We start from the raw sequence: 72089 nt of genomic DNA, 5'->3' as shown, positions 1-72089 counted from the left end.
CTGCAAGGGAATTGTGACTCTGATTCTACTAAACCTAACTCCATTTTCAAAACCATAAGTAGTGGATGACCACTCACCAGATGTGCCTATTCAACTAAAAAATGGAGTTCCTGCTCTTTGATCACCTCGGGATAGACACAAATTATAGCTCCTCTATGCAAACCTCCTAATTGAGAACAGCTGAATTCCAGCTCTGAACAAGGTCAAAACCTTAGGTATCTACTTGGGCTCCTCTTTGAGTTCTGACACAGAGGTTAACCACCTAGTAAACTCTACTCAATATCCCCTGAAGCTTAGACAGGTCAAACCATTTGTTTCTGAGAAATATTGTGAAACTGTTGCCAGATCAACGACTCTTGCCAGAATTGACTATTGCAATGCTCTCCTAAGGGGCACGACTAAGGGAAACCTCTGTATAATCAGAAAAATTCAAAATGATGCCATCCGCATAATCAAAAACATAACCCAGAGAGAGCACATTGCTGAACACAAAAAAATCTCCATTGGCTCCCTCTGAACTCCAGAGTTCAATATAGGATCCTGACCATGGCACACATATGTGTTTCCATGGCAAAGCTCCTATATACCTGAAAGACAAGTACCAACCACAAAGAGTCCTGTGATCAAGCAGCAGTCATCTGCTCATTTGCCCTAAGCCACACCATGTCAGAGGAAACAGAAGATCTTTCCCTTTTCTAGCAGCTTCTGCTTGGAATGCGTAACCCTTGGCACTACGACTGCAAAAGAATCGACTGTATTTTCAAAAAGATTTGACTTCGGCTGCCCACCTAGGTTGCCCTGTGCTTTATGTTTTGCCTTGTGAGTCTTGGTCACGCCCTGATGCCTGCTGGGATTATGGCGCATAATTTTTATTTTATTTACATTTTATTTATTTAAAAAGCTATTATGACTTTTCATAAATCTTTAACCTTTACAAAACAAACATTTTGTCCAGAGTTCTAGTTCCTCTTTAAGGGTAACATTGGTCAAGCCATCAGGCTCTGGTGCTTTTGAGCTAGGTCCACTCTGGTTCACCACTGATGGTCACGGTAGGAGCTCTATCTTCTGGCTCATTAAAGACATTCAGAAAGTGTGATGTCCATTCCTCTTCCTCTACTGCGTTAAATCGAAGTTCGGCTGTCAGGGGGTTTAGAAGTTTCCATACTTCCCGTGTGTGATTTTAGAGCTTTTTAGCATCATTGCCACAGCGTCTTCTTAAATCATTTTATATTTATAAGGTTTTACCCAGCTTTTATAGCATGATTTACTTGCTTTGATCAGGTCCCTTGATGTCGGGAGATTTCCTGCTCTGACTCTTTTGATGTCCAATCTAATTTCTTTCCTCTCAGAGACGAGGTCACATTGAAACAATTGTTTATGCTGGAAATTGCTCCTTTGGCTCATTCTCCTCTTTTTCCTCAAAAGCCATCAAGAGCTTTGGGTACTCCAAACGTAAACCTTTCACTCCATTTTCTTTATTTTGGAGTTCCTCAAAGGCATTGGTCAGTTTCTTGATTCTCAATGCATCGATGTTAAATTGATTACGCCCTAGATTAATTACCACTGCACAGGAGTGGTGTTCTTTAGAAGGGTGAGGGGCTCCAACACAGCCTAGCTTCATTATATTATGGTCACTCAAGAGTGTGAGGATTACTTCAAAGGAAGCCACCCATTCACAGAGGTTTCATGACACGAAGAAGTAATCCAGCACCTTTAGGGAGCCTCCCCATTGCAAAGTAAGGCTAGGATGTCTCCCCTGATTTGCCCATCACCAAGTGCAGGTTAAGGGACTCCAATTCGTCTATCCATAACCTACCTAGCCATTACTGCAGTTTTATGGCCCGGTTTATCTGAACCCACAGCAAGGTGTTCTCTCAGTGCATTCATGCTGAAATCCCCACATATAACGGTCAATGGGTCCGGCGGTAGCAAAACTATTACGTTGTCCAGCAGTGTCATAATCCCCTTAATAAATGTGATATTCTCTATCCCCACTGAATCCCAATAAACATTGCATAATATCAACCATTCAGGCTTGTTGGTCCTTATCCCCAAACCTTTAATCAAGGTTACTTGTGTGAATTGGTTTAGGTTCCAGGTTTCCGAGACAATGTATTGGTTTATGCCTTTAACCAACGTTAAAAGTCCTGATTATGGTCTTCCATTTTGTCCTTTTGTGCTAGGGTTTAGCAGGGGGATAAATTCATCAAGAACGGATGGAGTTCTTAACCAGTTTTCCTGAAGGCATACTAGGTCGTAGTCGTCCCACCTAAGTTCTTCTTTGCCAAATAGATTACCAAAACCCCTGGTATTCCAGCATCTGATGGCCCACTCCATCAATAGGGGAACAGAGGATGGCTAGGCGCTCCTTTTTTTACTACTAGTGCTTCTGCCATCCAGCCCCATGATTCAGTCATTCCACCACTGGGATTCCCATTCTGGTGTGTGGTAACTCTCCTTTCAGCTGGAGTGGAATTGTCCACGAAGATACGTAGGGGACACATGACTCTGTCCTCCTCATAAGCTCCTTTTCTCTTTAACGCTTACTTTTGGGTTTATTTCCCATTTAACTTCGTTTTCATTTTACCCTCTTATGAGTGAAATCAGATTATCTTTCCAAGATTTGGGGGCATCCCCCCCCCTTTGGAGCTAGTACTATTGTTTCCAATAGGGTATAACCCATAGCTGAAATATGCAATGCTTCCTCAAATATAGCAACTCTTATTAATTTATCTTCAAGATTTATCATGACTTTATCCAGTCATCCTTCACATGGAAAAGCCACTCGCAATGTTGTCTGTTGTTATTATTCTTAGTTTTGGGATTCGATGGAGCATTTTTAAGACATTTTCTCTGTTCAAGGTCAGGCCGTCATTAATCCGGGAAGTCCTTTCAAGATTAAGGCTTTGGTTCCAATTGTCACTTTCTTCGTGTCGCTTGCGCCCTTTAAAGGTTTTGTTTTACCATTCTAATCCCCTCCTGTTGGTTGTAACTCTTGATTTTGGATTGAGGAGTATACGTTCGATCTGCTATTGGTGAGGGACTGCCCCTGCAGCTTGTTTCCCAATGACCTGAGCTCAATGAGACTGCAGTCGAAGCCAGAGCTAAACTCTTCTGTTCCAAAGTCCTAAACACATCCAACTCTGTAATTTCAGGTAGCATTGGACCTCTTTTTTTTACAGAAGACCTGATATATTCAATTACTCTCAATGAGCGTCATCTACTATACCTGAGACAGTATCCCACACCTCCTCCCTTTCTGACTCAACCAAGTATGTAGAGTAGTCTAGCATCCGTTCCATCATCTCTTCCTCTCCCAAGGAGTCTTCCATTTGCTTGTAAGAGGAGGACCTGGGCACTTCAGGCATCTTCTCTTTAGTTTTCTGAGATTACCGATTCAAGGAGCAGTTAACTTCTTTCTGAGTTTTGGAGAGGGTTAATTTCTTGAAGAATTGACGTGAGCTATTGGACTTGCCATTAGTGTGTTTTATGTGCCCTTTGCAGGTTTCAGTTGGCTTGCCTATCAGACTTTGTGATTTTGCTTTTAAGCCCTTTTTTGGTTCTTCAGTTTTACAAATAAAGGATAATCTGTGGAAGATTTAGGAGCAAGAGCGGAGAGAGGGACCCTTTCAGTCGAAGGTTGGACAACATCTCTATCTGGAGCCTTGACAAGGTCCACATGTTCTACTAAGTCTTCTTCGTTATCACTAAGGATGACGACCTTAGGTTCATCTTCGGGATGAATGATAATGGTTCTAACTTCAGGACCAATGATAGCTGGCCGCTCTGCTTCCTTGTTCGTATCCTTGCGCACGTCTTCCCATTGACTAATATAATTTCTAACATCGGGCCCTCTGCACACTTTTCACTGACTCGATTGTAAAATTCTGGCCCCCACCTGTCTAGGGGATCGCGAGCCAGCTTTCACCTGGTACGAGACTGTACTCGCTCCATTTGGCCATCCATTCGTCCCTTTCCTTTTTCCTGAAGCACACGTCTCAATCTATTTTCCTCAATAATTGGATCTAATATTTGATGTAACATATTCATTGTATTTTCTTTATTCATATCCAGTTTTCCTTGAATCGCTGTAATCAACCTTTCAACAAATATAATTTTAGAGTGTAACATGGCATTTGCAGTAGTTTGGTCCTGCAAGTGGTCGTCAATTTCCTCGTAAAGTTTCATGAAGGGGGCTATTACCAATGACAGTGCAGCCATCATACTGGCAATGATGGAAGAGTCATCACTGGCCTGGCTATATTTACTCTTCTGGTTTTTTTCCCATTTTCTTCCCACTCTGTAGTCAAGCTTGAATCAGTAATTGGGACAAGGAGAAGGGGTCAGTCGGCATAAGGTCCTGGTCTGATGTTTCGGAGACTGACTCAATACAGCGCCTCTTTCTGCTGTTTGGCCCTCCTTGAGTTTGTTTTGAGGAACCCTCCCCAACACTCCCTGGGGTGCCAACATGTGGACTTATCAACTTTCCTACTTGTTTTCCCCCTGCCGGTGGAGAGCATCTCCCTTTTGTAGTGGATTGGGCAGGGCACTGTGTTGCTGCCCGGGGTTTCCCATAGCGATCAGGCTTCCCCTAGGGGCCCAATTATTGGGCATAGTATCCATATGGCTTTTCCCTCTTGATTCTAGAGGAATGTTTATGACGACACTTTCATTGGGAGTTTCTCTGTTTTGCAGGACTACTCAAAAGCTACCACTGGCTTCCGTCACACTTTTTTCTCGCATGTTCCAGCTTGCAAGTAGAGTAGAATCTTCAACTTCGTCTGGTCCCTGCTCTTGGTAGGGTCAGACTTTGTTCAAGCATTTCCGGGCCTTAGTTCCAGTATTCCTGTAATGGAATCTCTTCGAATTTGGGGGGTTGTTTATACCCAGACGGTTGAGTTCCAATGGGTGGATGCTTTAGTAAATGTTTTTTTTTTTAACAACAAAGGGTCACCCCATAGCGCTCTCTGCATTGAGACAGAAGTTAGAGAGTTCGATGGGACCCTGCTGCCCCTGCAGATGGCACACACCCCGTGGTTGGGGGACCTCGAGAGTCTTGAACTTGGGCCGCCAGGCCTTTAGCTGGACCTGGCTCTGTGAAAATCATGCACAAGTGGGCCTTCTGTCTGCACAGCGGACCCACATTGAACAGGGGTTTCCACGGTAATAAGTCAGCAGGGTTGTATGACTCTGTGGCCCTCACTACAAGGTTGTGGGGCTCTGTGGCCCTCACTTCAGGGGCCCACTGTAATCCCACTGGAGTCCCAGTCCAGTTTAACAGTTTTCAGCATTTATTACCTTGTCCCAACACTCCCGCTGCAATATTTGAAGGGTTTCCTTAGCCCCTCCCTTGGCTCCGCCCCCAGGTACTTATTCGATGTTCCAACTTGGGGCGTCATTTTGGGCACACACTTAAGAGGCCGTGCATGCTGTCAGATTGAGAGTGGGGTCAGCAAGGAGTGTGCCATATTTTTCCAGGTACAAGGCTGTGGAGGCAGTGACAAGCACTGTTGGCATGAGTGCCGACGGAACAGCACAGTTTTGGCAGCTGGGTGTGTTATAGGAAGGGTGGCACAATTGTGATTCGATGTTCACATCGCTGCTACATCGCTGCTACAGGACAGGTCTGTCTCCCAATTGCAGCACTGACCTCTTCCGGTGCTCTCAGCAACTGTCCACTTGTTATAGAGTAGTCCATAGTTTCCAGCGGCAAATGCAGGGAACTGCTCTCAGTTTGCTCTCACTCCGCTTCGCTCCGCGAGTGAGGCAGAGTACTTGTAGACTCCTCCTTTCCCCATGGAACAAACAGCAAAAGCAGACTTGCCGTGGTCTGCACAGCACATGATAGCGCAGCTCAGGGATCAGGGAACTGCTCTCACTCTGCTCTCACTCCGCTTCACTCTGTTTCCCCAGGGAACAAACAGCAAAAGCAGACTTGCAGTGGTCTGCACGGCACAGTATAGCACAGCTCAGGGATCAGGGAATTGCTCTCACTCTGCTCCCTTTCGGCACGTAGTAAATACATAATAAAATAAAATATATTATTATTGTGATAGCGCAACAATAACAGCAGAACATTTTACAGGTCATATAGAAAAACACTGCTAGTGATCATTTAACCAGTCATAAATTAAATATACATAATAATTATCACACTTCATTACACAGATGCCTGGAATCTAGGTTACACCAAGGTGTTGTTGGAAGAGACAGGTATTCAGTTTTTTCCTAAACTGAAGGAGACTTATAGAATTCCAAATTCCCACTGGGATGCAGTTCCTGAGGACCGAAGCCTAGCATGAGACAGACTTTTTCTTAGTCCCTTGCATTCAGGTATAGTTTTCAGTCTGGAGATAGTCTTATCCCCATATGATTGTGTGTCGCACAATGTTTTTAGTTTGACCATCAGCTAGGACAGCAGTGGGTGCCTTGTAGGTGAGGCAGGTAGTTTGTAACCAGATTGGGGAGGCAGTGTAATTAATGCAAGGTGGGGTTCTATGTCTGGAATGTCCCCCTGTAGCCTATAGTACTGCAGCCATCATGCAGTCTTGTGCCAAGGGATGGCCGGTATTGCACATATGTCGATGACGTCGCCATTTAAATACATATTACATAGTGCTTGAAAGCCATGCCTGCTCCAGGTCTGGACAATGACCGCATTTGTGATGGGAGGAAGGAGCGCACACTTCCAAAGTGGGATATCTCTATGATATGGATGAACCACTCCCAGCAATTTCCACATTATGTGCTATGCTAGGAGTGTCACATTCGGCGGATCAAATGGACACTTGTCCGCATAACCAGAGGAGATTAGTAGGGATCTGATGTTGCAGCCCCTCGCCGCAAGCTCCTCAATGTTAACATGCAGTTACGTGCGACCGTCAGTAAAACAGTACAGTGCATACTGCGCCTGTGCTACCATTTAGTACACGCTGAAATCAGACATTACCAACCCACCTATCTCCAAGGTTTAATGAGGGGAGACCACTTCAAATGCACTGCTTCTGAGTGTCACATACATTTCGAGATCTCCGCTCAAGTCCCCTAAAGAATAAATTGCCCGGCCATATAGGTACATTCTGAAAGAAGTAGAGTAGCTTCGGAAGAACGACCGTTTTGAGTAAAGAGATTTTTCCTGCGATGGTCATCAGCAATTGTGTTCAGTGCCTCAGTTTAGTTATTAGGTCAGGCATATAGCTACCATAGTTACGATGGTAAAGAGCTTCAGCTTGTCTAGATGTTTCTATCCTGATGTATTTTATGTGTTGTGCAGTCCACGCGAAACCATGAAGGTCCAATCTTTTGGCTGTTGCATCAGTCAGGGGAAAGGTCTCTGACTTACTGCAGTTTATATGTTGTCTCGAGAGTACCCCAAACTTAGACACATCCTGCATAATCGGGCCTAGGTTGGTCTGTGGATCCCTAACATATAGTATTGCATCGTCGGCCTACAAAGATATAATATCCAAGGTGGCCACTATCCTGACTCCCCTATGTGAATGCTGATGCCTGATAAAATCTGCCATGGGTTCTATAGCGATAGCAAACGTGAGAGGGGAGCGGGGGACCCCCTGTCAGGTTCCTCTCTCTACAGGGAAGTGTGCAGTGAACATGCCATTGGCAATGACTCCGGCAACTGGTGCAGCATAAAGCAACTGAGCATATCAAAGGAAGCTCAAGCCAAAGCTCAAGGACTGTGTACAGATATTGCCATGACACTGAGTCAAAAGCCTTTTGTATGTCGAGCGCGGCTGAAACCACCTGGGCTTTGGGGTCTATCTGCACCATTATATTAAAAAGGCATGGTGCCGTTAATTAAGAGCAGTGTAGTGCCCAGGAACAAATCCTGACTGATCCGGGTGTGCCATATGGCGAGAATCACAGCGAATATTTTGACATCTGAGTTTATTAGTGACAGTGGCCTGTATGAACTGCAATATTCTACAGGCTTATTAGATTTCAAGGGAACAGTTATGATAGCCTCACGCATGGTTGCAGGTATTCTCCACTCTCTCTGGTTGCAGGTAGAAGATGGTAAGGCGCTTTATAAATCAATAAATACAAATAAATACAATACACCAGGATCTCTTCCCATACTTTAAGCAAATATGAGCTCAAAGACAGTTTATAGTGTTTGTAAAATGCGGTCGTCAGCCCATCAGAGCCCGGCGCCTTCCCCGTGGGCAAATCATCAGTGGCTCAGATGATCTCTTCAGTGGTGATTGGGAGGCTTAATTGAGCGTTAGTGTCTCTGGACATTTGCATGAGAGGCAGGTCATCTATGAATGCTGCACTGTCTGCCATGGAAAACTTATCATTGCACTTATACAATTTAGAATAAATGTAAGAAACACTGTATTGGCATCAGCACTCCTGTGTTCTAGGTTATCCATGTCATTCCTGATAAGTGGTATACAGTTATTCCCCCCTTCTTGTCTTATCACTCGTGACAACAGTCTCCCTGGTCTCTCGCCCTCTCCATATCTCCTCGCCACTGCGGGGGCATTAAAGAATTTCAGTTCCCTTTTCACATTCCCCCTGAATATTTCCACTGCTGCGTGGACTTGTGCATACGTAGCTGTGAGGGAATGCATTGCTTGACCTTGCTCCAGCCAGTGCAGGTCATCCATGCAGTCTTTAATAGCTTTTATAATCATGTTGAGTACCTCAAACATCTTGGATATAGCTATGCCTCTCATGCGAACCTTGAATAGCTGTGATATGATCTTGAATATTACATTCAAATACCACGTCTTGCATTGCGTAAGACTTGAACCTCCATCTATAGTATTGACCGGGGAGACCAGCCAGCTTCAAGGTGACAAGGATAGGCAAGGGGTCCAAATAAGTTCTGGGAAGAATATGGGCATTCGATACCTTGTTCATGATGGTGGCCCAGACCAGCCATAAGTCAATCCTAGAAAAGGAATTATGCACTGAAGAATAGATAGTATAACGACAGTTATGAGGATCTCCAGATATCTAATAGTTCCAAACTGATGATTCCTTCCCGTAGTGCCAGCAAGGCTCTGGTAATACTCCTACATCCAGTAGTGGAGCGATTTGAATCAGTAGCTATGATAGTGTTGAAGTCACCGCCCATATCACATGCAACATGGCATAAGAAGCCAACATCTCAATAACAATTATGTAAAACTGAGGATCGTCCATGTTGGGTCCATATTCTTTAACCAGCAGAATATCCTTACTAGCCAACATGCCAAGTATCACAAGGCATCTGCTCTGTGGGTCCACATGTGTCCGCATGTGTCTTTTTATGCTGGAATGGAAGGGACTTGTGCACCAACATCAGGACTCCTCTGGACTAGGAGGAATAGGAAGTGTAATATCTATTTGTCCCCCAGCTCTTTGCAAACCTACCATTGCTCTCAGCAACCACGTGTCTTCTGAAGGAGCAACATTTTGGATCAATGCTGTTTAAGATGGAGAAATAATTTGCGCATCTTGTTAGGACTACCCAGACCTCTAACATTCCAATTTATACAGGTTATCTCAGTCATTCACTAAACAATCTGGGCATAAGCTTCACAGTGTCATTCTTCCCAAAAATAGCAAACCTATCATACCACATGTAAAGTACCATGTGTCCTGCAAATGTGTGCAATAATAGTCAAGTGTGGTGTTTTACCCAACTCCCCTCTCTCTTCCCCTACCCTCGCCAACCTGAAAACTGTGGCAGCGTACCCCCAACCCTAACAACCCAACTTTTTTTTGCAACTCTGCATGAGGGTAGCTGATGCTTAGGACAACGCCTGGACCTTAAACACTGACTATTGGAAATCACATCTTGTAACAATCATGTAATCATGTAGTAGGAGATTGCATTTAAAAAACACCTGAATTGGCACAATTTGTAATCTCCAACCTGGATAGGAGCAAGTGGCATAATTGCCCAAACAACAGTAAGATGTTGTACAAGTCATGGATGGGCTGACTATTCTTCTCAGAGACTGCAGTATTCGCGTAGAGGAATTTGATGGCTTCTTCAGGCAGCGTGAAGAATTAGGCTTTATGTTGCAGTTCAATTTTGAGCTTCGGCGAATACCACATTGCATATTTTATACCCCTCTTATGTAGCATCTACTTCGCTTCCAGAAATATTCTCTGCTCCTGCTGCACTGCCACATAGAAATCCAGATAGATATGTATTCTGCTGGACCCTAACGTGAAGTCCCCCTTTTTCCTACCGGCATGCAAGATGGCGTCTCTGTCTTTGTAATTAAGTATGTGTGCTATTATAGGCGTGGCAGTGCCACTGGTTTAAGCCTCGGAGCCAGCAATTTCCGAACCCGCTCCACTGCAAACTTGGGAGAGAGTTTGGGATTATCTAGTCGAAAAGGAGAGTTTCTTCAACATATTTGTCCATGTCTCCCTTGATGTTATTTTCAGGAACATAAATGATTCTGGTTTTATTGCAGCGCAACGTCGACTCCAGCTCATCACATTTCTTGGTAGCGGATTGCACTTGTTTGGAGAGCAAGGACACCTCAGTTTTCAGTAATGACACTTCATCCCCCACCTCACCCACTCTAGTCTTTGCCTCTGATATCTTCTATCCAGCTTTCTCAAGCTTGGATATGATGGTGTTAATGTTTCCAGTGATGTCATCCAGTTTGCCGTTGACTGCTGAGAAACCTTCCTGCATACACACCATAATCTTCTAAATTTCTGTCAGTCCTTCCGCGGCTGCAAGCAGTTCGTCTCTGTAGTGGTAGTAGTCTTGCTGTGCGTCTTTGGTGTGTTTTTTGCACATGTGTCCATGCTGCCCTGCTTTTTACCTGCTCCCTTCGTCATTCAGCACCAGATATGCCTTCCACATCGACCCCTGTCCGACAGCACAGTGCAGCCTCACACTCAGCCCACCATCTCCGGTCACCCAGCAAGGGCAGGGTGTGGGTAATGGCAGATGGGGGAAAGAGGTCAATGAAAGCCCTCACTATATGCAGGGACTGGGGCATTTCCAACGATAGTGACAATGGTGGTGCAGGTATTCCACGCTGGGGGCATATGAGGTGGACAATACACTTCCAATCTATGGTCAACTGGTGCTGGTATCTGATCTCTGCAGTGTAGGACTACAGGGTGCCAGTTAACACATGCAGAGCCTATGGTACCGTTACTACACTGGGGGTCATGCACGACCAGCTACAGTATGGCAGTGTGGCCCTATGAGTATGGGAGAACACAGGTATGTTATAGCCTCCTATCAGTCACAAGAGAGTCCATGAGGTGGGACACGTGTATCACTTCCCCCTCTATGGGGTAGCCCAGGGATGGCAGTGATGTCAGGAGGCCCAGGTAGAGTCGCGCTGCGGTACTCATCCAGGCAGGAGGGGTCCTGCCTGGATTCAGCATGGCTTCTCCAATTCGCTGACCTATTTAGTTCAAGCGTGTTCACCTGCACATCTCCCATCGTAAACACTCACCGGGCATTCATCGGTTCGGATGGTGCAGGGTCTAGTGTCTGGTTCTCCCCTCATACATCCCTTCAGTGTGTTCGCTACCCAGGAAGGTGCCGGGGAGGATCCTGCAAAAAGAGTTGGCTTGGGCAGCTGAGGGCGCACTGCAACGATGAGGCGCCACACAATGGGGGCAGCCTCTCCTCCCCAAACCGCAACCTGCCACGGACCCAGTATAATTAGGCTATTCGGCGGCTCCTTCTTCACCTCTAGCAGCCGATACTCCATGTTCAGGAGATGAAGCCCATACTGCAGGGTGTCAAGCATCTGTTGTAGGTCGCAAGCTGCAGAACTCTGACTGAGAGCCGCGATCTCATCCAAGGCAGCCACAGTCCCCCCGTAAGTAACAACATTTAACAATATTGTTTGGAAATGGGTATGTGTCAGTATTATCATGAACAGAATAGTGGAAAACACAAAAAAGCCAACACATCGATCTAGTTCTCAGCGCAAACTTTGTGTCGACAAGTGTGGATGCTTATGATAAATTTTGCTGCAAAGAAAAAACTGAACTAGGACTATGTAGTGTTTTCATTTTTATTAATCAGCAAAACATTTGTTCTATTTTGGTGTACATTTTTATGTAATGCATTTACAATTGCCCGAATGCACGAGTTGTTCCTGATTAATTGTAGATCAATCGCCTTAAATCTTCCAAAAATGTCTTGGTTGTCCATAGATACGCCTGATTTCAAATTCTCCAATTTGCACATCCCAGTCTCAAATTATCTTTCTCAATTGGCTTGTCTTCCAGAAATTATAGTAACTTATTATCCTTACGATGGGAATTCTCAAAAAATATTGCCATCTAATTTCTTATCCTTTTGGATTAGTCTCTATTTTTGTCCAATATTAAATTCTCCTTTTGTTGCCCATAGATAGGTATCCTAAAATGTTCCTCTTGTAGTTGATAGGAAATCCTCAGATAATCTCAATATGTGTTTTGCTACTCTGCAAATTGTTCTTGGAAGGTGCATTAATGTTGAACTTTTTAGAAAAAAGTGCGTCCTTGTGCAGCATGGAAGAGGCGCTAGCCTTCTGAGAACAGAGTGAATCTCAGATTTTCATTTTCATCAGAGAAGAAGACATTTGGTTCACAGTCCAGACCACAACTTTATTAAATAAATTCAAAATTAATGAACATTCCAAGAAATATAGGCAGGACACAAGGTACACATACCCACACGATGAGCTAAAGCAGTAGCAAAACATGTGTTGTCACTTGTGAAGTCTGCCCTGGACAAACCTGATCTTTGGGAACTTCCCTGGTCTGTTTGGGTAGTAGGTGTGTTTGTTAACCTCCCACCCCTTAGGTCTTGTAACATGATCTCCTACTCTAGCTTTCCTCAATCCCCCTCCGCAGATGGTAATGGTTCATCCCTGCTCCAAGTTTCTCCACTGCTCCTCTGCAGCTTCTCCAAGTTTCTCTAAGTTTCTCCAAGTTTCTCCTCCACTGCAGCTTTTCAACAACTCTCCCTTCAGATGGTAATCGACCTCGAATAGTAGTTCCCCACTCCAGCCTCAATCTCACTTCCCCAGATGGAGACCTTTTCTCCTGACAATCTCAGCCATACACATTCCTCCAAATTCTTTTCAGATACCTCCAAATCTTTGAATGAGTAAACAGGCATTTATTGTTTTGTATCTACTTATTTGTGGGCAGTGCTCAGGGATATGGATTGTAGCTGTGTAGTGTAGGTAGGTGTGTTCTCTGATTGGGCAAGGGTCATGAGTGCATAAAGAGGGTTGCCCAGAGCTTCTGTTAAATCATCTTGGATACGAAACCTGCCATGTACATGGTTCAAGTCCCCCTCCCCGCCCCCATTGAGTCCTTCTAGCAGTGCTTTCTTTGAACTGGGTGCCTCTGCTTTCCCATCATATAAATCAAAAGCCAGAAAACCCTTTGTTAAGAAGGGAAGCTATTAATTGTCAATGTTATGCTTTAGTCATAGGGAAGTAGCAACTGCGACACAAGCAGAAGAACAATGTGTGTTTGTATTGTCCTTCATGTGGCTGATTCTGATTGGTTTGTGTGTCAAATTTGATTCCATGGAAGTTACAGTCTTCACTAGTGTGAATTATTCTCTTAGATATTTCCTTTGGCAGCACTGTATTTCAATACGGGCAAGAGTTTTCTTTACTCGCCAGAGATCTCAAAATTGTTAAATTGTGTTCCATTAAAGCAAAGGAATTAATTCCTACTCTGGGTGTTTAGGTGTCATGATCTCTGCTTCCAAAAGGTCAGGGTTTTCCCAACTCCCTTGGAAGCAGATCCATAACCCAGGTTCCGAGTGCCAACCAGTCCCAATTGGGACCTTTTGGACCCAGTCCTGGCGCCAGTGGCACCAGGCTCATAAATATGCCCAGTCCCAGCGCTGGAAGCGCCGGGCTCATAATGCTTGGGTGGACTTACCTGCAGCAGACCATGCTGCTTACTTGCCTGCCAGTTGAGCCTCTGATCCTCTTCTGTTTGGAACTACCTTCCCTGTTGGGTGGGGCAGTTGCCACTCCCTAGGTTCAGAACGCTGGAACTCTTCTGGAAAGCAGGAACTCTTTTCTTACCTAGGCGTGGCTGTGGAAGGAGACACCTAAGCACTACAGGAGGCTATTTAAACCACACCCGATGGATGAATCTTGCTTTGCGTTATTCTGCATCCTCTGCAGCAGAACGCTCATCGTGTCTTCTGCACCTGATCCTGGGCCTAAGGAAAAAGGCTTACCATCCTGAATCCAGTCTTCAGCAACACAGGAGGCTATTTAAACCACACCCGATGGATGAATCTTGCTTTGCGTTATTCTGCATCCTCTGCAGCAGAACGCTCATCGTGTCTTCTGCACCTGATCCTGGGCCTAAGGAAAAAGGCTTACCATCCTGAATCCAGTCTTCAGCAACACCTATAAAGACAAGAAAGAACAGGTTAGCATTACGGTCTTCAGTGACAGCTCTTCACTTACCTGGTCCATCGGCTGTCACCAACGCCTCGCGCTGCATTCCGACATCTGAAAGACAAAGGCTTACCTACTCTTCGTGCCTCCGGAGGTCTTCACACTGCATTCCGGCATCTGAAAGACAAAAGCTTACCAACTCTTCGCACGCTCCGGAGGCCTTCGGCGCTGCATCCCGCATCTGAAAGACAAAACAAGGTGCGTTTAAAGACATTGGGGAACTTTAATACTCACGTGCCATTACTCCTTTCCACATCTAACCCAGTGGGTATTCCGGCACCCTGCAGCCGCTCCGAACTTGTACCTGCAAAATAAAACGACAGTTAGAGCGCATCGTGAAGCAGGCAACAAGCGCTTACTTACGTGCTTCCAGGCACTTCTATTCATCACACGGGCTCCATCTTCAACTCACTTCAGCCCGTCATCCACCATCGCCGGAACCCTGCAAAATAAGAGACATCATTACTAAAGACTTTAAAGACATTAGAATTACTCGAAACTTACCGTTCGTGCAGTAAACGATGGACAGCAGTCCTCTGAAGTCAAGAGGCCTGCTCCCCTTATCCAGTGAAGAAACTGGTTACAGCACCCTGCCCCGAGGCAGATGGAGAGCACGGCGTTCACTTAACTAAGGTGAGAGCGTTAACCTTCGGGGTTCTACAGGAGAAGAGAAAGGGAAGAAGAGAGAGACATTCAATAACCCAGTTCATTAATCTCATATTTTCTATCTGCAGACATCTTACCCTTCGAGTCAGACATACAGTGCAAAGAGGTCCAGCCCAAAGAGCCAGCCGTGTGTTACACATCACCTTTGAAGATACGGTATACGCCCAGTCAAGACCGGCGCCTCTACGGGAATCAGGTGAGCGTTACAGAACGCAAAGCCTACCACAAAACTCCCGTCCAGGCGCTATGGAAACCTCGGATACCGACCAACTAGCCCAGTTACTTGGGGAACTAAGGGCAGAAGTGCATGCAGCCCGTCAGGAAACGAACGCTCTAAGAAGGGAACTGGTTATTTCCAAGGAGCGAACAGATGATCTCGCTAGACAATTGCTACAGTCACAAGCCGGACAGACCCCGTTACCCGCATCTGGGGGAAATCTTCCTTCTACATCCTCTATGAATCCAGTGCAGATCAACCTACCTGGGAATGTACCTCTGGCTCCGCCCGAACGATTTTCTGGTGACCCAAAGAGGTTTGCAGTATTTATCAATCAGTGCCGGTTGCATTTCTTATGCCGGCCAGCAGCCTTTCCAACTGATCAAGCTAAAGTAGCTTTCGTGCTTTCGTACCTTAGTGGCAATGCGGCAGACTGGTCGATCCCTCTAGTAAATCAAGATGATCCGGTCCTCCATGATTTTCAAGCTTTTCAGCTTAGTATGGAAAAACTGTTTGCAAGACATTCACAGGGGCAGGCCTTGGACAATGAGCTTCTTTCGTTGCGACAAGGTAATCAAGACCTTTTGGCTTATATTGCGTCTTTCAACAGACTGATAGTGGAAACTCAATGGCCTGAGGACAAAAGGATTACGCTGTTTTATAGAGGTCTACGTGGAGAGCTCAAAGATGTGTTAGCCCAAGTAGTGAATCCTCCACAAGATTGTTCGGACTATATAGACTTAGTCGTTCAAATAGATCACAGACTGCAGAACAGGAAGGCCTATCGTTCCAAGTTTGAGGCTCGAGTATTTTCCAAACCGCCAACTCCTTCCAAAGGAGTAGACTCCGGGGAACCCATGCAAATAGGGGGTCTGAAAGGTCCTCTAACACAAAAGGAGCGGGAAAGGAGAAAACAGTTGCAATTATGCCTCTATTGAGGAAACTCAGGGCACTTTCTTCGAGACTGTCCGGTGAAACCTGCCAAGAAGGCAGTCGGAGCTGCAGTTACCAAAGTTACAAACTCTGAGCAGGGAAACGACCTCGCCCGACAAGAATAGAGGTCCTCTTGCCGAGCGTGAAAACCAGTTCCGTGACCTCGCATTTCGTGATACCTATGGTCCTCATTAGCCCTGATAATCCGGATCGATTACATGCAATTGAAGCTTACGTCGACAGCGGTGCCATCGGCAATTATGTGGATCATGAAATGGTTTTGAGGATGAATCTAACTCTTTGTCCCAAGGCTGTAAAGGACGTCATTACTACGGTGGATGGTACGGAGATAGCCTCCGGGCCAGTAACGCATACCACTCAAGAAGTGACGCTAGTAAGTCAAGATGGACACCATGAGAAGATCGTGTTCGATGTGATCAAGGCCCCTCAATTTCAGATTATTCTAGGAATACCTTGGTTAGAGAAACACAATCCTCTGATCGATTGGCGAGCAAGAACGGTCCAGTTTCCAGAATGTGTCTCTACTTGTCACCCTCCACCTGGTGTTGCACTGGCAGCAATTTCTTCAGAGACTCCCCAGTTACCTCCCGAATACCTAGAATACCAAGATGTTTTCCGGAAGGATCAGGCTAACTCTCTACCTCCTCATAGGTCTTATGACTGCCAGATAGACCTGATACCTGGATCTACTCCTCCTTGTAGTAGAATTTATGCCCTCACCGAGCCTGAGAACCTTCACCTTCGACAATACCTGGATCAATACCTGGCAAATGGGTTTATTCGTCCTTCCAAGTCCCCTGCTTCTTCAGCTTTGTTCTTCGTTCCAAAAAAGGAAGGAGACCTTAGAACTTGTATAGATTATCGCTCCCTGAACCAGATCACCGTTAAGAATAGATATCCGTTACCTTTGATCCCTGAACTCCTGGACCAAGTCAGAAAAGCATGCATATATACAAAGCTGAATCTTAGAGGAGCTTACCACTTGATACGAGTAAAAGAGGGCGATGAATGGAAGACGGCCTTCCGCACCAAGTATGGGCTATTTGAATATCAGGTCATGCCCTTCGGACTTTGCAATGCCCCGGCCGCCTTTCAATATTTTATGAACGATGTCCTCAGAGAGCTCATAGATGTGTGTGTTGTTGTTTACATTGACGACATCCTCGTTTATTCTTCATCGGAATCTGAACATCGGAAACACGTGAAAATGGTCCTCGAAAGATTGCATCAACACAAACTTTTCGCTAAATTGGAAAAATGTGTTTTCAACGTGACTGAAGTTGAATTCTTGGGATTCATATTATCACCTGGCGGAGTGCGTATGGATTCAAAGAAGGTCGATGCAGTTCTCAAATGGCCATCACCATCCTCCGTAAAAGGTGTGCAAAGCATGTTAGGCTTCGCTAACTTTTACCGCAGGTTTATCCCCGAATTCTCTCGAATAGTCCAGCCCATCACTGCCTTGTTAAAGAAAAACAAACGTTTTGAATGGTCTACCGAGGCGGAACAAGCTTTCCAGGATTTGAAGACTAAATTTATCTCTGCACCAATCTTAAAACACCCTCGCCCCGAACTCCTCTACATCGTGGAAACTGATGCTTCAAGCCTTGCCATGGGGGCAGTTCTATCACAAAAGGACCCGGTAACCAATCAGTTGCATCCGTGGCATTTTGGTCCCGCAAATTCTCGCCTCCTGAAATCAATTACACGATTACTGACAAGGAACTTCTGGCTATCAAGTCTGCCTTTAAGGCTTGGCGGCATTATCTGCTGGGGGCCCGACACACCGTTACTGTGATTACGGATCACCGAAACCTGCAATATTTGAAAACCGCAAAAGCCCAATCCTCTAGACAACTCCGTTGGGCATTATTCTTTGCCGAGTTTGACTTCATAATTACCTATAGACCTGGTACAAAAAACGGTAAAGCTGATGCCCTTTCTCGGATGGGAGTGGAAGAACACTTGATCAACCCTAAACCTGTACCAATCATTCCCGAACAAAGAATTCTGGGTGTAATCGCCACACAATCCATAGAGGAAGTTAAGGATAAAGCCAGGCAACTTGTAACTCCAGCAGACATACAGAATTGGCATCTGCAGGGAAAGGACTTTGCAGTAAAGGACAACTTATTGTATTTCCAAGAACGATTATACCTATCCAGCACAGATTTACAGAAAAAAGTAATCTCTTGTTATCACAATTCTTTAATGGAAGGACATCCCGGTATAGCCAAGACCTCAGAAAAGAGCAAGCGCTACTTCTGGTGGCCATCTTGGAAAAAAGATATCAGAGACTTTATAATGTCCTGTGGAGTATGCGCCCAAAACAAGAGTCAAAAGGAAAGACCAGCAGGCCTCTTACGCCCTATTGACATCCCACCTCGCCCTTGGCATACACTTTCTATGGACTTCATCACCGATCTACCTCCATGCTCCGGATACAATACGATTCTAGTAATCGTGGACTTATTCTCCAAGATGGCGCATTTCATTCCGCTCAAAGGCTTGCCAACAGCAGCAACTCTGGCCCGAGAATTTCTCGAAAACATCGTCCGACTGCACGGTTTTCCTTCGGTTCTAATTTCGGATCGAGGTAGTCAATTTATTTCTCATTTTTGGCGAAGTTGCTGTCGGTCGGCTCAAATTGATGTGAGACTATCGACCAGTCACCACCCTCAGACCGACGGACAAACCGAGAGGACCAATCAAACTCTGGAACAGTATTTACGCTGCATGCTGCAACAAACTGAAAAAACTTGGAAAGACATCCTTTGGATAGCCGAATATGCCTACAATAATTCTGTCCATTCGGGAACTGGGAAAACCACGTTTTTTCTTTTGTACGGCAGTCACCCTCGAACCTCGGAGTTGGATCCCCTCCAAGATCTTGAAACACCAGCAGTAGACTACCTGCATTCTACAATCACCCAAGCCTTTAAGGAAGCTCTTTCTCACCTTCAAAGGGCTAAAGAACAATACAAGAAAGGAGCAGATCAACATCGGAAGGAAGCCCCTCAATATCAAGTAGGGGATCAAGTCTGGTTATCCACCAAATATCTACCTCTAAAAGGGCCACGCACATTCAACCCAAGATAACTTGGTCCCTATTCCATCACTACCATAGTAAACCCAGTAGCGGTCAAGTTGGACTTACCCCCGCACATGAAGATACATCCGGTCTTCCACGTCTCTCTATTAAAACCCGTGCAACCTCAAACCCGACTAACTAAATCTCCAAAACCTATCCTAGTTGATGGAGAACTCGAGTTTGAAGTCAAAAGCATTCTGGACTCCAAGATCTCCAAATCTAAACTATTTTACCTAATTGACTGGAAAGGCTACGGCCCCCAAGAGAGATCCTGGGAACCTGCTGAATATGTCCATGCTCCTCGCCTAATCAAAAGATTTCACCGAACATTTCCTGACAAGCCAAAACCCCCGGAGAAGCCCGGTTTGGGAGGGGCCTTGAGGGGGGGTACTGTCATGATCTCTGCTTCCAAAAGGTCAGGGTTTTCCCAACTCCCTTGGAAGCAGATCCATAACCCAGGTTCCGAGTGCCAACCAGTCCCAATTGGGACCTTTTGGACCCAGTCCTGGCGCCAGTGGCACCAGGCTCATAAATATGCCCAGTCCCAGCGCTGGAAGCGCCGGGCTCATAATGCTTGGGTGGACTTACCTGCAGCAGACCATGCTGCTTACTTGCCTGCCAGTTGAGCCTCTGATCCTCTTCTGTTTGGAACTACTTTTCCTGTTGGGTGGGGCAGGAGCCACTCCCTAGGTTCAGAACACTGGAACTCTTCTGGAAAGCAGGAACTCTTTTCTTACCTAGGCGTGGTTGTGGAAGGAGACACCTAAGCACTACAGGAGGCTATTTAAACCACACCCGATGGATGAATCTTGCTTTGTGTTATTCTGCATCCTCTGCAGCAGAACGCTCATCGTGTCTTCTGCATCTGATCCTGGGCCTAAGGAAAAAGGCTTACCATCCTGAATCCAGTCTTCAGCAACACCTATAAAGACAAGAAAGAACAGGTTAGCATTACGGTCTTCAGTGACAGCTCTTCACTTACCTGGTCCATCGGCTGTCACCAACGCCTCGCGCTGCATTCCGACATCTGAAAGACAAAGGCTTACCTACTCTTCGTGCCTCCGGAGGTCTTCACACTGCATTCCGGCATCTGAAAGACAAAAGCTTACCAACTCTTCGCACGCTCCGGAGGCCTTCGGCGCTGCATCCCGCATCTGAAAGACAAAACAAGGTGCGTTTAAAGACATTGGGGAACTTTAATACTCACGTGCCATTACTCCTTTCCACATCTAACCCAGTGGGTATTCCGGCGCCCTGCAGCCACTCCGAACTTGTACCTGCAAAATAAAACGACAGTTAGAGCGCATCGTGAAGCAGGCAACAAGCGCTTACTTACGTGCTTCCAGGCGCTTCTATTCATCACACGGGCTCCATCTTCAACTCACTTCAGCCCGTCATCCACCATCGCCGGAACCCTGCAAAATAAGAGACATCATTACTAAAGACTTTAAAGACATTAGCATTACTGGAAACGTACAGTTCGTGCAGTAAACGACGGACAGCAGTCCTCTGAAGTCAAGAGGCCTGCTCCCCTTATCCAGTGAAGAAACTGGTTACAGCACCCTGCCCAGAGGCAGATGGAGAGCACGGCGTTCACTTACCTAAGGTGAGAGCGTTAACCTTCGGGGTTCTACAGGAGAAGAGAAAGGGAAGAAGAGAGAGACATTCAATAACCCAGTTCATTAATCCCATATTTTCTATCTGCAGACATCTTACCCTTCGAGTCAGACATACAGTGCACAGAGGTCCAGCCCAAAGAGCCAGCCGTGTGTTACACATCACCTTTGAAGATACGGTATACGCCCAGTCAAGACCGGCGCCTCTACGGGAATCAGGTGAGCGTTAAATTAGGTCTGGCTATGGGATTACAATGGCTCTCTAGGGGAATCAATACTAAGGTTAGATGTATCCTCAAGAGGCCTGTACCTGAACACCTTACCATGGTTGTCACTGGTGTTTGTGGGTGTTGGCATACTTCGGTAACTCCCCTTACTTTAGTACAGAGACATAATGGGGGTGGTCTAGAGATCCCCCATATACTTTCACTGAGGCCAGCATCTGCCAATTTGAGGCATCCCCCATTTCTTTTGACCACCATCACTTCTGGTCTCCTATTTTAGGCACAAGACTTAGTAAAGTATATTTGTGTAATAAAAAGCATTAAACGTAGTTGGGAAACAATGGAGCGAAGGGGGAAGCTTTGGATGTAAGTAAGGTTATGTGGAGTGGTCATTGATCAGCAAGATATTCTTAACAGAGTCTTTAAATGCTTCCTGAAATGTAGGCAGGAAGGGCCCAGGCAGAGCATATACCTTTAAAATGCCTGTTTCAGTTTGTTCTCCCTCGTATTTTGTTCTTGTTCCAGTCTGGTGATGTGGCTTCTTGTGGTGGGATTGCCTCCGGAGATGATGCATTTGTCAGCCAGGTAGAGCAGTGTTTTGGTTGTTAATACTGTATTGGTGATGCAGGCCACCTTGAAAATGATGTGTGCTTAAATGGGTAGCCAGCACATCTCCTTGAGAAGGATGGTGATGTGGTCAAATGTTCTTGTTATGAAGCATGCTGCAGAATGTTGTAAGGATTTTGGAGGGGATACAGTGGTATCGGTATCTAGGACTCTGTAGAAGGGTATTGCCTGCATCCATGTTGGAGATGTTCAGGTCTTGGACAACTTTTCTGAAACATGGGGCGTATGAAAGGCTTTAGTTGGCAGAGAAATGTGAGCTAAGTACCATGCTGTTTGGGTCTTCTTTGCTATGTGGACATTGCATACAAGGACATTGGGCCTCATTACAAGTTTGGCAGTAGCCTTGCCGGTAAATCCAGCAGGCTGCCGCCAAACTTGCAAAATATTCTGGCGCCCACTAATGGGCAATTACGGGTCATTACGGCCCTGCCAGACCCAGTAATTGCCCATTCGCGGGCACCGGAATGAATTGCTCTCCATTCCCATTTGAGCCAGATGGGCTCAAATGGGAATGGAGAGGTTGGGTGCACCGGCACCATTCAGAATGGTGGCAGTGCATCCAACGTGCTCTGCTCGCAGGTGCCGGTACAACCACCAGGTCAGACCTGGTGTGTGGGAAGGCACCCGTGAGCAGAACTCATAGTTATAGTAATAACGGTACCGTCAAGATTACAAGTACCGTTGTTACCAGACCGGCAAACTCATAATGAGGCCCAATGTCATTGCTAAAGGTTAAAGATGTGATAAAAGAGACCCAAAAACAGTAGATCTCTCTACCAAGTATTTGCCAATCAAGAGACAACACAGAGTGGATGGTCGTATGCCAAATGCAAGGTAAACCAACTTTATTGGAAGTATGTAAAAGCTGGGGAGAAAACAAGATCAATAGCCAATTTCTCTCTCTCAAATTCTTCCATGTTTGAACAGAAAACCCAGTTTATATAATGCAAATGAGTCATTCTGATGTCATTATGATCACTGAGCTATGGTCCTAATTGCTAACCTACATATCGTATCTATATGTCCCACCCTACTGATTGGCCAACTCTCTATCTAAGGTCCCACCCATAAAACATACCATAAAATGACAACCTCATCATGCTTGAATATTATTAGTGAGCACTAAATGACTTCTGCAGTGAAAAGGACAAATGCTTATTGGTTAACATGCGGTCACACTCTCCGTGAACTGGCGGCATGATGACATGTGTATGTAGATGGGAGGAGAGGACAAGCGTATCACGCCTTGTTCTTAAATAAAACAGCTCATGTTATCTCTGCCATGATGGCTGTGAGTTTCAAAAGAGTTTGTCCTTGCCCAAATTCTACTTTTCTGGCCCTCCATGTCTTGCAACAGTAAAAACGTCATTCTGTTCTTGACACATTATGACACATCATAACTATTGCTATGAGTCATGCTGCTTCCGCCATGTTAACATTTTGTCGCTGCTATTATTTTGCCATTTTAGCTCCACTTGCTTCTCTGTCACCCCAGATTGCCGGTGAGTGTGCGCGCATTTTAGCGCTCCTGCTGCCCCTCTGGGCCTTCATTGTGAACCTTAGCAGGGCCCCCAGACCCCCCTGTCCCCTGCTTGCGCCCCCGCTCCCACCCCGCACCCTCTTCCTTATTCTGCTCCCTCCCGCCTCCCGACCCGCCCATCCCGCCCTGAATGGTCCTTAGTTCCGTGTGTGTTTGGCCTAACGGCTGCACTGCAGCCGTAGGCTTCTGTTTGACCCCAGATTGCCGGTGAGTGTGCGCGCATATTAGCACTCCTGCTGCCCCTCTGGGCCTTCATTGTGAACCTTAGCAGGGCCCCCAGACCCTCATGTCCACTGCTTGTGTCCCCACTCCCACCCCGCACCCTCTTCCTTATTCCGCTCCCTCCCGCCTCCCAACCCACCCATCCCCGCCCTGTATAGTCCTTAGGACTGTGTGTGTTTGGCCTAACGGCCGTACTGCAACCATAGGCTTCTGTTTGACCCCAGATTGCCAGTGAGTGTGCGTGCATTTTAGCGCTCCTGCTGCCCCTCTGGGCCTTCATTGTGAACCTTAGCAGAGCCCCCAGATCCCCCTGTCCCCTGCTTGCGTCCCCGCTCCCACCCCGCACCCTCTTCCTTATTCCACTCCGTCCTGCCTCCCGAGCCACCCATCCCGCCCTGATTGGTCCTTAGGACCGTGTGTGTTTGGCCTAACGGCCGCACTGCCACCGTAGGCTTCTGTTTGACCCCAGATTGCCGGTGAGTGTGTGCGCATTCTAGCGCTCCTGCTGCCCCTCTGGGCCTTCATTGTGAACCTTAGCAGGGCCCCCAGTCCCCCCTGTCCCCTGCTTGCGTCACCGCTCCCACCCTGCACCATCTTCTTTATTCCGCTCCCTCCTACCTCCCGCAGACTGGTCCTTAGGACCGTGTGTGTTTGGCCTAACGGCCGCACTGCAGCCATAGGCTTCTGTTTGACCCCAGATTGCTGGTGAGTGTGCGCGCATTTTAGCACTCCTGCTGCCCCTCTGGGCCTTCATTGTGAACCTTAGCAGGGCCCCCAGACCCTCATGTCCCCTGCTTGTGTCCCCACTCCCACCCCGCACCCTCTTCCTTATTCCGCTCCCTCCCGCCTCCCGACCCGCCCATCCCACCCTGATTGGTCCTTAGGACCGTGTGTGTTTGGCCTAACGGCTGTACTGCAGCCATAGACTTCTGTTTGACCCCAGATCGCCGGTGAGTGTGCGTGCATTTTAGCGCTCCTGCTGCCCTTCTGGGCCTTCATTGTGAACCTCAGCAGGGCCCCCAGATCCCCCTGTCCCCTGCTTGCGTCCCCGCTCCCACCCCGCACTCTCTTCCTTATTCCACTCCGTCCTGCCTCCCGAGCCACCCATCCCGCCCTGATTGGTCCTTAGGACTGTGTGTGTTTGGACTAACAGCCGCACTGCAGCCGTAGGCTTCTGTTTGACCCCAGATTGCCGGTGAGTGTGCACGCATTTTAGCGCTCCTGCTGCCCCTCTGGGCCTTCATTGTGAACCTTAGCAGGGCCCCCAGACCCCCCTGTCCCCTGCTTGCGTCCCCGCTCCCACCCTGCACCCTCTTCCTTATTCCGCTCCCTCCCGCCTCCCGCCCCACCCATCCCGCCCTGATTGGTCCTTAGGACCGTGTGTGTTTGGCCTAACGGCCGCACTGCAGCCGTAGGCTTCTGTTTGACCCCAGATTGCCGGTGAGTGTGCGCGCATATTAGCACTCCTGCTGCCCCTCTGGGCCTTCATTGTGAACCTTAGCAGGGCCCCCAGACCCTCATGTCCACTGCTTGTGTCCCCACTCCCACCCCGCACCCTCTTCCTTATTCCGCTCCCTCCCGCCTCCCGACCCGCCCATCCCCGCCCTGTATAGTCCTTAGGACTGTGTGTGTTTGGCCTAACGGCCGTACTGCAACCATAGGCTTCTGTTTGACCCCAGATTGCCAGTGAGTGTGCGTGCATTTTAGCGCTCCTGCTGCCCCTCTGGGCCTTCATTGTGAACCTTAGCAGAGCCCCCAGATCCCCCTGTCCCCTGCTTGCGTCCCCGCTCCCACCCCGCACCCTCTTCCTTATTCCACTCCGTCCTGCCTCCCGAGCCACCCATCCCGCCCTAATTGGTCCTTAGGACCGTGTGTGTTTGGCCTAACGGCCGCACTGCCACCGTAGGCTTCTGTTTGACCCCAGATTGCCGGTGAGTGTGTGCGCATTCTAGCGCTCCTGCTGCCCCTCTGGGCCTTCATTGTGAACCTTAGCAGGGCCCCCAGTCCCCCCTGTCCCCTGCTTGCGTCACCGCTCCCACCCTGCACCCTCTTCTTTATTCCGCTCCCTCCCACCTCCCGCAGACTGGTCCTTAGGACCGTGTGTGTTTGGCCTAACGGCCGCACTGCAGCCATAGGCTTCTGTTTGACCCCAGATTGCCGGTGAGTGTGCGTGCATTTTAGCGCTCCTGCTGCCCCTCTGGGCCTTCATTGTGAACCTTAGCAGGGCCCCCAGACCCCCCTGTCCCCTGCTTGCATCCCCGCTCCCACCCCGCACCTTCTTCCTTATTCCGCTCCCTCCCACCTCCCGACCCGCCCATCACGCCCTGATTGGTCCAACAGAGAGTATTCCCCTCCATTACCAGTTCCCCTAGGGCAGCCCTCTGCCGGCAGCCCATCGGCTAAGGACCTGAGGCAAATGACGACTCCTTCGGAGACAACTCCAGATTGTATCTGCAGGTATCCGCAGGAGAAGCAAGAAGCCAACAATAAGTAAGTGTGGGAAGGGCAGGGCCAGAAGCAATCACTTCACGCCATACTACCCAACCACTCATCTAACAAAGCATCACCACTGTAAACTCGTTATATCTGTAATATATTTGCATCTCGAAACTCTGTTCTATACATGTGAGAGTTGAATTAGAAGTGTGCCCAATAGCCTCACTGTGAATTTAGAAGTGTGCCCAATAACCTCTCTGTGAAAGTTGCATTTAGAAGTATGCCCAATAGCCTCTCTGTGAACTTAGAAGTGTGCCCAATAACCTCTCTGTGAAAGTTGCATTTAGAAGTGTGCCCAAATTGCCTCTCTGTGAATTTAGAAGTGTGCCCAATAGCCTCACTGTGAATTTAGAAGTGTGCTCAATAACCCCTCTGCGAAAGTTGTATTTAGAAGTGTGCCCAATAGCTTCACTGTGAATTTAGAAGTGTGCCCAATAACCTCTCTGTAAAAGCTGCATTTAGAAGTGTGCCCAATAGCCTCACTGTGAATTTAGAAGTGTGCCCAAAAACCTCTCTGTGAAAGTTGCATTTAGAAGTGTGCCCAATAGCCTCACTGTGAATTTACAAGTGTGCCCAATAACCTCTCTGTGAAAGTTGCATTTAGAATTGTTCCCAATAGCCTCTCTGTGAAAGTTGCATTTAGAAGTGTGCCCAAATCGCCTCTATGTGAATTTAGAATTGTGCCCGATAGCCTCTCTGTGAAAGTTGCACTTAGAAGTGCACCCGATTGCCTCTCTGTGAAAGTTGCATTTAGAAGTGTGCCCAATAGCCTCTCTGTGAATGTTGCATTCAGAAATCTGCCCAATAGCCTCTCTGTGAATATAGAAGTGTGCCCGATAGCCTTTCTGTGAAAGTTGCATTTAGAAGCGTGCCCAATAACCTCTCTGTGAAAGTTGCATTTAGAAGTGTGCCCAATAGCCTCTCTGTGCAAGTTGCACTTAGAATGCTTCCCAATAGCCTCTCTGTGAAAGTTGCATTTAGAATTGTTCCCAATAGCCTCTCTGTGAATTTAGAAGTGTACCCAATAACCTCTCTGTGAAAGTTGCATTTAGAAGTGTGCCCAATAACCACATCTGTGAAAGTTGCATTTAGAAGTGTGCCCAATAGCCTCTCTGCGAAAGTTGCACTTAGAATGTTTCCCAATAGCCTCTCTGTGAAAGTTGCATTTAGAATTGCTCCCAATAGCCTCTCTGTGAATTTAGAAGTATGCCCAATAACCTCTCTGTGAAAGTTGCATTTAGAATTGTTCCCAATAGCATCTCTGTGAAAGTTGCATTTAGAATTGTTCCCAATAGCCTCTCTGTGAAAGTTGCATTTAGAAGTGTGCCCAATAGCCTCTATGTGAATTTAGAAGTGTGCCCAATAACCTCTCTGTGTAAGTTGCATTTAGAAGTATGCCGATAGCCTCTCTGTGAAAGTTGCATTTAGAAGTGTGCCCAATAGCCTCTCTGTGAAAGTTGCATTTAGAAGTGTGCCCCATAGCCTCTCTGTGAAAGTTGCTTTTAGAAGCGTGCCCAATAACCTCTATCTGAAAGTTGCATTTAGAATTGTTCCCAATAGCCTCTCTGTAAATTTAGAAGTGTTTTCAATAGCCTCTCTGTGAAAGTTGCATTTGGAATTGTTCCCAATAGCCTCTCTGTGAATTTAGAAGTGTGTCCAATAGCTTCTCTGTGAAAGCTGCATTTGGAAATGTGCCCAATAGCCTCTCTGTGAATTTATAAGTGTGTCCAATAGCCTCTCTGTGAATGTTGCATTCAGAAGTCTGCCCAATAGCCTCTCTAGAAGTACATTAAAGGTAGAATGTAGAAGCGTCCTCAATAGCCTCTCAGTGAGTTAGAAGTGTGCCCAATAGCCTCTCTGTGAAAAGCTGAATCTAGAAGTGTGCCCAATAGACACGTTGTGAAAAGTTGAATTTAGAAGTACATTTAGAAGTTGTATTTAGAAATGTGCCTAATAGCCTCTGTGTGAAAGCTCAACTTAGAAATGTGCCCAATAGCCTCTCTGTGAAATATCATAATAGTCTAATACCGTGCGGGGTTGAATCGACTAATCTCCCAATAACCTCTCTGTGCAAGGCTGAGTTAGATTCATGCCTAGTACCTTCCCTGTATACATTTGAATTGAAAGAAGTGCGCCTATATGTGCAAAGTTGAGTTTATTTCACGCCTAATACCCTCCCAGTATACGCCTAATAATCTAATATCCCCTCCATAGAAAATTGAATAGCCTGATATCATCTCTGTACAATTTGAACTTGGAAGTGTGCCTGAACTTCAATTTGAAAGCCCTCCATCCACCTTAAGCTTGTGCCAAGCATGACTGCACCCACAGACCCACAGTTTGTCGAAACGGCCACCGTGGACCGCCCCCACTCCCCGATCTGTCTTCGTCCTGTCCCCCCCTTCCCAAATCTCCCCACCCGCCTTCGCACTCCCAGCCATTCCTCTCTCCAAACACCAAGCCAGAGGGGCACGATGGCGAGCCAACCACCCTAAGACCACTCCTCCCCTGATCCCCACCACCGACCAGCCAACGTTAACCATGCCTGCTCCCCTCACTATCATACCCGGCACACCCCGCCCTGCAAGCACCCACCTTCCGCCTTGTCCTCAAACCCCCGCCACCTTCCGCCACTGACCGCACCATTTCCCCTCCCTAAAAACTGCACGCCTAGCCCTAGCAAAAACTGAAGCCGCATCCCTCTCCCCCACTGACCCCCCTACCCTCTCTCACACCCCAATTGCACAAAGAAACTAGAGAGGAAGCGTACCTGGTCCCCCACAATCTCACAGCACTCTTCGCCTCCCCTGTCTCGACCCACCACCTCATTCCCCCACTCACCTCCTTCCCCCGTGGCTTCACCCTTCCTGAAGCCCCTCTCCCTCGATTTCTCATCAACTGCAACTGAAACTCCTAACCGCCCACACCCCACCTTCAAATCCCCCAAGCCAGACCGGATCATCTGAACACACGCAACCACCCAATCCCGCCCGAAGCACGCCAGTACTTCTGCTCGCCCACTATTCCTATCGATCATCACTGACCCTCCCCCTCTCCCTCTCCAGCTTCCACTCTCTCCGCCACCACCCCTTTCCGCTCCAGCTCAGAGACCAACATTGCCTGCCGATGTGAACTGCATCCTATTTAATGCCCGATCCGTAGCAGAAAACAGACATTGCATCTTTGACCTCCTCGCCTCTGACAAACCAGACCTGGTCTTCATCACCGAAACTTGGTTCTCTGACGACTTCGCCCCTATCGCTAATGAAGCCTTCCCACCTGACTACTCCCTCATCCCACTGAACTGTCCCTCCATAGGAGGGGGGGTAGCATTCGTCTTCAAATCTCTCTTCCATGCCTCAATCATCGACAACCAACCTTCCCTTCCTTCCTGCGAATCTCTCCTCGTTAAACTATCCCTCTCCGCCTCACTCTCACACAGCTTCCTAATAATCTACAGGCCCCCTGGCTATGATAGACAATTCGCAAACAACCTCTGCGACTCTATTGCCACCCTTCAACTAAACCATGCCAACCTCACCCTTCTTGGAGACTTCAACATATGGCTCGGCATCCCCACCAACCCTATGACACACTCTCTGGTTGACGGTTTAGACACAATTAACCTCCAACCCCACATAAATGGCCCGATTCACTATAAAGGACACACTCTTGATGCCATCCTTAGCTTGAACACCCGGATTCATTTAAACCCACCCACCCCTATCATCTGGTCCGATCACTTCATCCTCTCGTTTGCCATTTGCTCAACCGAACCCCCTCCCGTACGTGAATCTGAACCACTGAATCTACGCAAATACTGGAAAAAAACTGATAATCGTCCCGGACCTAGCCGACGCACTCCTCCATTCTCCACCACCTACCTGCCAACTCAATAAACAACTAACCCCTGACGCCTTCGACTCATGGCTCAACTCACCTCTGACGCGGCTCACACCCCCCTGCAAACCAACCCGCTGTGGCCTCTTTCCCAGATGGTTCACTCCTGAGTTGAAGACCAATAAAAAACTATATAAATACATAGAACGCAAATGGCAGAAAGACAAAACTAAGGAGAGCAGGACCACCTTAGCCCGACATCTCTATCAGTACAAGGCTGAAATCCGGAAAGCAAAAAAAGCCCACTACAACCTCTGAATCCTAAACTGAAAATACCCAAGCAAGGAACTACACAAAATCATCTCTGAATTCACAAACCGGCTTGCACCGCAACCGTACCGACCCCCTCACAATCACTGTGTTACTCACTCTCTCTCCACTTCCACACCACAGCTCTTGAAAGAACAAATGCGCTAGCCACCAAACTGGCTCTCTTACAACCTCCAGGCAATACTCCCCCCATAGCAGCCAGCCCACCAGCGGCGACCACTACGCAACCAACGTTCGAATTCTTTACTCCAATATCACAAGAACAATTTCTCAAACTTCTATCTGCCCGCAAACCATCTGGCTCTCTGCTCGACCCTTGCCCGGCCACAACCCTCAAAGAAATTTTCACCTCCACCTGCGCAGGAGAACACGTAAGATCCATAATAAATGCCTCCCTTTCCTCTGGAACCTTTCCCGACGCATTCAAAACGGTTCATGTCAAACCAGTAATTAAAAAACCTTCCCTCGACACTCTCGAGCCCAAAAACTACCTCCCCATCTCAAACACCAGATTCCTTGCCAAACTCATTGACCAAATCGCCTACTCCCAACTAAATGCCTTTGTCGAAATCAACAATCTCCTAGACCCTGCACAATCAGGTTTCAGAGCCCGTCACGGAACTGAAACCACCTTAACCTCAATCTGGGATGACCTTAAAATGACTGCAGACTCCGCGGGATGCGCCACATTAATCCTTCTTGACCTATCTAGCGCCTTTGACACAATCAATCACTCAATCCTCCTCGACCACCTCCACTCCCTAGGAATTCGTGGAATTGCTCTCAAATGGATAGCTTCATTCCTCAAAGACAGGTACCAAATAACCATACTCTCCTCCTAAACCTCCCAAACCCGACCAGTCGGCACGGGAGTCCCACAAGGAGCATGCCTATCCGCCCTCCTGTTCAATCTCTACCTGATCACCCTCCCTCCAATAATTCGTTCACACAACATCCTATGTTACAACTATGCTGGCGACACCCAACTAATTCTAAAACTAATGAATTCAAATCCCAACTCCCGACCGGACCTGGCCTCCTGCCTCCTCGACATAGAACTCTGGATGACCCAAAACCACCTCCTATTAAACCCAGCCAAAACGGAAATCATGGTATGTGGCAACTCCGAACTCCTTCAGCACCCACTACCCTGGCTAGCCGCCATGGGCAACTCACCAATCCCCTGCAACTCAGTGAAAAATCTTGGATGCACCCTTGACTCTGACCTAACGCTCTCGCGCCAAGTCAACAACGTCTCAAAGTCCTGCCACTACCACCTTAAAACCCTTAGGCGCATCTTCCCATATCTCTCATTTCCCAACAGACTCTCCGCGGTCCAATCAATTGTTATATCAAGACTGGACTACACAAACCCCCTATACCTCGGAGTCCACGCGTACCAACTGAATAAACTCCAAAGGGCACAAACCACATCTGCCCAGCCCTTAAGACGCTACATTGGCTTCCAGTAGCACGAAGGGTGACTTTCAAAACCTTATGCATCTCCCATCGAGCACTGCATAAAACTGGACCTCAATACCTTCAAGACAAACTAACACCTTATCATCCCACTCGAATCCTAAGATCAAGCTCAGCCGGCCTCCTAGTAATTCCTAAGACAAACTCAGTCAGGTTAGGTGGATCATCATTCTCAGCCCTGGCCCCAACCCTGTGGAACTCTCTCCCACCCCACATCCGCCAAACTGAGGATTTAGCGTTTTTCCGCAAACTATTGAAAACCTGGCTCTTCCATAAAAAACCAACTGGTTTCCAAACTAACAGCATCGAAATGACACCGACCCAACAAACTACCTGATGCAAGAAATCGACAGCTAATAAACTCGAATGTAAACTAAAAAGACAAACAGAACTAAACATGTAAAGCAGATCAAAACAGTGAAGTGGATAATATGAAAAAATCATATGGAAAAGTAAGGAGATCTAAACTGCTGAAATGGACAAAATGCATGAGGAGGGAATTAAGTGAATGGCGTGTATGAAATAGTTAGAACGGATGAAGCGTGTTGAACAGATGAATGCACTGAGTGGAAGAGTACATGAGTGGAAGAACAGATGACTAGATCAAAAGAGTATGTAGATCGGATGAGTGCATAGAATACATGAACATGCTAAGCGGATGAGTGTGTAGATTGGTTGGGTGTGTAGAGCGGATGAGGGTGTAGAGCTCATGAATACCTAAATACAGAGAGGCGAATAGAACGCAGGAGTGCGTAGAACAGATGACTATACAGAACGGACGAACGTATAGACCGGATGAACGTATAGACCAGATGAGCGTGTAGAGCAGATGAGCGTGGAGAGCGGATGAGTGTGGAGAGCGGATGAGTGTGGGGAGCGGATGAGTTTGGGGAGTGGATGGGTGTGGGGAGCGGATGAGTGTGGGAAGCGGATGAGTTTGGGGAGCGGACGAGTGTGGGGAGCGGAAGAGTGTGGGAAGCGGAAGAGTGTGGGGAGCAGAAGAGTATGGGGAACAGAAGAGTGTGGGGGCGGATGAGTGTGGGTGGTGGATGAGTGTGGGGGGCGGATGTGTGCAGCCAGTGGATGAGTGCGGCGAGCGGATGAGTGCAGTGAGCGGATGAGTGTAGCAAGCAAATGAGTTTGGCGAGCGAATGAGTGTGGCGAGCGGATGAGTGAGGCGCGCAGACGAGATGAATGTATGGAAAGCATGAGTGCATAGAGCGGATGAGTACATAGCGGGGAGTGCGGGGAACGGATGAGTGCAGAGGGTGGATGACTGCAGGGAACGGGCGAACATAGAGAGCGGATGAGTGTGGCGGGCAGATGAGTGTGGCGAGCGGACAAGTTTGGCGAGTGGATACGTGCAGGGTACAGGTAAGTGCGGAGAGCGAGTAAGTGCGAGGAGATGGTAACTGCGCAGGGTAGATGAATATGTACGTGTTCAAAGGCAGACTGGAGTGCGTGAGTGTATCGAGCAGACCGGAGTGTGTAGGGCAATCTGGGAGCATGAAACGAATAAAAATGCATAGAACGGACTTGATCGCATAGAATTGCGTGACGTACATAGTAAGGTTTGGAATGCAGGGAACATTTGAAAAAATATAAATCTCATCATACCACACCGTACGCTTACTCTCTTCTTTACACCACCACTCAAATAGAACACAGAGATACTATGACACCATTCGGTATAACGCTTCTCATATCAACATCTCCCGCTCACTCCCCATCACTCTAAGTAAACACTGCTGGTTACACCCCCCCTAGCCAGGCGTTCTCCTTGGGCCTAACGCAGCCACACTCGGTCTGGATAAATCCTGCCAGAACAAACACATACTCCTGATCTCTCAACCACCACACCTACCGCTAAGAAGCAGCTACTACACGAATTCCGCACCAGCTGCACACATACCTGGTGCGCACACGCACCTTTTGACTCTCTTTACTCTCTCTACTGACCTGAACTTCGGTTCCCAAGGGCGTTCAACCTACCAGCGCCTTCAGACCATACCAATGGTATATAAGGCGCTATATAAATGCAAAATAACATAACATAACACCTAGCTGATTGCTGAGACATTAATCTGTCAACTACTTAGGAAATTTTCTGAGATGCTCCGTTTGTCCCATGGAATTCAAATAGTCTGCTGTGTTGGTGTAGCTGATTTACCTTAATGGTTGAACGCTCGCTGCCCGGACACTGGCATCTTGTTTCGTTATGTAAACCTTCTTTCCAGTGCCCTCGGCTTTTGACATTCCTTTGAGACAGCCATGTCCAGCCACTGTAGCATTTTTCCTGAATTAAATGTATTTGGTTCAAATAGGGTGCTTAGCTGTGAGGCCTTCTTAAAGCTACAGACTGTATTCTCTGCTGTGCTTGTGCAGTTTAAAATGGCAACTGCTTGTCACTTTTTTATCCTCTGTAAGACACATTTGCTTTGCTATCTACCGATTTCCTGGTGCATGCCTGTCACATTATTTCCCTTCCTATGGGTAGCAGCAACCTTAACTACCTACAATGTTCTGTCCTGCTTGTGTAGTGAGTCCCTATCTTATGTACATACCTTCCTGTCACCTAATCTATTCTATTTTAAAACATACTAAGTGTGCAAACTAATGCCTCATATGTTCCCTATTTGTGTAGCACAAAATAGCTATTCTTTGTGACAGCTGCATTTCCAGGAGAATTCAAAGTGCAGTTTCAAGTGTGTCTTTCTTATCGTATAACTTTGTTTCTTCTGAGGTAGGCTAGGGGGCTGAGCTTGAACATGTTCTCTATTCAATAACTGCCCCACTACATTCCCCCCTCTGGTTGAATCATCAGCGACTCCCTAATTTTGTCTCATCTTATTATAGCCATCCTTGGACAGCCACATGCTGGTGACCCCCCTCAAGGGACATCCTTGTGCTACATATTCTGTTGGACTGCATGTCGTAAGCCAGCACTCGCCATTCTCATCACATTTCACCCATTGCTCATTGTAGTTATGGGTATCTTTTGGGCATGTAAACAATTGTCCAGATTGTCTAGCTGGCTGACCCAATGGGTACATGGAACAGTAAACTTCATCATTAGTTTGAGTGTACTGATGGACGGTTTCACCCAAATGAACCATTACTGTCATTTGGAGTACCTTCTTGACAGTCTTTTTACATTGGCTTATTGATATTCTCAAGATGCAAAAAACTATTAGGACCAGTACCAAAATTGCCAACAGCAATAAAAATGCATCTGTCTGCCAGGTAAGCAACCAAGAGAATAGATAACTGAACCAGCTATTTTCCTCAATGTCATCACTTTCTCCTCCATTTTATCATGCAAGCTCTTTCAAGGAGTCTATGGCCCCATTCTGCTTGTCATGTGCGGGTTCATATGTACAGCAACTTGGCCCAATCTTTGCACATACTCCTCCCTCCATGATTGTGAGGAGGTCCAGAACATACCTGTTCTGTAGGGTAATCAATCTAACTGCTCTTAACTCCTCCTTAATTGCATTGAAGCCTTTTATTATGGCATTAATAGTTTGTAAGTCCCCACCTAGTTATCTGGATCCAGTGTGCATTTGCTGCTGCTTTCAGGCCAGCCATTAGAAAGGATGTGAATGACGTTGTTCTTTTACCAAATAACATATGACTCTCTGGGATTTCATTGAATGCAGCATTGCCTCCTTGGAAAAATTCTTAGCTCTTTTTGTGAATTTTAGGCCTTGGGATCATTTCTTCCTGTTGTGTACCACTGAAGGAAAAGTCCCAATGTCAACCTCACTTTGTTGTATTACCAATGTTGTTACATTTTGTAGCACTATTGTACATATGCCACCCCAGTTGGGTGGAAGCTGCAAATAAGCTCTTGTTTGTTTGTTTATTTAATACTTAAAAGCTTAGTTACAGGGCATGTTAGATATGAACACATACTCTTGTACTGCAGGCCCAGTAATGGTACATTAGTACAGCTGTGCCAACTTTCATACCTGGTAAATCTATGATGCGTTTGCACCCTTCATTGTTAGCAATCTTTACTGAACCATTATTTCTAAAGTATACTAGCAGTGCTTGTAGTTTGGTTATGGTTATGGGTAGTGGTCCTGCTTCATCTTCCACCCATATTAAAAATGTGGTAGTTTATTTCCATTCGTCACGGCACACTCTGTCTGCATTTTGTATCACTTCTATTGGCGCAGTCCATACTGCCTCTGCTTTGCATCCCATTATTCCTTTAATATACGTTCCCTTTTATTAGCAATTGTGGTCTGTCGGCAAAATAAGGTATCAAATTAAACTGGGCATCTGTACACCTTAATATTTCTTGATCCACTACTTGGACATCTCCTCTTTTTGGACCTGATAGTATGTACTTGAGCACCTTACTTTTCATTCTTATACTCTCCATCATGTGTGCCTCTTTTACATAGTTGTCTATCTATGGGAATTCTGATCCTGTGAGATACTTCATCATGGCCGATTGTTGCTGAAATTGTCCTCTGGTATGGCATACTGGGAGATGTACCAAGCAGTGTGCTCTGAATTCAGGTACTTCTTGAGGTATACATACTCGAGAGGCTGTCATGGCATAGGGGATACGTGAGCAAACAAGGCATCTTTCCTTTGATCTCTCGCCCCCACCTTCTCCATTGACCTATACCATGAGTTTCGTTCAATATTTATGGAATTGTCAAAATACATTTCTTGTAATAGTCATCATCCGCAATATTTCTCCTATTCCTTACTGTCTGTGTGGGCAGAATACCATTTCCTGTTTTCTCTCTGGAAATCTACTTGTATTTTAACTTCTTCACTAACATTATGCCATAGGGAAACATGTATCTTATCATAAACAATCAAATGCAGTGTAAGATAAAATAAGAAATAAAAACAACAAAAGAGAAAGGAAACCAGAAGGACTGTAATATCCCTAATGTAAGTCGTTTGTAGATGTGTTCTGCAGGGTATTGATCAGGATATTATAAAGAGCAGGAACATAAGGGCATGAAAACATTTGTACAGTTTACCTAGTACCTAGCAATAGTAGGTTACTATTTTTCAATGGTGGGGCGAGCTGTATATACCTTTTTCAAAGCATTTGCAATCAATGATAATGACAATAATAAAAGATTTGATTGGATTTTTTATGTTTAAATTAATCTTTTCTTCAAATCACTTCCACTACTTTGTGGCTTAATGATAAAGAACGTAACAATATAAAAATGTATAAATAGTGCTGATTAAAAAAATAAAAATATAAAAATGTGGATGATAAATAGCCCCAATAAAAATGTACAGAAAATTAGAAGCAATAGTACGTTATAGATGTATGCTCTTGTAAAAAATAGTCCTTAATACTGTGGTGGTGATATATTCAAAAAGTCCTCAGCATGAACTCCCTTCTTACTTTTCCAGTTATAGTTTATCCTCAATGTTCCTGAAGCGGTGAAACCTAATTTATATTTCTTGCATTCTCGAGTTCCTGATTCTCTGCAATTTCTTGTTCGGCACGCACTTGGGCTCTAGTCCTGGGTCTGTTTTCGTTCACTTCTCCCTCAAGATCCTGGTAGTTGGGCAGGGAGCTGGCACTCTAGTATGGTTTTACATCGGTAAGGTGGACCCACGCCTTCTTGTCGTGCAACTTTACTGATGTGGGGGTACAACAAGCCACAATATGGGGACCCGAAAACCTTGGGTAGTGCCACTTTTGCACATGGCTGCGGCACAGCACGAGGTACCCAGGGAACAGTTGGAGAGGTGGAATAAGTGTGACAGTGTTCAATTCTGTCTCATCTTCTTCTGTGACTTTTGTGATACCTCCCTGCCTTTCCTTTACCTGTCGAGAAATGAAAGAGAAAGATTTAGCCATAGACATCAAATAGCCATGTAACTAATTTCCTAAAACAATCGGAGTGCTTTGGGCATCTGTGTGCGTGCGTGTGGCTGGGGTAATGGGAACATGCATCCTGTGACCTGTCACCAACTCATGAGGAGTCAGGTGATGATCTGAGCTTTGCTGATTGCGCAGGGTAAAAGGAGCCAACGTAAGGCAATATAGCCAGTCCTTATGCAGCATGTCCCGCAATCTTGCCAATCTTGCTAACCCGTGATTCCTGAGAGTTTTGTGTGCTTTATAAATGTATAATAAATAGATAAATAAATAAACAAATACATCTCCACGACCCTCCCTGAGATTTTGTCACTAAGTATACAACAATGTTGTAAGGAGATTCTGAGGGCACTATCACTCCCTGCTTAATGAGCGCATTTATTGTTTCATAAATACCCTCATCTGCTTCTTTGGACTATCACTCCCTGCTTAATGAGCACATTTATTGTTTCATAAATACCCTCATCTGCTTCTTTGGACATTGGATAGTGTTTCACTCGAGATAAAATTGACACTTTCTGTAATTTTATTTTTACTGCTCCTATCCCTTTTAAGAACCCCACATCATATGGACTGGTCGTCCATAGTGTGCCGGGTAACCTTGCCAAATCTTTAAATGATGGTACTTTTTTAGCTAGCATTATTTGTTGAGGCACCTCTGTATGCTCTATTCTCAAATGGCATGGTATGCTTATCTCAAACAATACCTCATCATCATAGTTACTGTAGTCAAACAACTCATCATCTGTCTGCTGGGTCAGTCTGTGTGATGCATCAAGTGCTATTACTGTGAATTAACTCAATCCCCTTCCTCAACAAGGCCCATCAAGGTATTCTCTGGGCTGTCCTATTGGGGATACATGTTCAGTCCTGTCCATGTAAAAGGGTTCTCCCCAACTGCTGTCACTCCTCCTATCCGGGGTGTCTGTGGCAAAATGTTTGTATGTTTGTATCCCTCTGTGTCACTGCTTGTGATTGTGCTGAATTCTGTGGTTGCTGTTTCAACGTCTGCTGTGGTTGTTGTGGCGCTATCTGTGGCTGTATCTATGGCCCTTGTGATTGCTGCACCTGCCGTGCTTGTGTCTGATCTGGTGCATATTGTGTGTAGTCATAATAACCATAGTCTTGCTGTGGTACACCATATGGTTCTGGATATGCCATCCCCCCTCTTGGCCCATACTGCATTGCACCTTGCTGCATTGCTCCTCTACTTCTACACACTCGTGAAATGTGTCCTACTTTCCCACATGTTCAACATACTGCTCCATTGCCCCAAGGTCCCCCAAAGTGGCACTGTCCCCCACCAAACCCTCCTTGTGGTGCTCAAAACCCAAGTCTTCTCCCTCTGTGAACAAATCCTCTTCCTCCTCTGGGGTAAAAACTACTCTCGCCTCTTCCTGCAAAATAACCACCTATGCCCTGCTGTCGCATCACAGCTCCCTGTCCATTATTCCCATCTACTGTATTTGTCAATAACGCTCCTTCTACCGCCATTTTGGATAATTTCTTCTGCACCAATTTTGCCTCTTCCTTATGCCTTTCCTCTATTTTCTTTTGATCCTTCTCCTGCTTTAACCTACAGCAATGGACAATAGTCAATTGTATCTCTGGCCATGGAGTAATTTTAATCCCCACAATCTCTTTTAAGTATCTCTGTACTTCTTCAGGTAGGCCCTGGCATAACATATAATAAAACACTGGTATAGTTTGATCCCAATGGTCTTTAGTATGCAAACCCCAACGTTTTTTAATGTCTTGAATATAGGCAGCGGGGTCCTCATTAGGCCCCATCTTCCTAGTCATTATGGCGCTCATGTCAGATTGGTCTGGAAATAGCACCCTCAGTGCCTTCCATACATTAGCTCTACAATTATTGAATGGCAATCCATCATATTTAGTGGTGTTATGTTTTAGCACTGCAAAATACCCTGCTCACTTCCACATGTCCTTTGCATGGTCACTCAATATGGATGCAAATAGACTTTTCATGTCACTTATAGCTAATGCTATCCCAGATGTCACTCGCTGTAGTTTGAAGATCCACCTGTCCGCCCCTGCTGTGATTGATGGCAGCTTATCCATCAAGTTATTTTTGCATGTCTGATTCCATGGAGTATAGTGGGGCTGCCCTAATCCCTTGTGGAGCAGTGGGAATTGTGTTATACCTTTCTTGCGCAAAGGTGATGCTGCACAAGTTCTCCTTGTCAATGTCTCAACTAAACAGTGTCGCTGGCATTCTGGAAAGTTTCTTAAGAAATATGGCGATCTATGATCTTCATTTATGGGGAGTACTAATGTGAGTGGTGGAAATAGGCTTACATTTGGCCCCAGAAATTCCTCTATCTCTCCTATGGCTGGTCCGGTGGTATCCATTTGTGGGGCTTGCTCCGCCTCCTCTCCCTCCTCATTATCACCAATGTCTACCCAATCTGTCTCTCTGTCACTTTCTCCACTCTTGTCATCCTCAAGTATGAGTTCAAAACTCACTCCCTTAATAGGCTCCCTTACATATATTCCACTCATTCTCTCTGGCAACACATCTCTGCCCATGGTCTCTGGGGTTATTGTCCCACTCCCTTCTCCCCACAACTCTGGCATCATATTTCTGCTCAGCTTTTGGTTCATCACCTTCCTCAATTTTTCAATTTCCTCCTTTTCTCTTGCCATTCTCCTGTTCTTCTCATGTAGCTTCTTTACATACTCATCCCTTTCCCCTACGACCCTTTTCCTTCTTTGTCTTTCCTGTTCCTCTCTCTGCATCTTTGCTGCATCTCTCGATTCTCTCTATTTCTCCCTCTGTGCATTTTTCTCTGTATCTTCCTGTGTCTCCCTACTGAATTCCCCCCCTGGCTGTTTTTTTTCATTTCTTCATGCTCCACTTCCTTCACATAATTATTTTCTGTGCCTTTTCCACTGAGATTCAACAATATTGTCCTCCTACCCATTTCTCTGGTTCCATCATTGTATTGTATTGTATTGTATTGTTTATTTGATAATGCGCACAAAACCCAGGGGTAGCCGGGCGCAGCAGGTACAAGGTTACTTAAGCTTGGGTTACATACAGAGTATAGGCGAGAAACAACATAACAGTACAGTAAGAACATATCAATACACGCCGTGTGGAAGGAAAAAAACTAGCATATTGTAGTTTTGAGGGAGTGTACAGGTATAGGTATGAGAACAGAATCGTTTTGGACAACGGTATCATGGTCATTGGGTGCCACGAGAGTTAGTTGTCGTTTGTCCAGAGCCAGTTTTTTACCTTGCATCTAAAATTGGAGTAGGGTAAGTTGGCTCTCAGTGCAATGGGCAGTGCGTTCCAGGCCTGGGCAGCTTTGACAGGGAAGCTTGCTCCGCCCGCTTTGGAATGTCTGAATCTAGGGGTTTCGAGCAGGTAGTGGTTAGTAGCCCTAGTATGGTGCCTGGATGATTTTCTAGTCAGTCTGGCTGAGATGTAGGGGGGAGCAGTGTTGTTGAGCCCTTTATGGGTAAGCGATAGTGTCTTGAGCAGGACTCTGTCGCTGATTTTGAGCCAGTGGTGGTCTTTCCTAACGTTGGAGATATGTGCTTTGCGGGGTATGTCAAGGGCTGCTCTAAGAGCGTTGTTTTGAAGGATTTGCATTTTATTTATAATGGATTTGTTGGCACCTGCATAGAGGGCATTGCAATAGTCCAGTTTGGACATGACTAATGCATTGGCAAGCATGATGCAGTTGGTTTTAGAGAGGTAAGGTCTACAGGTCCTGATTAATTTGCAGGTGTACGCTGTAGAGGATGCCAGGGTGTTAACTTGTTTTTTGAGGGATAGAGTGGAATCGAGGTAAAAGCCCAGGGTTTTTACCTCGGTGGCCACCTTGATTGTGTTGCCATCTATGTTGAAATTACGATAGTTGGGGCTCAGTTTTTTTAGGTTAGAGTAGGAACCCAGTATTAATATCTCAGTTTTGTCGTCATATAGGCAGAGGCCGTGGGAGGCCATCCATGCCTGAATGAGGAGGTAGATTTTGTTTACTAGAGCCGTATCTTCGACAAAGTTGCCTGATAGAGGTATGAGAATCTGCGTATCGTCCGCATAATTCGTGTAGGTTACCCCTAATTTGTCAAGTTTGTCGAAGAGAGGCTTAGTAAAGATATTGTACATAGTCGGGGAGACACATGAGCCTTGTGGGACACCACAAGTGATCTGGATTGGGTCCGCTGCTGCTACAGGGGAGAACACTCTCATCGAACGGTTGGCTAGGAAGGATTGTACCCATGCTATAGCTTCACTTGAGAAGTGAGCGGCAGTCGCTAGATGGTTGCATAATACTGCGTGATCCACAAGGTCAAAGGCCGCTGACAGGTCAAGGAGGAGGAGCATAGCTGTGTTACCTTTATCCTTCAGCTCGTCGATTTGTGTCTTGAGGTCAATGAGGGCTGTTTCGGTACCGTGCAGTGGTCTGAAGCCAGATTGCCGTGTACCTAACAGTTGGTGCGTCTCCAAATGGTTTTGGATTTGGAGGTAGGCTACTCTATCAATGATTTTAAGGAGAAATGGGACCGTAGTAATAGGCCTGTAGTTAGTGGGGATAGCTGGGTCAAGTGTCTGTTTTTTGAGAAGGCGGAGAACCCAGGATCCTTTAAGGTTGGTAGGTACAGTGCTCGTGTTGAAGGAGGCATTGATAAGTTTCGAGATGAAGGGTGCTAGATCTCTAGCTGCATCCTTAATGATTTGCGCAGGGCAACTGTCGCCTTGGCAATTTGACGGTTTAAGGGACAGAATGACCTTTTCAGTTTCCAATATAGAGATATTGGTGAACCTGAAGGGTTTACCGTTGTTTTGGGGGGGTATGCTGGGTAACTCCTTCAGTGGGGTGGTGTGAGTACCATGAGGGCGCAAGGAGGCTTTTTTCTCAGCAATTTTAGATTGAAGGGTTGTGATTTTATTTGCTAGAGCATTTTGGATGCTAGTGCACCAGGATTTGTCCTTGGGGACATTGTCTGTGGGGGCAATAGGGTTTTCCAATTCACGAAGAATAGTGAAGAGCTCTTTGGAATTAGAATTGGCTTTACTGATTCTATGATTGAATGAGTCTTTTTTCGTTTGAATAATTTCCTTTTTGTATTTTTTGGCAAAGTTGGCAAGTGTGGTTTTATTGTCGGCAGAGGGAGTATGCCTCCAAATAGCTTGGAGTTTGCGTTTTTGGATACGCATTTCTTTGAGATGGGGGGTGAACCAAGAGTTAAGGTGAGTTTCACGTTTACTTTTATGAAGTTTGGTAGGGGCAATCAAGTCTAGAGCTTTGGTCATGGCGTTGTTAAATGATTCAACTAACTCACTAGGGTTGGAATCATTAGGACTAGCTATGAGAGTTGGTAGGAGAAGTGGAAGTAGTTTTTCAGCTGTGATTTCTTTTTTACTTCTTGTTGGCATGGGGGGTGCTATTTTATTCTTAATGGGTTTGGGAGGTTCGATGTTAGCTGTGAAGCATATAAGATGATGGTCAGTCCATATTTGAGGTAGGATACTGGAGATGGTGATGTTGCAGTTGTGGTTGGCTATCCAGTCTAGCGTGCGGCCTTTTGTATGTGTAGGAGCTAGGACATTTTGGGTGATGTCGTGATTGGCTAGAATAGATTGGATTGCTTGTGCTTGTTTGTCTTCAGCGTCATTAAAGCCTAGGTTAAAGTCGCCTAGTAGAAGGAGCTGAGTGGAGTCTTTAATGCTGTCAGTGAGGAGGCTAGATAGGTCTTCCTCAAAGTTGCCTAGTGGGCCTGGTGGTCTGTACACAAGAAGTATTGTTAGTGTGCTGTTGTTTGAGATAGGTATTTTAGCTGAGAGAAGTTCGCACGATGTGAGAGCTGGGTGTGGGGTGAGTCTGGCAGCTAGATGTGTTTTGGTTATGATGGCCAGGCCACCTCCTCTAGTGTTGGGTCGGTCGACTCTAAGGATATTGAAGTTATCTGGTATGGCAGTCGAGAGGGCAGGGCCAGCTGCATCATGGAGCCAGGTTTCAGTGACAGCAAGGATATCTAGATTGTCCAAAGACAGTATATCTGCTATTTCGGTATTGTGTGCTATAAGGGACCTAGCATTAATAAGGGCTCCTGATAGTGTTGGGTTTATCGTGTTATCTTTGGCAGTTCTGGGAATGGGGTGGTTGGGTCTCCTCTGTTTGTAGTATGGGTAATCAAGTGGTTGAGGACGATTTATCGTCGCATGGTCTAGGAGGTTAGGATTAATGGTAGTGGAGGTGCGCGTGGGTACTGGTGGGTTGGTTCTCTTATTTTTGATGTCGTAAAGTCGTGGGAGCCTAGCTCTAAGTCGCAGGTTTCTCTCTTGCAAGTTGCAGGGTGTAGAGTTGGTGAGGGCCATTATTATGGTGGTGGTTAGGAGAGTCCAGGCTATGGTCCCACGTGAGTGTGAGAAGCAGGTAGTAGTGTACATATTGTGGGAGTGGCAAGATAATGCTTGTATTTGGTGAGTTCGGAGGGGATTGGGGTGCAAATGTATTATCAGTCTAGGTTGGAAGATCCTGTTAGTATCTGTAAGGCGGGTATGCTACAGCAAGGGTTCAGGCTTGGGAAGTCCTAATCGTAGCTAGTAATGCCAATATAGTGGGGCATGGCACTTAGATATTGACAAAGGCATAAGGCACAACACAATTTAAGGGTGGTCCGAAAGCGACAATAAGGCACAACACAGTTTAAAGTGGGCTGAAAGCGACCATAGGGCACAACACAGTTTAAAGTGGGCTGAAAGCGACCATAGGGCACAACACAGTATAAGGTGGTCTAAAAGCGACCATAAGGCACAACACAGTTTAAAGTGGGCTGAAAGCGACCATAGGGCACAACACAGTTTAAAGTGGGCTGAAAGCGACCATAGGGCACAACACAGTATAAGGTGGTCTAAAAGCGACCATAGGGCACAACACAGTATAAGGTGGTCTAAAAGCGACCATAGGGCATAACACAATTTAAAAGTGGCGAGTATACTCAGGCCACACAGCCATACACTAACAGTGCAATACGTTTGCAATAACGGTTGGGGTTGTATGCTGGTGGTGAGCTTCTTACCCTGAATAGGTGCCGGCATAATCAGGATGTTGTTGGTGGGTTTCAGAAGGAGCATGAGACCTGGCACTCAGCATTTTATGAGACCTGGACCAAAGGTACTTTTTATGGAAAAGGGTGGCAACAGGTGCAGCAGGTGGATGTCTATGATAGAAGCAAGTTCAGTGGCAAGGTTCGATAGGGGCGAGCGCCTCGCGCCTGCCAGCGGCGAACAGGGGCTAACAGGGCAGCTTGGCCTTATAGTGGCCTTGAGGTGGCCGCCGGCTATTCCGCCTGCCGGCGGAAGTTCCTGTAGATGTGGAGCAGGGACGCGTTGCCTAGCAACGAAGACGAGGCCGAGCCTCGCTTTCATCCCGCATCGCGCCCGACATTTTGTTTTTCGTAATGTCGGCGCGAGCGGGTTGTAGGACAAAGAAGGTGGTGGGCCTGCAAATGGGGCCCTGCAATGGTGACAGGAAGGACCCAGGAGGGGTATGAACTCCTACCCGCTCCGAGGGAGTAGAGGTGGGGGCTCCTGCCCGCTCCGAGGGAGTAGAGGTGGGGGCTCCTGCCCGCTCCGAGGGAGTAGAGGTGGGGGCTCCTGCCCGCACCGAGGGAGTCTCTGTCTCTCCACTATCTCAATTTCCTATGGGAACGCTTCTCACCCTTTGACCATCTATCTGCATGCCTCTCACTCTCCAGAGCTCTCCATTAGCTGCTCTTAGCTGCTCTACTAAGCTATGTAGCCCTCTATACTCTTCCTCATCCCATAACTGTGTCTTTGAGCTGTGCCATGCTTCATTCTCCATTGGCACTAATGGTGCCTTTCCTTTTACCAATTTCACCATCCTCTTACTATCATAACTTTCCTCATCAGGGAATTCATATCTGGGATTACTATACCCCACAGCTGCTGCTTGTAGCATATATTCCTGGGATGGTCTGGGCTGGTGTGCTCTCCTTATATGGAGGTGGTACTATGGATTGTGTTTAGCTGCCTGCCTCAGCTGGTGATGGTTGGGCTGTTGGCTGTGTGTGAGCGCTCTCCTCAGAGGGAGGAGGCGGATGCACTGTGGGCTGATCGTGCTCCCCCACTCACAAATTAAACATCTCTTCCTTCTCGGGCCCCTCTGTCTCTTCCTCAAAGGCCTTCCAGAGCTCTAATATACAGAGCCTGTTCTTAAGCTTCTTTCCCTTGTGTATGGCATGTAAGTATGTGCACATATGTTGGAGTATATCTTTCGAGTGTGTGCCTTCTTGTGGCCATGACATGTACATCTTTCCGTAAGCAGTCCCTTTCACACAATCAGCATGATACTTAATGATGTGTGTACTATATCTAAGAAACGCTTTGCATAGGTGAATTATTGGGGTATCTGACATGGTGAAAATGTTTAAGCAGCGCACAGCTTGCCACTTACACAGAATAAACAATACAAATAGTGTTCAACCTAGCAATAATGAGAACAAAAATATTCTTTAAAATTCTCTTACGCTTTTCCATTGCTCACACCTCCTCCCCACTTCAAATATAAACCACCATTAAATCAGTTCTCATTGTCTGGGGCCATGCCCCAATGTCCAAATCCTACCTCTGAGTCACAACAACAAAATCCGCTCACAATCTAAATGTTCATGCTTAACCCATCAACCTTTATCAAACAATACTATCTGCTACGCTCACAACACACAAGGAAAAACGCCTCTAAAGGGCCTCCCTTACAACACAACACAATGCCGGCAATCAACAATTTAATCAATTAAAACACAATACAACCCAATAAGATACAACTGTCTTCTGGTTTTTGCCCTAGGGTATCCTTATTTCTCTATCTCTTTTACTCTACCCTCTAAAGAAGGTTGGCCCCTCAGGGGCCCTACTGCACAGCCTTCCAAGACCTTGTCAAGGGATATCCTTTATCAACTTCACTGTTTCTTATATATCATACAACACATATCCGAACCTCCCAAATGTTACCATGCACATAACATACTCACTTACATCTGTAGATGTTTGCAGATTCTGGGCATTGGTGTCCCCTCAGTCTGCCAGCTCCTCCTTTTCTTCCAGATGGCGATGGAAGACCAGGCAGGATTCCATTCTAAAACCGGTTCCTGCTGACCTCTTGTTAAGTTGTGCACATAAAATACTGCTCTCCCGACAGATCCGCTGTTCAAAAAGGAGGGATGGCCGGGGCCACCCAAACTCCACACAAATTCAAACCATCCTCTGCTACCAGATGAAAACAGAGGCCCAAAAACAATAGAGCCCTCTACCTGGTATTTGCCAATAAAGAAACAACACAGAGTGGATGGAGGTATGCCAAATGCAAGGTAACCCAGCTTTATGGGAAGTATGCAAAAGCTGGGGAGAAAACAAGATCAACAGCCAAGCTCTCTCTCTCAAATTCTTCCACGTTTGAACAGAAAACACAGTTTATATATTGCAAATGAGTCATTCTGATGTCATCATCATCATTGTGCTGTGAAAACCTATCTCTACTGCTCATTGATTCTAATTGCTAAGCTACATATAGTATCTATATGTCTCATCCTACTGATTGAGCAAATCTCTAACTAAGGTGCCACCAATAAAACATTCCATAAAATGTACGACCTCCTCATGCTTGAATATTATTGGTAAGCTCTAAATTACTTCTGCTGTGAAAAGGACATATGCTTATCGGTTAACATGATGTCACACTCTCCGTGAACTGGCGGCATGATGACATATGTATGTAGATGGGAGGAGAGGACAAGCATATCGCGCGTTGTTCTTAATTAAATAAAACAGCCCATGTTACCTCCGCCATGATGTCTCTGAGTTTCAAAAGAGTTTGTCCTTGCCCAAATTCCAGTTTTCCGGCCTTCTCTGTCTTGCAACAGTAAACGTGCTATTCCGTTCTTGACACATTATGAATAACTATTGTTATGAGTCATGCTGCTTCCACTATGTTAAGATTTCACCGCTACAATTATTTTGTCTTTTTAGCTGCACTTGCTTTGCTGTCATGCCTAGCCGATTGCTGAGACATTAATCTATCAACTACCTAGGACATTTCATCCCATGGAATTCAAATAGTCTGCTGTGTTATCGTAACTGATTTACCTTAATGGTTGAACACTCAATGCCGAGACACTGGTATCTGGGCCTGTTATGTAAACCTTCTCTCCGGTGTCCTCGGCTTTTGACATTCCTTTGAGGCAGCTATGTTCAGCCACTGCAGCATTTTTCCTGAATTAAATATATTTGTTTCAAATAGCATGCTTAGCTGCCAGGCCTTCTTAAAGCTACCGACTTTAATCTCTGCTGTGCTTGTGCAGTTTAACATGGCAACTGCTTGTCACATTTTTATCCTCTGCAGGACACATTTGCTTTGCTATCTACTGATTTCCTGGTGCATGCCTGTCACATTATTCCCCTTCCTATAGGTAGCAGCAACCTTATCTACCTACAGTTTTCTGTCCCACTCATGTGTACAGGCCTTCCTGTCACCTAATCAATTCTATTTTAAAACACACTAATCATGCAAGTCAATTCATTATCTGTTCTTGTGTAGCGCAAAATAACTATTCTTTGTGACAGCTGCATTTCCAGGAGAATTCAAAGTGCAGTTTCAAATGTGTCCTTTTTTATCTTATAACTTTGTTTCTTCTGAGGAAGGCAGGGGGCAGAACCTGAAAATGCTCTCTAGTTCATAACTGCCCCTGCCCCACTACATATGTTACACTAAAAGAGAGCTAAAGCATGAATCCATTGAGCTTCATGTGAGTCAGCCAATTCTCCACTTGGGCATGGTTACTGGGGATTCCTAGGATAAGCAATGTGTTCTTTGTTGGGTTGAGCTTCAGGTAGGCACTTGAAATCCAGGCTGGATGAGGGAAAGATAGTGATTGAGTTAATGAATGCCGTTGATGCCATTGATTTTTAGGTAAAGCAGTGGTCTTGTACGTATTGGTGTATCTTGGTGTTGGAAAGGAGCTCCCACTGGGGTTCAATGTAGAGTTTGAGGATGGCAGGAGACAGGATGGAAGGTTACTGGGTGGCACTGGAATCTGTTTTGGACCCAGATTAGTTTGCCTCTGATGAATAGGTAGGGGGTGAACAACTGCAGTACTGTTCCATCGAAGCCTATGTGTGGGGTGAGAATGCTGATAAGGGTTTTATGTTGAATAGTGTCAAAGACAACAAAGAGGCTGAGTAGGATGTTTAAGCAGTGGTCCCCTTTCCCCAGGATGTGAATATCATTGTCAATTACTTTCACGATGAATGTATCTGTACATGATTGTGGTCAGAATCCAAACTGGTAGCATTGTAGAAGATTGTGCTTTGTGATTCTTTTTTTAAATTGGAGGGTGGCTGTTCTCAGTCACTTTGCCAAGGAAGGGGAGAAATGTGATGAGGGATAGATGCCTAGGCTATCTGGGTTGAGTGTGGGTTTCCTAATCAAGGAGAGGATCTGCCCTATGTATTTACATCTGAGAAAGTACACAGTAGCTAGGTCTGTGACTCAGTGGACTAATGAATCCCCGCAGGGGCCTTGTTTGACCTGATGGTCACAAGGTCAAATCCTGGAAGGTCCACTCAGACCTTCATCTTTACGAGGTTAATACAATTAGTACCATTCAGTTGGGCAACAATAAACATGTGTTATATGTCAATAGCTCCAACAGGGTCACAGGGTCAAATCCTGGAAGGTCCACTCAGACCTTCCTCTTTTGAGGTTGATACAATTAGTGCCATTGAGTTGGGCAACAATAAACATGTGTTATATGTCAATAGCTCCAATGTACCCCACTGGGAGAGAATGTACACCTGTTATTCTTCCTTGCATGGGAATGCGCTGATGATGTTCAGAAGTGGAGTTTGGTGCTTTGCACCTCTGATGGCCTTCTCAATGGAGGAGGGAAGAAAGTAATCTTTGTAAATGGTTGGTTTGATGATTGTGAGAGTGTTGGTTAAGTCTTCTGGAGAAACTGTCCTTTATGTGTTGTGGGGTGGTATGGACAGGACCTTTGCATGCGTTTGCAGATGCCAATATGTTGCCTTATCTTGTCTATGAAGAAGTTGTTGATGGAGTTGCATTTGTTGATTGACATCATTCACAGTCTTCAGGGGAATTACGTAGTCTTCATGGTCTGGAAGAACCATTTGTTGTTATCGGATGCTTTGGATGCTTCATGATGGTTGTTTTGTATTAGTTTGCGTTGGTTGTGATTGCCTCCAGACATTTTTGTCAGGTGTGGATGCCTTATGTTTTTTTAGTTCCAGAAATGTGTGGGCATTTAGGGTCTCTGTTAGGGTATATTTGAGTGCACTGAGTTTTGCTTTGGCATTCTCTGAGACTTCAGATGTGGGGGTCAGCGTGATGAGGTTTCCATCTAATATGTTATTGGGGAGATTCTTGAAGGATCTGTGAGGTGCTATGGTTAGTTTGGGTTGGCCATGGTGAGGGATAGTCGTGTGGTGGCAGAGAATGGATGCGGCTGCATGATTTGACAAGTCCAAAGGGAGGGGAAATGCATTTGGTGGCTGGGTAGGTGGTGAATACCAGGTTGAATGTTCATTTCCTTAGTTATGATCTGGTTATGTAATGAGTTGCTTGATTTCCATGGTCTATAGCAGTTACAGTAGTGTCTCTGCTTTTCTTGGTGGCTTGGTTTGCATGCAGGTTGAAGCATCAGAGGAAGATGTTCATTTTGGTGCTGATCAATGGTGTTCTGATGAGGCCAGTGATTTTGTGGAGAAAGGCCTTGATGGTTTGGTGTGGTTGAAACATCATGTGCAACGTGATTGTCTCAGTGTGTTTGAGTGGTAAGTTGCCAGTTAGAAGTTGCATGTATGCAGGTGTGGCTGGAGGGTGCATGTCCATGAAGTCTTGTGGATGAATGGATCCCTCTGCAAGTCTTCCCTTTCCGGTCCTTGGGTTGAATCCAGGATCCTGTGGTGATAAGTACAACCAGGATGTGTTTGGAAGCGTGGGTGAGCTTTGTCTCTGTAATAAAGAGTGCATCTAGGTTGTGAATGATAATAAGGTCAGCAATATCTGTATGTAGCAGTGGGGAGTGTTCAGTGATGAGGATATGGTTGCGTATGTGTTTAGGAGGTGGACTGTGGGTTGTGTTGAATGGGATATGGATGAGGTTCTGTAGGTTGCTGATGCCTGAAAATTGGGTACAGACTGGTTGTGTGTATGTGTGGGCGAGGGTGGGCATACAAAAGGTAGACTTAGGTGTGATAAACATGCTGTTGGTCTACTGGAGTTGCATGAATAGGCGCTCTGGCCCTTTCCAGGTCATAAAAAGATCGAACTGGATTTGCCTTTGTCTTTTTCTAACCTTTTCTTTGCATGTATGGGTGATAGATACTCTGAGATCGAATTGGGAATAAGAGAAATAAAGGGTAGAGCAGAAATAAAGAGTGGAATACAATTAGCAGTGATTAACAGGTGAGCAGGATATAGGTAATATGACCTTTATCCACTTGCACCAGTTGACTAACTGCAAAAAGAAAAAAAAGGCTGGAAGATATCTTTAGAAATTAAGGGGCAAGGCTGAGAAAAAGAGCATGAAAAGATTAGCAGTGATTATCAGGTGGGTGGGAGGCAGTAATGTTTTTACATCAATTGAGCAACTGCATACAGCTTATGTTTTTACATTGCATTAGGAAATTAAGTAATATCTTATTTATAGTAACAAGAGAACATATCCCAGAAATCATGTAAACTCAGAATAGCAGAATGATGAAACCTCTCATAGAGAATGATTGTCCAATGTGAAGTACAGAAGATGACAGATGTCAATCTGTCTCGAGGATCATAGTATATGAACATTGGAGGAGATACAAATTAGGAACCACTATACACCGTAATTTGTGTGACACTGTGATACTATAAAGAAATATAAGGGGCAATCACTACCAGAAAGAAAAAACAAAATGGGTCAATTATAATCTCAAAAAAGAGTTTTGTCTATCCATATTTTTTTTCTTTTTTTATCAGTGTGTCATAGTTTTACATTTAAACTTTCCATGCCACAATCTTAAAAATATGAGGCAAAATACATACAAAATAACTTAATACATTTTGCAAAAATAGACTAATCTATATATATATATAAGCCAAAATATGTTAGTGGCAGGATTTGTGGCAAAGCATTGTTCCTTATACAATTGCACACTGTGTCACCAATCAGCACCACATTTTGCATGGGTGCCTGTTAGGACCCTCCAGACATTACTGCTTCATGATATTTGGACAACCCACCCCTTTCCCTGGATTTCAGCAAAAGTCACAATGTGTTTGTGAGTTTGTGGATTGGTGAAGCGTTGTTACTTATGCAATTCCTCCTGGGCCTTCCTCCGCCAGCCTGAAAAGGAAGGCCCAGGAGCAAGGATTCCTGTTTTCTGCTGTGACCCTCAGTCCAGCTCCCAAAGATGCAACAGAGGGCAGGAGCCCTCCTCCTCTTCGCAGCTGCTAGAGCAGCCTACTGGCTCCACCAGTGCCCCACCGCCCATAAGACGACCTCACCATAATCTGTTGAAGTCCTTGACGCCATCCGGAGCTCTAGGGTGCACCCTGATCCTGCCTGCATATGCCGTGTTGTTTTTGCTGCATTTTCTTCCTGATCCCAGCCTCCTGATTTGAATTATTTCACGCGATCAGCATCAACGTCTGACCACAAAATGGCTGGCGTGATGCGGCCCCAAAGCGAGGCTACTCCTTGTTGCCAAGCAACAGGAAGCATCATTGTCCACCCGCAGCCACCGTCAGGTGGAAGCCAGCCTGCAGAGGAAGGCCCAGGAGCAAGGCTTCATGTTTGCTGCTGTTCGCCAGTTCGAGGCCCGGTTCGAGGCCCGAGCACTGCACACCCTCTTTAGTGACGACCTGGGCTACTAGCAGGAAACTGTCCAGCAAGCCCCTGTACTATCGGCCACGGATGTCTGCCATGCGTCACCAAGCCAGACAACTATAACTAGACTTATTCTCCCTCCGTGACAAGCAACTGTAAGTAACCGTGAACTGTGAACTCACCTCGACACGGTGAAGCTCTGCATCTCCTTCGGCACACAGCTGCTGCCTGTTGAGCACAACCGACCCCTGTCCCAGTACCACACTAAGCTTGCAGGCTCTGTAACTTTATACATTCCTCAGGGATGATCCAGTACTACTGGTGTCCTGTTCCCTAGACAGCATATTGTTGCACCATATCATGATACTATGCATAGCCTCGCTACCCAGTATGCTAAGATTATTAACTTGCTAGTGTACTAAAGCAAACCCTTCACTGCTTAAAGTGATTGAATCCGCTTCGCCTTCTAGGACCTGCCCACTGTGCCTGAGTGAACTGTAACTGTGTGATCTATATTGAGAGTCCTCCATGCCTACAGAGAATTAGCTTAGCTTGCATAAAGCAAATCAGCCCATTATACCTATTGTGAACTAGCCCACTGTGCTTGACTGAAATAGCCTATTGTACCTACAATTAAGTAGCCTATTAAGCCTACAGTGAAATAGCCTATTGTGCGTACAGTGAAATAGCCTATTGTGCCTACAGTGAAATAACCTATTGTGTCTACAGTGAAATAGCCTATTGTGCCTACAGTGAAATAGCCTAGTGTGCCTACAGTGAAATAAACTATTGTGCCTATTGTGAACTTGCCCACTGTGCTCTTCTGAAATAGCCTATTGTAGCTATAGTGAAATACCCTATTGTGAACTAACATGCTGTGCCTTTACTGTAATAACCAACTGTGACTATGGTGAACTAACCTACTCTGCTGTGAGCTCTCACAAAACAGAAAGGTGATGGCTGGAAGGTTTTGAATTAATCATAACCACGGGCAAAGCTCTGGGCAACCCTCCAGACCATCATTTTTCAGCCTGCCAAGCCATTACAGAAGGGGAAAAACCATATGCAAATCAGTCTTGGTCCTACCCCAAAAGGGGCAGTCCAGCCCGAACTGCTAGGTCACATCCCTTCTGCACGAGACCACAAGCATCCCCAGACATGTTTCAGCCTTGTTGGGCATCATCAGTGAGGAGTAGCTTGGGTCTCTAGGCCCGGCAGACTCGGGACCCACGTCTGGGCATACCCGTCCCACTCGGGGTGACTTTAACAAAACAGAAAGGTGATGGCTGGAAGGTTTTGAATTAATCATAACCACGGGCAAAGCTCTGGGCAACCCTCCAGACCATCATTTTTCAGCCTGCCAAGCCATTACAGAAGGGGAAAAACCATATGCAAATCAGTCTTGGTCCTACCCCAAAAGGGGCAGTCCAGCCCAAACTGCTAGGTCACATCCCTTCTGCACGAGACCACAAGCATCCCCAGACATGTTTCAGCCTTGTTGGGCATCATCAGTGAGGAGTAGCTTGGGTCTCTAGGCCCGGCAGACTCGGGACCCACGTCTGGGCATACCCGTCCCACTCGGGGTGACTTTAACAAAACAGAAAGGTGATGGCTGGAAGGTTTTGAATTAATCATAACCACGGGCAAAGCTCTGGGCAACCCTCCAGACCATCATTTTTCAGCCTGCCAAGCCATTACAGAAGGGGAAAAACCATATGCAAATCAGTCTTGGTCCTACCCCAAAAGGGGCAGTCCAGCCCGAACTGCTAGGTCACATCCCTTCTGCACGAGACCACAAGCATCCCCAGACATGTTTCAGCCTTGTTGGGCATCATCAGTGAGGAGTAGCTTGGGTCTCTAGGCCCGGCAGACTCGGGACCCACGTCTGGGCATACCCGTCCCACTCGGGGTGACTTTAACAAAACAGAAAGGTGATGGCTGGAAGGTTTTGAATTAATCATAACCACGGGCAAAGCTCTGGGCAACCCTCCAGACCATCATTTTTCAGCCTGCCAAGCCATTACAGAAGGGGAAAAACCATATGCAAATCAGTCTTGGTCCTACCCCAAAAGGGGCAGTCCAGCCCGAACTGCTAGGTCACATCCCTTCTGCACGAGACCACAAGCATCCCCAGACATGTTTCAGCCTTGTTGGGCATCATCAGTGAGGAGTAGCTTGGGTCTCTAGGCCCGGCAGACTCGGGACCCACGTCTGGGCATACCCGTCCCACTCGGGGTGACTTTAACAAAACAGAAAGGTGATGGCTGGAAGGTTTTGAATTAATCATAACCACGGGCAAAGCTCTGGGCAACCCTCCAGACCATCATTTTTCAGCCTGCCAAGCCATTAAAGAAGGGGAAAAACCATATGCAAATCAGTCTTGGTCCTACCCCAAAAGGGGCAGTCCAGCCCGAACTGCTAGGTCACATCCCTTCTGCACGAGACCACAAGCATCCCCAGACATGTTTCAGCCTTGTTGGGCATCATCAGTGAGGAGTAGCTTGGGTCTCTAGGCCAGGCAGACTCGGGACCCACGTCTGGGCATACCCGTCCCACTCGGGGTGACTTTAACAAAACAGAAAGGTGATGGCTGGAAGGTTTTGAATTAATCATAACCACGGGCAAAGCTCTGGGCAACCCTCCAGACCATCATTTTTCAGCCTGCCAAGCCATTACAGAAGGGGAAAAACCATATGCAAATCAGTCTTGGTCCTACCCCAAAAGGGGCAGTCCAGCCCGAACTGCTAGGTCACATCCCTTCTGCACGAGACCACAAGCATCCCCAGACATGTTTCAGCCTTGTTGGGCATCATCAGTGAGGAGTAGCTTGGGTCTCTAGGCCCGGCAGACTCGGGACCCACGTCTGGGCATACCCGTCCCACTCGGGGTGACTTTAACAAAACAGAAAGGTGATGGCTGGAAGGTTTTGAATTAATCATAACCACGGGCAAAGCTCTGGGCAACCCTCCAGACCATCATTTTTCAGCCTGCCAAGCCATTATAGAAGGGGAAAAACCATATGCAAATCAGTCTTGGTCCTACCCCAAAAGGGGCAGTCCAGCCCGAACTGCTAGGTCACATCCCTTCTGCACGAGACCACAAGCATCCCCAGACATGTTTCAGCCTTGTTGGGCATCATCAGTGAGGAGTAGCTTGGGTCTCTAGGCCCGGCAGACTCGGGACCCACGTCTGGGCATACCCGTCCCACTCGGGGTGACTTTAACAAAACAGAAAGGTGATGGCTGGAAGGTTTTGAATTAATCATAACCACGGGCAAAGCTCTGGGCAACCCTCCAGACCATCATTTTTCAGAAGGGGAAAAACCATATGCAAATCAGTCTTGGTCCTACCCCAAAAGGGGCAGTCCAGCCCGAACTGCTAGGTCACTAGCTCTCACCACATTGAAGTGAACTCACTGTTTTACCTACCCATTACTGTACTATATTGTATTGCGTTGAAGCAAACTAGCCCACCGCACCTAAGCCTCTTAACCTGCACCAAAGTGTACAAAGTCTACTGTTCACCCTAGCGATCAAGCACTCTCCCTGCCAACCACCCTCTAAAACTATCCATCCATGGCAGCCCTCTGCAGAACCATCCTAACATGGCAACGATCCTACCACTACTTCAGCCTAGCACCACATCGCCCTTCCCCCAGTCTACAACCACCTCTACCACAACAATCTGCTCACTCCCACACCTTGACTACAGTACAAGATGGCCCTAAACAGCCTTACCTGCTCAACTCTCCTCTCAGCCCTGCAGAATGGATTCAACAGCTTGCCTCACCTCCCACACCCTGGAACCCTTGACCGGTGAAGGAAAGAAACCTGAGACTTGGCTCCCGGCTCCCCCTTCGTAACTCACTCAAAAGAAAAGTCCCCCACCTCTCACCCCCTAACGAACCACCAACTAACTTAAAACCTATTCTAGACATAACCCGAAAAACTCCACATAGTATAGCCAAAGGCCTCACCATCAGAGGCGCACTCATCAACGCTCGATCCCTGGTCGCCCATGCACTCGATATTGCAGACCTTATCTCTACCAACGACCTACACTTCTTGGCCATCACCGAAACTTGGTTGCAGCAAGCAGCAGGCCCAGCTCTCCCTCTTGCCATCCCAGATGGTTACTCTATAGTAAGAAATGACAGGGAATCTGGCAAAGGAGGCGGAGTAGCCTTCATCGCCAAAACATCCTAGGCCTTAGAGCCACACAATCAGCCAGTATACCGTCTTCTGAACTCCTAACAGTTATGATCCCGCTCTCAGCATCCCAAACAATCCTCATACACTTTATTTACAGCCCCCAGGCCAGATCTCCTCCTTTGAGAAAGACATCTCCGAACTCCTAACCAGCAATACCAAACCAGGCTTGCAAATCATCCTTCTTGGGGACCTCAACCTAGGTTTCGGCAACCCTAATGACGCAAATGCCCTATCAGTGGAAAACACTATCTCCCAACTAGGCTTCAATCACTGTATCAAAGACCCAATACACAATAAAGGCAGGACCTTGGATTGGCTTGCAGATCACAACTGCATTACCACCATCCTGAAACATGAGCCAATTGCCTGGTCCGACCACCATGTCATATCCTTCTCTATCCAAGGCAAGGGAAACACTAATATCTCTCCAGACACCCTCCCACAAACTTTCACCCGGAACAACTGTAACATAACGATGCAAGACCTTCACCCATTCATCCAGAACATTGTTGCCCCGGCAACCTACGCAGACTTAGATGCAAATAAATTAGCTGACCTTTACAACAAAATGTTGAAAGCAGCAGTAAACAATATTGCTCCCATCAAACTTTCTAAAACCAGGCCAACAGCCCATCTCAACAAATGGTTACCCCTGAACTGAAAATCCTTATAAATGCTAAATTAACAGTGGAATCCATTTGGCGAAAATCATCTAACATAGCCAACAAAGCACTCTTTAATGCAACTGCCTCCACTTTTAAAGCAGCTATCCTCACTGCCAAGAAAGAGACCTATGGCACTAGAATCCTCAATGCAAAATCTAGAATGAAAGAGCTATTAAATATTCTGAGGGAGCTTGAATCCCCTTCTACACCAGCAGAAACTTGCATGAAAGACGCTGATTGGTGTGCAAAAATCCAAAAAGCTTGTGCAGACAAAATTACATTGCTCCAATCTAGAATTGAGCAAAAAAAGATCTGCCTGGCTCAAAACGCCAACCCTTCTCCACCCCCTATCTACAAGACCCCCACCTGCCCTCCCTTCACCTTCTCACCAATATTGGCCAAGGAAGTAGAAAACATCATCAAAGGCCTTAAGCCATCAAGGTGCCAAGGGGATCTTTGTCCAGCACCCATCATTCAAGAAGGTGCCAACGAGCTGGCTCCCTTCATAACAGCCTTAATCAATTCCTCTTTCGAAACCAACTCAGTACCCAGTAGCCTCAAGGAGGCATGGGTCATGCCCCTCCTAAAAAAACCTACCCTTGACCCAAACAACCCCAACAGCTATAGGCCAATAAACACTGTTCCGTACATCCTTAAGATACTAGACCAAGTAGCTTATCTTCAAATCCAGAAACACCTGGAAGATAACAACCTCCTAGGCCTTAGACAATCAGGCTTTAGGACAAGGCACAGAACAGAGACAGCCCTCCTGGACCTTAAAATTCAGATGGATGAGGCAAAGGACAACGGAAAATTAGCCATACTGATGCTGCTCGACCTTTCGGCAGCCTTTGACCTCGTCGACCACTAGATCCTCAGTGAACATCTAACGTCAGCAGCTGTCTTCTCTAGTGAGGCATCCGCCTCGGTACAATCCTTCCTCTCCAACCGGACCACAAGGGTCTTCTCACCCTCAGCGTCAGCAGGCCCCAGGCCCATCCACTGCAGAGTCCCTCAAGGCTTGTGCGTATCGCCAACCTTATACAATATCTTTACGAAGCTCCTGTTTGACCGCCTTGATAACCTGGGTGTCACATACACGAACTACGCTGACAATACCCAGGTTCTCATCACGCTGTCAGGTTGCTACGAGAAAGACCCCAAACTAATCAACGGCTTATACCTAGAACTGCAAGCGTGGATGATTGAACATAGTTTATGCCTCAACAATGTGTTAATGACTCCAATCAAGCATTCCCACTAAGTCAGTGCCTTGCCTGTGATTGCTCAAGGGAAGCCCTTATTTATATATATTTATGACAAGTTATAATCTGGATGATGAACCCTTGTATCACACCCCTCTGTGAGAATCCCCCTGACCCCATTGAGCCAAGAAGTAGGTTTGTTTTGCAACTTAAAAAGGTTTATTTGAAAAATTAAACAATAGATATATAGCACACTTTTATAAATAAATTGATAATTGGTAGCACACTTGTGAATATGAGAAGTAATCAGCAATAGGTAATCCTACAGTAGCACAGTTCTTGGTTACTTATGAATAAGAACAGAGGACTAAGGTAGCAGAGAATGCTTATATGGTACAAGGAAATGCAAGGTGGAAAAGAAGCAACACAGGAATAAACTTGATATGATTTCAGCAAAACATAATATAATCACTTTTCCCCTTTTGGCAATTCACCCCCCCTCTATGCAATGTAAGGAGGTGGAAGTAACACACACAGTCTTCAAGAATACAATCACAGTACAATACGAATTCAGTTCCCTCCTAGCAAGCTTAGAGAAACAGGGATGATTTTAAACACAGGCAAAGTACTTTAAAGGTGGTATGCAAAGAAGGGAAAAATATGCTAAAAATGATTTTAATTCCCTATAAGAGATTCAGGGTGGGTGATAGCTACTTTAAATTAGTTCAGGATCACTTTAGCAATGCTCTATGAATGATTGTCAGGTTGCAAACGAATTTCAGCAAAGGAAAGAAAGAAGCTGCTATTTTAACACGTGAAGAAATTTGAGCCAAATCGCAAATCGCTGCACTTTTTCCGAGTGCGTCGACCGCGTTTACGGAAAAAGTATAATGAATAGAAAGTCGGTTCTGGGTTTGTTGGAAAGCCCAGAATCTTAGCTTTAAAATGCAATCTCGCTTCTAGCACAAACGGTTCAGGAGATACGGACGATTTCATGAAGGTAGATTTTCAGAATAAAAGTAAAGCTCAGAATGACAGATGACAGTTTTGCAGCTTTGAATCAACAGGAGGGACACTATTTCTATGATGCAGTTCTCAATAGGTTAAAATAGTTTGAATTAGATTATTTTAAACTAAGAGATTGGTTTTGCACAGTTCTGGCTGAGTACTCAGACTATATTTTGGACAGGAATGTGACTTCGTCACGGATCTGGTCAATAGGTTTAGCTGCGGTTCTCTCTGCTCGGCGGGTCAATCAGGCACCGGTTCTGCTCACAGCGGTCTGGGTCTGGTCTGCGGTTCTGCTATCAGCACTTCTTTCTGGGTCTGCTACCGGTTCTGGCAAAAGTTCTTGGCAAAGAATTCAACAGCTCGCCCGGCTGTAGAATAGTTTGGTTGGATTGCTGGATTCTGAAGGCCTGCTGAAAAAGGATTTAGCTGGTGGTCCAGGCCTCTCTGCTTTAAGTTCTGGAGTTAAGTTCTGGATCATGGAGTTCTCCGTCAGCGTGCTGCGCAGGAATTCAGTTGAAGGTTGGAAAATGAATGTCCCTGCCTGGGTTCCAGTGGCTCTTTTTATGTCTTTTGAAAATGGGTGTGGATGCTAACTTTCTTTGCCCAACCCACTCATGATTTGATAGGTCAAGGATTTCTCTTTGACCTGATTTGAGAAGGGAGCAGTGAGTCAGAGTGAGTCAGAGTCTTACAATCTATTGAAGAAACGCCCCTTTGCTTTTACCTTAGAAAATCCTTTTCATAACTAAACATATTTCCCAGATACACAAGTGGTTGCCATTGCATGTGCAGATTGCAGATGACTTAAGGTACATTCTTGTTCAACTCTGATCTTCCTAAGAGCTTGCATTCAAAAATGACAACTTATTTTCGTTTTTTAGTTGGTTTACCAATATCGGACGTTTACCAAAAATGGCACAAATGTACACCGCCTTTCTACACATATTCCAGTAAATTTTCCTTTTTCTAGCGTGAACCCGGTGTCTGCAATCTCCATAATTCATGGGGTTTTGCCTCAGAACATGGTACAGAGTTCTGACACCTCTTAAAATGTGCACAGAAAAATCACAAGAATGATGATATTATTTATATAATGTTTACAAGTCCGCACTATGAATTATCCATCTTTTTTAAAATATGCTCTGGCCCCAAAGGGGTGTGGTTTTCCAAAGCACATGGTGGAATTTCTGGTTTGTCCCCCAAGCTCAGTTTGCTCACAGAGGCACTTCTCCTCCCACTTCTCCCAAGAGGAAGCTATTTTACGACCCCCCCCAATATAACATTTGCCTGAGCCCAAGACAGTGCTTTGTTTAGTTTCCTGCAGTCCCCAGGTGCCACTCCCCTAATTCAATCAGAGAAGTGTCATCTCCTTTTGGCAGGGGCAGCAGAATGCAACCAGCAGAATGCAACCAGGCCTGGGAACAGAGCTGCTGATCAAGTTTCAACTCCTGTCGGGGGTAGTTGTGAGGCAGAATTCAATCTCTTTAAGCCAGGCTTCAGCTAAATGTCACTTTGGTTCCCAGTTTTCTACATTCAAACCAAACTTGCAATTTTTACACATGCAGCTAGAACACTGATTCTAAGTTCAAAACTATGACATTTACACAATTGCAAACTATGTGACACTCAACAGTAGGTCACTCATTTATTTTAAACATTTCGATTTTAGTGGCTTTAAGTCCAATTTCACTTCAGCTGCTGACATCCACAGCTCAGCCAGTTTCATTATGAACATTATTTTGGGCTCTTTCTCTTTCCAGATTTTGTATGCACACAAGTCTACCTTCTGCTAAATGTCTGCTGGTGTTAATTGAGATTTTTTAATATCTTGCAATGTTTAAAATAGGCATTTTTAGCTTGCATTTCAAAGAAACAAAGGTGATTTCAAAGCGCCCCGGCACTGCTGTTTTTCCTTTGGCACACATTTCACTCATGGTACTCCTGGCCCCTCACGCTCGCACTGGTGGGTGGCAGGTCAGGGGAACATTTAGGTGTACGCCAAAACTGCACGGTTTTCCTGGATTCTGGCGCAATGTGAGCTTTTTCGGCCTCTTGGATTTCCTAAGCCCACAGCATCACGTGTTGCAGCATAATAGTCCAAACGTGGGTCAAGACACCCAACAAATGAGAAAACTGAGCTTCTCCTCATCAGCTCCCAACTACGCCTAAACAAACCTGACCCCTGCCATGCTTCCATTAACATTGGAAGAAACCCCATCAAAGTGGCCAAAGAGATCAAAACTCTGGGGATATACCTGGATTCTACCCTCTCCCTCAAAAAACAAGTGAACGCCACTGCTTCCTCTACGGCCTACACAAACAAACTCATCAATGCCTGTAAATCATTCCTCTCACTGACTAGCTGTATCACCCTAGCCAGGGCACTTGTGCTATCAAAAATCGACTACTACAACCCCCTCTTCTTAGGTACCTCAGAGCACAATTTGAACAAACTCCTGGTGCTGCAGAATAACTCCCTCAGAGCTGCTCTGAGCATCCCTAGGCACTCACACATCTCCAGCTTCAGACAGGATGCCCACTGGCTCCCAGTGCAAGACAGATCACCCTTAGATCTCTTGTCATCAACCACAAATGCCTATTGAACACCGCTCCCAAGTACCTGACAGACAAATTCAGCAAAAGACTCTCAGTCATCCCAACCAGAACAGCATACTCGCATAGCCTCACCATCCCTAAATTCAATCTAAAGAAAGCGTGTGGTTCCAGCCTCCCAGTCCTAGCGGCTAAACAATTGAACGCTATACCCCTTAATCTTAGAATGGAACAATCGTTCTGGACCTTCAGAGCAAAAACGAAGTCTTGGCTTGCAGACAAATCCTGCTCACGTGTTTAACCAATATCTGCATCTCTCTTGTACTGTATGTCACTTGGCATCGCAACCATTATGTAACCTGGGTCACCTGCACTTATCACTTTGTCCTTACTTGTATAGTATGTATATGCATGTAACCTGTACATTTGTTAATGCACGGAACCTGTTCATCTTGCTCTAAGTCTCTGGCGCCCAGTTACCTCAGGGTTTGGCGCGCGATATAAATAAAGAAATTAAACTAAACTAAACTAAATTCTGCACTGTTTCCCTAATCTGCACCGAATTCTACATAGTTGCATTTCAATAAACAGGAAATGGGACCATTATGTTTTAGCACCTTCACACTTGAGACGGTTGCCGGAAATCAATGAAACATCAATCTGGGCATAGAAGAGCTGGTCCTTCTAAGATAGTTGAGCCGCAATGCAATATGCCACGGTGAAGTGACAGGTGGGGAGAGAGCACAGAAGGTCCCAGGAAGCTAGCAGCACACCAACTCTCGCCTCCCCCCAACGTCTGCTCTGGGGTATGTCAGCAAGCCATACATGCCCATTCCCAGTGCTGTTTACTTCAGGGTGCAAAGCACATTGAGTGATAAGTGAATCAGAACAGTGACCTACAGGATCAGTGTTCAGTGTTATAATGTCTGTCTATAGAACCCATTTGGAGAATGGATACTTCTGCTAATACTGCATAAAATACACCACACAAATAATTATAATTAATACATAACAGATGAAATCCATATTTATATTAAACTGTGTCATATTTTTAAGAACAAGCACAAAGATACTCTAGAACATTTGGGAATCATTCTACAAATATGCATATATGATTTGTGCACACAGTATTTCTGTTAACAGTACAGAGCATATCTACAGACTATGTCCACTGCTAATAACTATATTTTGTGATATAATGGGGGTTAACCAGACAAAATAACCACTATCCCAAAATATGTTCAATATAGGACCCATACATATATTCAGACCATGCCTACACATATTTCAATAAAACTAAATAAAGTGTCCAAAAGTTAATCGCCCATTCTGGATCTTGTGGCCCCTTCCATCATCTTCTCCAGGGCTGGTTCTACATCCATATGTTTGCTATAATCTATAAGAAAAACATAATCAAAACTGTATTTCTTTTTTTAAACCATATCTGAGCTCAATATCATTATGAATGTTCATTGAATGTAAAGCAACACTCTCACCCTAAGTGTAAATGGACTTTCATAGAAAGAATCCTGTCATTGAAACGCCTGGGCAATATCACACAAAAACGGGGAGCCAGAAAACAATAGTGGATTATAATTTCACATTCAATCAAAGATGGGCTGAATGATAAGCATGATTTTCTAAAGTACACCCCATTGGAGTCAATAGGGGATATGTATACATTCTAGCTAGCAGTGATCATCCCCTTCTGTTTATGGAATCAATAAATGTGATAAAACAAGCAGTGGTGGCAACGCCAATAGGTCTGGCTTTTTTGTAAATTACCAAAGGGCAAAAAAGTTTATCCTCTATATTTGCATATTTGCATAGCCAGATCGATTGGCTTTGCCAATGCTCCCTATTGCCATTGAAGTGAATCCACAATGCTTCCACGTCATCAGGTCTTTCAGAATTTGAAGAGCATTGTTTGCATGGAAGCCTTATTCTTGTTTTGGTGTACGACCATCATCTACTATGCATGCTCTAGAAATCAGCCAGATCTAAGTTGCATACCCATGAAAACCTGTTATTGGGAATATACACTGATGCTTTCTTTATAACAAGAAACATCACTGGTTGGTTCAAAGGGAAGTGATGCACACACTGCCACTTTCCTTCCTGAAACTATGTGCAACAAATATACTATTTTGCTACACACTAAGGTCCTAATTGAGGACCTCGTTGATCTGCTCCTCACTGTTTCTTCCTTGGTTGCTTGAGATCACTTGCTGCCAATTGCTCACCCTTCCCTGTTGTTATCGCTCTGCTCCCTTCTTTTCTGCTTCCCTCACTGTGCTCTTCTCCCTATGACTGTTAAGCTCTTTGTTGCTTTACGAAGCTACGTCTGCGCTCATTAAATACCATAATAATAGTAATGATAATGATAATAATATTAATATTAATAATAATAATAATAATAACAAATGCTGTCTCGAAACTCAATTATACAAGCATTGGATGAGCAATAATTCCATGTATTGTATTTTATGAAGACAATTTCAAGAATGCATACATATGCATACCCACATCAGAAACATATTCAATAGACACGTATAAATATATATATAGGATTCAGAAAACCTTGTATTTTTACGATGACGACATTTATTGAGACCAACACTTTTCTCATATGGCTGCCATACCTTCTGCTCATTGTCTCATGTTCGTATGTTTAGATCTGCAACACATGCCTGTTGTAGTATAGGCAGCAAGGTTTACTACGTTGAAATGGGGCATTGACATGGGAAGCCAACCCACATATATCTGATAACAAAAACAAGTTGCAAAGGGAAAACACTCCTGATAGGAAATGTCCAAATGGGCATCTGTACTAGTCAAGCACATAGATATTGCATTTGTTTCATTGGACGGGGAGAAATACTTTTGATATGAGTGCATTCCATGGTACCCGCCACATTAAGGAAGCTTGACATGGTGCAGAATGCACATTCTCTTCATTCAGGTATTTCGATGTATGTTGGAAGGAGATGCATTTGTGTATCTTGTAGAATGTCATCCCAGACAATCAGGAATATATTGAACAATCCAGACTGAGATATGCAGATTGATAATTAACTGCCTCTTTGTATGACTGTGCAGCGCAAACATGTAACACAGACACCACCTTCATCCTGAGGTGCCGATGTAATAATGTTGCTGTTTTGCTCAAAATAACTCTTACCCCAATCTAACACCCATATGATCTGATGAATTCGCAATTGAGTCTGTATCTGCGTTCAGTCTGTTAGTTGGGCACATTAAACATGTTCACTGTTGTTCTGTATATTCGTGCCTTCATTTCACATTTTTCTCCTCTCGGCAGAAGAAACACAATCAAATGTCCACTGCATTAGTGAGCATATTCAGAACAGTACCTTAATGCATTGGCCCTCATTACAACTCAGGCGGTAAGGGGTTTACGGCGCCGTAAACAGCGCCGACCCTTACCGCCTGAGTACGAGGTCCCTTAGCGCCATGGCGGATTTAACACCTGCTTTTAGCAGGTGTTAAAATCCATGGCGCTAAGGGACCATGGAGTTAATTACGCCACCGTAATTTACGGTGGCGTAATTAACGCCTTCCCCACTCCCATTATGCCCTATGGGGCAAAAATGGGAATGGGGAAGGGTAAATGGGGATTGGGGACTTACCGCCCCGCCAAGGTCGGAATGGGGCGGTAAGTCCGCCAACCACCATGGCGTAAACATAGTTTACGCCATGGTGGTAAAGTCACGGCCCAGGCGGTAACTTACCGCCTGGGTCGTAATGAGGCCCATTGTCTCATAGAAAACGCTGCCGCAAAATACGCCCTCCTGTACTTATTTGCTATGTTTCGTGCTCACCGCCACCTGTCCTGCCCCAAATTCTTGCATCTGTTTGGCACTTGATCAAGATGTGGAAAGAAAAATGTCCTCCCAGGCAGTCACCTCCTGAATGCCGCTTTTCCCGCGTTTAAGCACGTGCTGCATTGGAAAGTCGGGGGCAGGTCGCACATTCCCGCTGTTTGATTCTTGTGGAAAATTACATTTACCACCACTTTCTGAGAGTCAGCTTGCCACTAGCCCCCATTAGTGCATCCTCATTTGGAAAAATATTTAATGTTTTAATGCTTTAACTACTACCACTCGTGTTCCTGCCTTGTTCCGTATACTAACATTATTAATGTGCTGAAAGATAGAGCCGGCAATTTGTTTCCAACTTTGCTCTCTTTAATACAGCCTTGTTTTAATCCTCCTTGGGATTTTATAAATTCTCGCACCTGTAACACTGTCTACCGAGTTAGCCAATCGCACAGTATATGGTAACCTGGCTCATCACGCCTGCCTCAAAGATTGAGCTGTGTTCCACCAGCATCTCAGAACTCTGAATCTGCTACGTCATGCTGTAATTGCCTTGAGACCTCTGTGTGCAATGTCAGACCAAGGTCTGGAAGATAACCCAGTTAGGGGCAGCAAATCATGTTGACGTGAGCATCAGAGCACCAACATAACATGCAATACTGTACTGTCCTGCCCCCAAGATACCGGTGACAGCTGCAGTAAGTGTCTCTATTTTCTGCCCATGCTCGCCCCTTGCATAGGCAGGGACTAATCAAAGCATGCACCCTGTGTCCTCCACGTGTCTCTAAAACACACCGCCCTTAGTTCAGTGGAGGCTATTCGCTGCAGCTAGCCCATCAGCTTAGACTTAGGACTTTGAATTTGCAACCTAGGCCTGCTTGTTTTGGGCTGCAAAAATGTCACCAAATGCAGGAAGTTCCAAGCATCAGGCCGTGCACTGCCAATGTAGTCTTCAGCTGTCTCGTTTTGAGCTATGGGAATCCAATTCATGGAGTGACACTTAGAGCCTTATCACGATTTGGGCGGTAGCCCTTAAATTCAGCGGTAACAGAGTTACCGCCACATTTAAGGGTCTGCCCAATCATGAGTCTGGTGTGTTTAACACGCTGGGAAAAAGCTGGCAAAAAGCTAATTTTCAGCGCAATTACTGCCATGGACCCAATGGAGAATGGGGAATAACGTTTACCGCCCGAGTCACAAATAAAGTTGGGCGGTATCCCAGTCGGGAACATGTGACGAGGCCCTTAGTTGGAACTCACATTCAGAAGTTTGCTGGTAATTCTATTTAACTGCCAAAAGTTGGATTTAGTTTGGATTGTCACACCAATAGTATGGGGCCTTTACTTGTTTTTAAATACCGTGGTTGTGCTCTCTAGGTGAAGGAAGTAAGAAGACGGATCGAAAAATAAAGTGACTTTGGGTATTGAGGCCCAGCAACTTCAATGACGTTGTGCCTCATAACGAGTAGGGCGGTAGCCCTTAAATGTGGTAGCAACAGTGTTACTGCCACATTTACCACTCCGCTCAATCTCCAGTCTGGCGTGTTGCCCCCAGCTCAGTGGTAATTGCACCAAAAATCAGCATCTTTCCAGCGTGTTTACACCCAGCTCTCTACTACTACACTACTACTTCATCCTTGTTAAATTCTGTGATAGTGATACCAACAACCGATGGCACAGTCGAAACCTGGCAAATGGATCTAAGAGGCTTATATATATATATATATACCATCCTAAATACATATATGCAAAAAGGTATAAGATAGCCCTTTGTTGTTTTAAACATTGTAAAAATATATGTATGAATATAAGTATGAAATTGTCTATGATGCTTTTAGAAAGATGTGTTGAAAATGTATATATGTTATGAGTTGCAAACATAGACTTCTTCTTAACTGTACATTGATATTAATGATCTGCGATCTTTGTCACATTTGTAAAGTTGCATCGCCACCAAATCAAATAAAACATTTTTTTTTTTTTTAAAGCAACATGCCGCTGCCAGGCATGCGCACATGTAGCTTTATAGCGCAGATTCACTAGTTCTGGGTCTCGAGAGAACATGTAAATACCGGAGTTAATGGAATATAGACGCACCAGCTGTGCTTTCCAGGTGCTTGCATAATTGAATATGGCTGGCCAGCGCAGGTGCTGTCCACTGACTTGGGTCAGCTGCAGCAGGTAATGTGGGAGTAAGAATAAAGCGGCATTCTGAGAATAAATTACTTAATTGAAGTTGTAAACTCATTACTGGTGCAGTAAACATGTCTTAAACAAAGTGATTTATAGTGGTACCCCTAGTTAGAGAATGTTTGACACAAGTATATCTATATTAAAGAATAGACTTGGGTGAGTGGGAGGTAGCACTGCCCTGACACAGAGTAGGATACAAACAGAAAAATACAAAATAGTGTGCAAATTGACGTCCCCTGAACACCTATGTGTTGAAAATCAGCCAATAAATTATGAAGTAACTGGAACAATTCATATGACAAATAAATACATGAAAAAAATATTTCAATGGAGCTAATTCTGTGTTGGATTCTTTGTATTTTCAAATGAAAGGCACAACGCGTTTCGGGATAGGTAATTCTCTTCGTCAGGTGCAAATGGATCTACAATACAACATTATATACAATTAATCTTGAAATTTGACAATAGAAGTAATATTTCACATTTCACATCATGATGAACACCCAAGCAGACAAATATTAATCTTGTAGGCGAGTCAATTCAAAGTTACACGTTCAATTCACAACAGTTCTATCTCAGTTGGCAATTGCATGCATGTTTGAACACAGTCAGTGATAATTGTCATAGTGACTACATTATTAAAAGGTAGAGTGAAGTTGTCAAGAAAATGTAGTAGTGATTATAAAAGTGAAGTGAAAGACCCAAATTACCTGTGTGAGGAAAGAAATTGTGCTTGAACCTAAAAGTATACACAATGACCTGAGCAATGTTTAAGGAGGGCTCAGTATAGGTCTGTAGTTCATTTTGAAATAGAACTCAGGGGCTGGGTCATCGGAAGCCCTGTGTGGAAAGAATTAGAAGGTAAGGTAACCCAAACATCAGAAAGAAAACATGTACCAATTTCCATGTATAGAGAAGGAATAATATTTATCCAATTTCAAATGATCCACCCTAGGAACGTGGAGCAGTCGCGAATCCTAAACGGACTCTGTAGTAGCCGCTCAGGGGTTAGAAATGTAGATGCCAGTGTCGGCGGAATTAGTTGCTGCAACAAATATCAGAGTGATAACCTGGACGATGTTAAAAGAAATCTGCGGCACAATGCGTGTTTGCCTAAACTTACTGCATCAATGTTGAAAACAAAGATTTGTTTATGCTGATAAATTCAGAGAAGCCCAATGCTAGCAGCTGATAAGCGACCGTAGTAAGCGTTGTATTAAAGTGTCCCACAGGGCGGATTAAGGGAATGAGTTGCACGCATTATGTAGAATACAGCTTGAGTACAGAAGTTATGAAGAAAGTATATATCATGAATTCATCAATGGGACACAGAACAGTGGAAAAAGAGAGCTTGAGTGATCCTTATCATGTCTAGGATCCTTCATTTAGGAGATAATTACATGAATATATTAGATTGAGGAGATCATTAAGTCCTACATTACAAATGATGTGGTCAACACAGAAGAAATGGCACTAACGTGCCTCTAGTTCACTTGGACTATAAAAAGGGAAGACATAATGGTGAAATGTAATACACAAACAAAATGGCATTACAAATAGTAAAGTGATTCTATATAGCGGGTTTTAAAATACAAGTTTTTGGGTGAATCCATTTAATTGCCATAAAAGCACACATTCTAGAAGAGGAATGCATTTGTATAGCTTAGTGCTGCCTTGTGGGGGTTTTCAGTAGTAAATGGCCTCAGAGTTAAATCATTTAAAATGCACACTTAACACACGGTAGTGGACCACGATCACACAAGTGATCGCCTTCTAGTAAAGAGCTCTACACAGCTCTACACATAGCCTGTGCACCTCCAATGAGTAGGAGCTAAACCTTGGACAAAGGGGTCACTGCTCCTCCCGGCCGACTCGGGCGTTCATTTCTTCGGAGGTCATAAATTGAATCCCGCAAATGTGGGGAATTATCTTAAATAGTGACATATCTAACCTAAGCTCTCTGAAAATGGAATTTCTGGTATGCAGTGCAAAACAAATACTACTACTTAAATGTGCTGCTTATAAAAGAGACTTGTTCTTAAAGTATTTCCTAGCCCCCACATATTTTTCTGGGGAAGCAAAGTCTAGTAAAATATCCTCTGGGACCAGACTACCTACCACCATCAACCCCAGAGATATGATTCTTGTAACATGTCTATCCTTCTCACTGCTCTGGTGGTGCACAAGGTTCTTGTGAGTGGCAGGCTCTGTACCATTTCAAACACGGCACAAATATATGCGGGGGGAGACCCCCTGCAAACCTCACATTACAATAATATCACATACCCCCCACATATATATATGTGGTGTAAGGACGGTGTAAAAAATAAGTCATCATTTTGGCCGTCAGAATTATGAGGCTGCCATTTTGGGCCATTACCCATCCACCCACCTAACTCGCTATCCCTATCCCCTCTCATGCTTCCTCTCACACTCACTTTATTTATCACCCTCTCACTCTCACCCTTTGTCGCATGTATTTTTCTTGCTCATCATCAGCACCCACTATCAATGGCTTCCTCCATTGCTCTATTCGGCACTCTCCTGTTTGCACCCTGGTGCCTATAAATGCATAATGCAAAGAAAACGGTAAACGCCAAAACTGTTGGCAATGCCAATGCTTGTTTGAAATGCATATGCATCTATAACCTTGTAACTAAAACGTCTTTCGTCTCAAACTAGTCTTGGGATCATGAGAGAATGGCTTACCAATGTCCACCAATGTCTGTGAAAGGCATGCAAACCACCCTGGACCTTGGGACTTAATTTCTTTATTGAAAGGATCATTTTAGTGTGCTCGTGTTTAGTGGCCTTCCCCCCACTCCCCGCGCCACCCTTTCTCCTGATGCACCGAGGGTCTAATTCACAAAGGGAATGTTATACTGGGCAGAGGTGAAGCCTTATTGAAGTTTTAAATTATGACTGGGCAAGGGATTCTCAGAAAACTATGTTCGATATTTCCCTGACTAATGCATGTTAAAAATGGCATGCATTTTTTTTTTTATATACGTTTTGTTTGGGTAAGCATGGCAAATGATTTTGAAAATATTAGTACATTCCTGTGCAAGTTGTGGTTGTGTTTTTCATCATGTTATTCGGCCGTCCCTGACCCTCGGCTGGGAACATAACAGAAGACAGCAGTAAAGGAAATTACTAAGATAACAAATCGCGACGCATCATGGTGCTGACTTGCACCGACCACCTACTGCTACTCTATCAAACTCGAGTGGATGGGAGAGAGCGTGTTCTCCCTCTTTTCTTAAGCACCGTGTGGATGTGCAGGCTTGTTTTCATTACACTCTCAGAGTAGTGTATACTCTGCGATTGACACCTTTGACCTTTGTTTTAATTCAGTGTGTGCTAGTCAGCCTGCAGGCATTCATGTCAGCTGTGGATGTGTCTCCGTCAGTTCTTGCTCAGTTTCCGACAGAAGGAAGCATGTCAAGTCGGCTGCTCACTCTATGGCTGGCAGCACTTCTGTAAAAGCTAAATCTCCTCCAGATGCCTGTGTGAAGCACCCATGTCCCACCCAGTGGTGGACTGGTCTATAGGGCACTCTGGAGATCTCCCCATAGGACTCTGCACTCTGTGCCTCTTTTGTGAGGCAACTTATTTTATTTGAACATTTTCTCAGAGGAAAAGACGCAGGCTTGCTAAAAATGTGCACTATGTGTCCACTTTTAAAATGATTCCCAAGGCCTCCTTTGGTTCCCATCCACCCTTGGCCCCACCCCATCTTCTCGCCTGTGCTTTATCAATGGATACAGCACTTGTTTAAAGGAAGGGGTCTTGGGTCGATGACGTGATTTGTTTATCAGATTATAAGAACCATGTTTCCTAAAAGCTTTACACAGTCACAGTAAGGCAGAGAGATGCCCCTAAAAAAAAGACATGGCTTATGTCTCTTAAATCATAAACACAATAATT

The sequence above is a fragment of the Ambystoma mexicanum genome, chromosome 1q (genome assembly GCF_040938575.1).
Source record: "Ambystoma mexicanum isolate Mex_15411 chromosome 1q, UKY_AmexF1_1, whole genome shotgun sequence".
Lineage (NCBI taxonomy): Eukaryota > Metazoa > Chordata > Amphibia > Caudata > Ambystomatidae > Ambystoma > Ambystoma mexicanum.
Note: the sequence above shows the minus strand (reverse complement) of the source record.